The 71,302-nt window shown below is 49.4% G+C and overlaps 1 protein-coding gene across 1 annotated transcript; it reads left to right on the top strand.

Moving 5' to 3' along the window:
- The first annotated feature begins 48,196 nt into the window (after nucleotides 1-48,196).
- On the top strand, nucleotides 48,197-54,317 carry MYCN (MYCN proto-oncogene, bHLH transcription factor). The gene is made up of 3 exons (XM_032353264.1): nucleotides 48,197-48,538; nucleotides 49,737-50,643; nucleotides 52,826-54,317. The coding sequence occupies exons 2-3, from the start codon at nucleotides 49,854-49,856 to the stop codon at nucleotides 53,428-53,430; spliced, it is 1,395 nt and encodes a 464-aa protein (XP_032209155.1). The 5' UTR covers nucleotides 48,197-48,538; nucleotides 49,737-49,853; the 3' UTR covers nucleotides 53,431-54,317.
- Nucleotides 54,318-71,302: the final 16,985 nt, after the last annotated feature.

Here is a 71,302-nt window from a genome sequence, read left to right as displayed (position 1 = left end):
CAAGGTATCACTGAGTTGGTGAAACCATGTCTGGGTCAGCCAATGTCTACCCTGTGAAACTGTTGGGAAAAAAATTGCAATATCCTGCAATGTAATTTATAGACACTGCTGAATTTATAAATTGAGAGCTTGTATTTTAGAATACTTGACACTTCGTCCAATAGCTTCCCCAAAAAAAGCATATAATTATGATCAAAGGGTTAATGCCTAAGAGTTTTATTCTGATATCAAATTATTCAAAGTCAAGACAAGAGAACTCTATAAATATATTTTGTTATGGCAGCCTCTCTCTGACTCTCAAAAACTTCTCTCGATGAATGTCATTATCCAAGGCTGCAATTTTCCGACTGTGCACGCACAGATAATGGCTATTCATTCACTGTGTAACTCCCGGTGAGGAAACGGTCTCAACTCTTCTTTTAAAAAGCTCAACAGGCTAGGAAAAAAAAAAAATGATTGAAGACAATAGCTTTTTAGGTCTTTCTAAAAGGGCATAATTTTCCAGAAGGATCTTCTTAAACCCTGTAAAAATCCAGTGTTTCTTCTGCCCAAGTTATTCTTTTGAATCTTTTTAAGTAGGTCGGTGCTCCCACATTTTACTTTGGATATCAACTGACCAAGTAAATGTATATATACTCAAAATAAATGTTCAGTTTTGCTTTTGTTATTCCACTGAGAAAGGCAGCATTAAGAAAGAGTTAATCATGTTTATTTGGGGCCAGTGTTCTAGGCCCTGAGGATCCATGGCTGAGCTGGGAGACAATGATCCTGGGCTTCTGAAATTTACATGGGGTGGGGAAGAAAGGACTAACAACAAGTATATTTCAGGAGCCTGGGTGGATGGGTCCATTAAGCCAGGCTTGCTGATTTCAGTTCAGGTCATGATGTTGGGGGTCCTAGAGTGGAGTCCTGTGTTGGGTTCCTGGCTCAGCCAAGAGTCGGCTTGAGATTCATTCTTGCCTCTGTCTCTGCCTCTTGCCGCTGTCTCTGCCCCTCCCCCCAGTTCCTGCTTGCTCTCTTTCTCTCTCTCAAATATATAAATAAATCTTGGTGGGGGAGGGGAGTTCTTTTTTTCTTTTTTTTTAAAGATTTTATTTATTTATTTGACAGAGATGACAAGTAGGCAGAGAGGCAGGCAGAGAGAGGGGGGAAAGCAGGCTCCCCGCTGAGCAGAGAGCCCAATGCGGGGCTTGATCCCGGGACCCTAGGATCATGACCTGAGCTGAAGGCAGAGGCTTTAACCCTTTAAGCCACCCAGGCGCCAGGGTAAGCTCTTTTGAGCAAGTATATATCAATGTGTCAGATGATGAAGGGCTATTAAGGAAAACAGCAGGTGAAGTGATAGTGACAGAAAGTCTTTAAAAGCATGGTTGTTGGCTTTTTTTCTTTTTTTTTTTTTTTAAAAGATTTTATTTATTTACTTGACAGATCACAAGTAGGCAGAGCAATAGGCAGAGGAAGAGGGAGAAGCAGGCTCCCCACCGAGTAGAAAGTCCGCTGTGGGGCTTGATCCCAGGACCCTGAGATCATGACCTGAGCTGAAGGCAGACACTTAACTGGCTGAGCCACCCAGGTGCTCTGGGTTGTTGGCTTTTTTAAATGAAAGGACATGGAGAAAATATTTGCAGTATATGAAGCTAACCAAGGAGCCACATCTAGAACCTCTAAAGAAATTTAGAACCCAAGATAAGAAGACAAGCGGTCCAGTTTAAAAACAAACAAAAAATGCAATAGATATTTCAGAAAGAAGAGACAGAAATGGTCAATGAGCTCATAAAAAGATGTTCAGCACCTTCAGTCGTCAGGGAAATGTAAATCCAAGCTACAGTGAAATACTACTACAAACCAATCAACACAGGAAAACATTTTTTTTTTCAAGACTTATAATGCCAAGCATGGGTAAGAGTGTGGAGCCACAAGAGTTCCTGACTGCTGGTTAGGGTGTAAAATGGGAACAACACATTGGAAATCAGTTTAGCTTTTTCTTGTAAAATATTAAACATCAACTTACCCTCTGACCCATCAATTCAATTTTAGGTAATTACCTAAGAGGAATGAAAACATCCGTCCCCAGAAAAGACATGTGAGTTATGTTTATAATAGCTTTATTCACTATAATAAAAAACTGGGGGAAAAAAAACCCCAGTGTCCATGAATAGGTAAATGGACAAAGGAACTGTGGCATAGTCGTGCTATGAAAAAGAACAACTGTGAGACTTGCAACAACATGGATGAATCTTAAACTCCTTTTGCTGCAGAGGAAGGAAGCCAGCTGTAGAAGAGTCCATAGGCTAGGACACGGTTGATCTGAAGTTCTAGAGCAGGCAGAACTAATATGTGGTGGTAGGAACAAGACCAGAGGTGGCCTGGAGAGAGAGTGAGGGGCCGTGGTAGCTGGTAGTGACCACGGAAAGAAAGAAAGAAATGTTTTGTGGTGAGGGGGAGGGGGGCGAGTGATGGACACATTCGATGCTTTAATTGGGGTAACACAGGTGCGTATGTATGTGAACTCACCACATTGTCCACTTATATATACAATGGGATATTATTCAGCAATTAAAATAAGTGAGCCACCAAGCCATGGAAAGACATAGAGTAAACTTAAATGGGTATTTAGAAGCGAAAGAAGCCAATCCAAAAAGGCTATGTATTGTAGGACTCCAATTGTATGACATTTCTGGAAAAGGTAAAGCTACGGAGATGGTAAAGAGATCAGAGCTTCCAGGGGTCTGGGAGGGAGGAGGGATGAATAAGTGAAACATAGGAGACTTTGTAAGAATGTTCGGAGTTGTGTTGTTTGAGTAAAAAACTGGAAACAATAAAAATCTCCACGAACAGTAGAATGGGTAAACAACGTACAGTAGGTTCGTATCATGCACTACTATGTAACTGTAGAAATTAAGGACATCAAGCTACATGCAGGAGCACAAATGAGTTTTAAAAGCACACTGAGCGAAAGAAAAAAGTGTCTGTAGAATCACTGAACTCTACCTCTGAAACTAATATAACATTATATGTTAATTAATTGAATTTATATAAAATAAAATTAAAAAGAAAGTGCCTACATGGTAAGAGTCCATTAATGTAATGCCCCAAACGGACAAAACTAAATTACATTACTTAGATTTATATATCTGGGTAGCAAAGCTTGGAAGAAGTGAGCAACTGTTCACCATAAAATTCAGAATAACGGTTACTTTTGGGAGATGGGGAAGGGAGTGTGCCCAGGGAGGGAACCCCCTGGGGGGTTGGGGGGGTGACCTTGACCTGGGTGATGGGTACACAGATATTCACTCTAAATGCATTTATTTTGCTCTACACTGTTAGGCTTTTTTCTCTTTTTTGCATTTGTTATATTCCATAGTTTAAACAAAATTTACAAAAAGTTCAAGTCGCTTTCTCGGGGTCAAAGGATGGTTCCTCACAGGTTCATACAGAGCAGTGTTTAACCAAAACCTCTCAAAGTCTATGCTGCAGAGCTGTCTGGATTAGTTACTACTGATTAGTTAAATACAGAGACCTCTCAGTTAATGCTTGGGTTGTTTTTCACCTGTTACCCTTTCTACCTGCCTGCTCAATGACTTTCATGCAGGTGTCAGTCTTCCCTTTGTTAGCTTTCCAAATGTGCTTAAAATAGTAAAAGGGATTCCACTTTTGCTTTTCAAGAGCTAGTTTGGAAGTAATAATAAAAGGAATAGGTATGGTTTCTTTCTCTTCACATTATCGCTGGGACAACCCTAAACTTCCAAAAATTCGTATGCCTATGTCTACTAGGAGGAGCCCAGGAGCCAGAGGAAACTGAAAAAGAGAAAAAACCTAGAGATTTTTAGCTCACCGCATATATTTTTGCCCAGTGAAGGAATCTGTTTCAGTTTGGATGCTAATCCAGAAGTGACTTCTCCAGCCAAGAGGAGCTGGAGTTTAGTGCAACCCCTGTCATCAGAACAGAAGCAGGATGGGGGGGGGGAGGGGGGGAGGGGGGAGGGGCTGGGACAGCCAGCTGGTTCACTCTACCCTCACACTGGAGGGAGAAAGGGTCAAAGAGAGAATTGACACAGAAAATGGAAAGAGAAGCCATTCTCTGTTGATTCGAACAAACAAGCAAACACTAGCTCCACATCTAGTAGACTCAGCAAAGCCGTCTCAGCCAAAGGATGTATGGAGTGTCTGTAAAAAAGTATGTAAAGGGAAGAGCTCTTAGGGCACCTGGGTGGCTCAGTGGGTTAAGCCTCTGCCTTGGGCTCAGGTCGTGATCTCAGGGTCCTGGGATGGAGCCCTGCATCGGGCTCTCTACTCAGCAGGGAACCTGCTTCCCCCTCTCTCTCTGCCTGCCTCTCTACCTACTTGTGATCTTTCTCTCTCTGTCAAATAAATAAATAAAATCTTAAAAGAAAGAAAGAAAGAAGAAAGAAAGAAAGAAGGAAAGAAAGAAAGAAAGAAAGAAAGAAAAAAAGAAAGAAAGAAAAGTGGTCTTATGTCAAAAGCAACATCCCCCCAGCATAGCAGGGCATAGGACAAGAATAGTGTGGAACTCTCAGAAGATGAACTGCCTTGGGTAGAAATCATATAGCCCTGGTCACAGAGCCCAGAAGGATCTCGAATCCAGGGCCTTCAAACTCACAAACCCAGCAGTCTTCCTCCAGCCTGACTGCCTCCAGAGTTGTAACAGGACTGGCTGGAACATGGTGGGAGATGTGAACACTGCAATATCTCCGTGGGCTCTGCAGACTAGGAGCAAAGGCCAGGCTGCTGCTGCCCAGCAGGGGAGACCGTCTGAATGAAAGGCAGGTACCTGGTGGTGAGGGGTGGGCGCCATAGGCTGCTGGTGAAGCTTGGAAGCTCCTTAAAAGTAGCTGGGTGTTGGGGAGTAAAGGGGTTCGCACATGCCACCCCAGAGTACGGCATATGGTTATTTTGACCTGAAAGACCTTGAGTAAGTCCCACTTTCTACCTAAGATTTCCCGTGAGAAATGTGTCCTCCCTCTACTAGGAAAAGAAGAACATTCTTATCGCTGGAGACTGGCGTCAGTGCCAGAATGGACCAGTACAAACAAACCTACTGAAATGGCCTGTATCTTCAAGTAGCTTCCTGTATCCATTCCCCAGTCACTGTCACACAATTGACTATCCCCAGCCTGAGCCCTTTTGTCTTGTTACATCTCCACGATTTATTATCCTTTGTGGAAAAAGTATTTAAGCCCTTGAGCCTAATGCTTCTTCAGTCTTCATTTTCCTTTTGATGACTCCCAGGTAATCATGCAAATACTAAATAAAACCTGTGTCCTTTCCTTCTGTGAACCTCTCTTATGTCCATTTAATTCACAGTTCTGGTCATAGAACCTAAGAGGGTGGAAGGAAGATTTTCCTCCCTTCTAGGAACAAAGTCAGCTGGACCTCGATAGCCAGTTTTTCTGGCCCAGAGTCTCTTCCCTCACAGCTTAGTACCGAGGAACAACCTCTGCTAGATCATTCCAGTGAGCCAAGCATATGTATGCAATCAGGATGAAAATCAAGTGCATGGAAAGGCCTTCACGGTGTCCATGAAACTAGAAAATGCTTCTTAAAGAGGACGGGACTGTTAACTTTCTCGAATACAAGCTGTCACATGACCGACATTTGGCAGCGTTCTCACATCTCTTCTCTCGCTCCTCTGACGCTGTGGTTGGCTGGAAGAACGAGACTGTCCTACCGCTCACAGTGGGGGCAGACCCCGACAGCAAGGGCACCTTCCTCAAGGTGACTCCGCTGGCGGATTCCCTAGTCACTTACATGGTAGCTGTTCATTATGGTGGACACGTCACACACATCATTGGGTTCAATCCTCACAACACCCTGAGAAACAGAAACTACGCCCATTTTAGAATGATACTTCACTCTAGGGATACCTGGGTGGCTCAACTGATTGAGCGTCTGCCTTGGTCTCAGGTCATGATCTCAGGGTCCAGGGATGGAGCCCCTCATCGGGCTCCCTGCTCAGCCGGGAGTCGGCTTCTCCCTCTCCTTCTGCCCCTCCCCCTGCTTGTGCTCTCTCTGTCTCTCTCCAGTAAATAAATAAAATCTTAAAAAAAAAAAGATAAAGATAAATAAATCTGACTATATAAAATGTAAAATTCCTGTTTAAAGGACACCTTAAAGAGAAAGAACAGGGGGCTCCTGGGGTGGCTCAGGGGGTTAAGCCTCTGCCTTGGGCTCAGGTCGTGGTCTCAGGGTCCTGGGATCGGGCCCTGAATCGGGCTCTCTGCTCAGCAGGGAGCCTGCTTCCCTCTCTCTTTCTCTCTCTGCCTACTTGTGATCTTTGTCAAGTAAATAAATAAAATCTTAAAAAAAAAAAAAAGAGAGAGAGAGAGAGAGAAAGAATAGACTCTCACAAACTGGAAAGGGGAGTGGGGAATGCCCACAAACTTGAAGAATTCATTTCTAAGACATGTAACAGACAAAGCATTAATTGTTATCTACACGGTAAAATAAACCCCATAGAAAATCTAGCAAAAGCCTTAAAGAGACACTGGACCTAACAAGAATCTTTTATAATAATCAACAAACATATCAAAAGATGCTCCGTTTAATTACCAATTAGGAAAACACAATGTTCAATCCTAATGAAACACATTTCACACCTGCCAGAGCAGCAGAAATTTAAAAGTCTGAAACTATCCATTGTTGGTGACGTTGAAGCAGGCAGGATAGGTCGGTGCTCGTGGTGGGGGGGAGGGGATGAGTTGGTGTCATCACTTTGGAAAGTAACGTGGCCTCACGTGATAAGTATCTGCATGGATCCAGTGGTTCTTCTTAAAGAACACCCCAGAGAAGCTCTCCCTCCTGCGTGGGGTAAGACAAGGAAATGGGTAATCGGGATAGCACTGTTTGTCATAGCAAAACCAGAAGCAATCGACAGTCTGTCGATAATGACTAACCGAATTTAGGACGTGTTTGTACAACAGAGTAGCGCATGGAAAGGAAAAGGAGTGAGTGGTAGCTGCGTGAAGCGTCACGGAGAAAGCTCAGAACTGAATACTGAAGAAATGAAGCAAATCACCGAGGAAGACCTAGTGCGCGTTTCCGTTCTCCTAAGTTCCAAATCATGTGAAACGAAAGCAAGATACTGGGTGCGGACACAGGCGTAGGTGGCAAAACCCGAAGGGAAATCAAGACAGCACTGAGAGCAGCATTCCCAGAGGACAGAAACTTCACGGTGGCAGGAAACAGCCAGGTTATGGATCGCACACGGGCGGCCTCAAAAACACTGTTCTGGGGGTGATGTGGACCCGGGTGTATAGTCCAGTGTTGTTCGTAACGGCAAGAGAAGAGAAATGACCTAAAAGAAATGAATTAAATGTATTATGACATCGTCCTACAGTGAAATAATAGCCACACAAAAAGAATAAAGGAGTTTTTTAATGAACCAATATGGAAAGATCTCCGCTATGTTATTTGGTGGAAAAAAAGGAAAAAGGTTGAGAACAGTGCTTTCGATATACTGCCGTTTGGGTGACAAAGTGGGAAAATGCCTCAGGTATCCTGGGTGGGGGGTACAGGGCCCAGATAAGACTAGTTGCATCTGGGAAAGAACGAGGTAGATGAAAATCTCACGCTTTAGGGCATGGGACTAAGACCTGATTCTAAACTTAAAAACTTCAAATGTGACATAATTTACAGAAAATTTTATGGTTCAGGACTTACTTGCAAACACTCCAGCAAGTTGAAAATTAAGAGTCTGAACAGATGAGAGAAGATGAGCAAAATGTTGATAATGTTGAAGTGAGCTTAGGGAGGGAGGGAGGTCTGCCTTGGAAATTTTCTATAACAAAACATTATGTAGAGTTTTGGGTCAGAACTCAGACTGAGCACACATGTTGAAATCCTCTCCACCTCCAGATCCCACAAAAATAACATGAAACGCATCTTAAAGCTCTATGCACAACGTAGCTTGTCATTTACAATTCTGTCAACAGCAAAGCCAGAATCAACGTCCAGAGATGGTCTTATAAATTATTGTAGAGCCACCGGAAGGGAGATTATGCAGCCGGAGCCCAGAATCCAAAGCTAAATAACTCTCAGGAGGGATTTGTTACCTTTGGGGACCGAGGTCGGTAAGGCGTTTCCATGTGGTCTCCTCCACTCACAAATGGAGGTGGGGGGTGTGGAGGAAGGATGCACGGGTTCCCCTCTGCTCGGTCCTGGGGTGAGAGCAAGTGTGTCCTTCTCGGGGGTGACTCGATGGAATTCACAGGGCTGAGAAAGTGTACATATTCTAGGACAGAGTCCACCTGTCCAAATTGAGATAGATCGCACATCAGTTACCAAAAGCCTTGAAATGATCCACGTTTCCATCGGTGGGCGAGTAACTGAATGAGCTCGGATCTATCCACGCAGTGGAGTAATGGGGGACCGAAAGATGAATGAAGGACTATCGACACTGAAACAGAGACATCTCCAGAACGGGTTATTAAGTGAAGAGCGCAAGGAAGGAAAGTGCCTGATGCTCTCACTCACCCGGGGAGGACCGCTTTGAGTGAATGTACTAATTCATTTACCTAAGGTGCTTTTTTTTTTTTTTTAAGATTTTATTTATTTATTTGACACACACAGAGAGAAATCTCAAGTAGGCAGAGCAGCAGGCAGAGAGGGGGCGGGGAAGCAGGCTCCCTGCTGAGCAGAGAGTCCCATGCGGGGCTCCATCCCAGGACCCTGACATCATGACCTGAGCCCGAGGCAGAGGCTTAACCTACTGAGCCACCCAGGCGCCCCAACCTAGGGTTTTTTAAATAGAAGGAATAATGTGAAGCAAATAAAAATTGCTACCTGGCTGCGGAGGAGGCAACTGCAGGGGACGCTGAAGGAGGGAGACAGGGAGGGAAGGCACATTTCTCTGCACAGACCTCTTCCGGCCCTCAGCTCCTGCAGCGGCTACGCGCCCCCCACCCTCGCTACCTTCCTCTGCCGGCTCTGCCCAGGGCTGGCCCCTGGATTCTGCTCCCCACTTCCTGGAGCTCTGCTTCTCTGTGAGGAATGTGGCTTTGCGGACTTTCTTGACTGTGTGGCCTCGATTGCTGCTGCAGGACCCCCGGCCCCCGCCCCCATCCCCACGTGGATGCCGGAGGAAGCAAACCCAGATGTTGTTGACCATCCCAGCTGTTGTTCCTGAGCGCAACCGAGTTGCACAGAACAATTTCAAGGGCCAAAAAACCCACGTCCGATCACCAGATAACGCGGCTCTGAGGCACTGAGATCCTCCCAAGACTCCTGGCCAGGCCTTTGATTGCCGAATCTGTCTCTTGCTTCTGGGAAGAGGCCACCAGGAGGCTCATGGTCAGCTCCACTCGTTAGGGAGCAACGGGTAGGTGTTTTGCACTCAGAGGGAAGAGGCGGGGAAGGTCAGGGTGCAGAGGGTCAGGGGCCTAGGGCTCAGACAATTAGCAGGAAGTGTGTGCGTGCGTGTGCGTGCACGGGGAGCGGGGGAGGGGGTGTGCGTGTGTGTACAGGGCAGAGAGAAATTGTTCAAAAGCTGTAAAGAAAGCTTCCTCTTTCCCATCATAAAAAGAAAAAGATACTCAGACTTTCAATTCTGGCAGAGACTGTGGCCTTTCTCAGACCCCGTGCCTCTAGATGGGGCCCCATGATGGTGCTCCCCCCGGCACGTGCGCAGAGGTGATGCGGGTTCCCTCGGGGCCCAGGAGGCTAGGAGCAGGGATCTCTTCCTGCTCTCCTTCCCCTTCCAGGGCCCGATGGGCAGCAGCCTCTTGGAAGCCATGTATTAAAGGCGGTGGGGAAAGAGCCTGGCTGTTGCATCGGTCCTCAGAGGAAAGTCACCAGGAGCACCCATTTTAGACTTTACGTGGGTGAGACACAAAGCACAACAAAACAAAACACCTCTACGTGATGTGAGTCACAGCATGCTTTTCAGTTGAGTTGTTAGCGCTGCTAGCTTTCCTTAAAGTAATACGTGTAGATTGCCCAATGGAGTCCCATTCAAAATCTGGATCCCCAAAGAAGAGCGTGGGCCTCTGCCCATGAAAGGGCAGCGAATATTGCTCCCATTTTACAGAGTGGAAAACTGAAGCTCACGTAGGGGAAGTGACTTGCTCTCCCTCTTTTCACGGGGCCAGAAAGCCGCCACCGCCGAGCTGCTCTCACTCTGTGGGATCCCCGGGAGCCCCAGTGACGAGTGTGCGCTTTTCTCGAAACCACACTTGGTGAGAAAGGGGAGCCAGCTCCCCAGACGGGACAGGACTTCATGATTTGGCTTGGAGCTGGCAGGGCCTCATTCTCCACCAGCTCCGGAGAAGCCCCCGGGGGATGGCAGGGTGTCCGTGGGACGGAATCACAGAAACCTCCCAGAGACAAACGTCTGTTTTCACACCAGCTGCAAAGTGCAAAATGATATTAAATTGTCAACATTTCTCCCCTGGTCTAAAGAACCTGAAATCCTGTTTGTGTCTGTCTGTCATCAGATACGGTGGGACGAGGGGGCCATGACACAGAGTCTCGTGCATGGAGAGTAGAAGCCACTGTCGCCGGGCTGTGGGAGCTGGGGCCGGGCCCCCTCACTTGCCCTGACCCTCAGTTTTCTCCTCTGTAAAGCTGCCACATCAGGCCTGAGAGGTTTGCAATGAGGATTCTAAAATACGTGTAGAAATCTTTGGTGAGCTATGAAGGACTCAACTGACATTATGTCACTGAGCGGGATACTGGGCATCAAAGATCTACCTGGTGCCTTCTGTGTAAGCAGATGGTCAGGTTAAAGCCACCTTCACTGATGTCCTAGGATCGTTTCACTAGGAATATTATTGTGTCCCAAGACCAGTCCCACAATGTGAGATCTCAGAGGATCTCAGGACTCTTCTTATCCTGTATTATTGCTCTGCTTATTATCTTCCAATGGCCAATCGTACTTACCAAAAGTGGCGACAGCCATGTTTTCAGTCCCCCGTAGCCTTCTAGAACCTTGCCACCCCTGGTCCAGATAGAATTTATTTCTCCTCGAACCTGGGTGGCGTACTGTGACTGCCTTTGTCTAGTAGAATGTGGTAGAAGGGATGCCTTGTGATTTGGGTGGCTAGTTCATAACAGGCAGTGTGGTGTCTCCTAGGACCCCTGGGGACACCTGTCTTTGAAAGCAGCCACCATGCTGTGAGGGAGCCCAAACTAGCCCACAGGGGAGTCGGCATGGAGAAACCCATTAAAAGGGACTCAGCAAGCCCCCCCCCGCTCCCTCCCCTCCCGCAGCAGCCAGCATCAACCAGCAGACAGGTAAGGGGATAAACCTTTAGAGGATCCCAGATTTGGGGTTTCCAGCTGAGACATCATGGAACAAAGACAAGCTGTCCTTGTCTCAACTCCCCAACCCACAGAATCCGTGCGCATAATCGATGGTTCCTTTGCGCTGCTAAGTTCCGGAGTGATACTTGGCGGAGCCATTGTGCCTGTGACATTTCCCCTGTAGACCACAGACCTCTTGAGGAGGGAGACTGTCTCGTCTGCCTCCTCTTTAGCAAGCTGCCCCCAAAGACTCAGGAAATGGGGGCATTCTGGTCCTTCTTTAGGGACACTTGACTACTTTCGGTCACTTTGGAAAGCTTCTGTGCTCGGTGAGGCCGGGACTTCTGAGCTATGCAAAGAAGTTTATTCCTTCGCTGAATATTTTCTGAATGTGTAACAGGCCAGAGGGCTGTGCTGGAGATAAGACAGGGAGGAGATCAGAGGCAGCCCTGGCTCACACGGGGCTTCCGGTGTGGTTGGGAGTGGACAGGCTACAAGCAAAAGGGGACACACAATTACTCTAAATTGTGACAAACGCTACTGAAGGAAACACACAAGCGAAGGGACCTGCTTGGGGGTGATGGTGAGCAAAGGCCTCTCTGAAGATGAGTGTGGGGGACGGGGGAAGAACATTCTAGATGGACGAAACCATACACGCAAAGACCTGCACGTGGGAAAAGCCAGGAATGTTTGGGGAAATGTAAGATCAGTGCCGTGGGGTGTGGGGAGCCAGGGAAGGGCTGGAAGCTGGAGAGGCGGGACAGGCAGGCCGCCGAAGGCTGCTTGGACTTTACCCTAAAGGGTCTGCGCCAAGTCCCCGTGGGAGGACAGCCCTCCGCTGTGACGTGAACTCCAACCTCGGGCTAGGTGCCCTTGTCGGCGGCCTTACCCTCTTAGTTACCAAGCAAGTGGTCACTTGTGACTCTCTCTCACACGCACGCAATCACACACAGAGCACACCCACGTGATATTAGCCCAAAGTAGGTAAATAAGAAATAAGGATCTTCTGAACAACAGAGTCTTGGCCACCCAGGGACTCACAATCACCACACCCTCTACTGTTCCAAAAGCCTCTTAGGGCTCACCGAGCCCACTCTCGCTTCTCCCCCACTTCTGGCAACCCTGGTTCTCTGCCTGCTGAGCTGTTAGCAGCAGCAGCAACCCAGGAGGGACTCCTGGGCCAAGCCACAAGTGACTCCCAGCCCTGAGTGAGAGAGGAGGCAAGAACTTGAGGGTCGGGTGGTGGGAGCCAGCATCCGACCCCTGCGGGCCCGTCTCTTCCAACGGCAGGACACGCTCTTGGTTTAATGAACTCAGTGTCTCCAGATGAAGAAAGCAAGGCCATTTGCAGCATTTTAATTTTTTCAATGAAACTTTTTTATTAAAGCCTGTGTAACCCACATACAGTGTCCACAGCATGTTCTAGAATCATTTCTATTCAAAATGCTAGAATAAAATTTCAGTGTTTAAAGTGACAAAAGCCACCATGACGATGACTGGTGTTTGTATTTTATGCTAGCTCCTGTTTGCCAGGCACTGTATTTTACCCATTTAATCTTCACGATGGGCGTTAGCTTTCTAGAAGCCTCACCTACATGGCACCACCCCCCCCCCCAACCCCCGGCATGCCTCCACACTCTTCCCGGCTCAAACACGCACACGTGCGGAACCTCCAAGTCAGCATCCTCGTGGGTGTTTGCTTCTTAGCCCTCGCAACCCCCCCAAAGAAAATCCACATTCCGCTTGAGCAGGAGCAGGGAGCAGCGTGTTGGACCCAGGACAGGACGGCCCACTCCGACCAGGAGCTGCAGGGCAAGGGCAGTGGGAAAGGCAGGATGATCGTACGGCCCCGGGCAGGCAGGAGCAAGGGCTTGGGCTCCGCTGTCCGTGCGCTGTGTGGCCGTCTGTCGGCTGTCTTCTGAGTGTGGTCCCCTTCCCATCTGTTGCTGCCTGAATTGTGTTTTCCCACGCCCGGGCCTGCCCAAGTTGTCACCAGCTGTGACCAGCTGTCAGCCAGTTGTTAGCCCTCGGCTCCGCTCCCTGCCACGTGACCACCCCCCTTGTCCGCCAGAGCCCAGAAGAGCTTTACTGACAGGCAGCGTCGGAGACAGACGGCGTTCAAGACCTGAGCACCCCACCGTCAGGGCAAGACCCAGGTGAGAGACCCACGAGCCTGCGAGACGGACCCCCAGACACACAGGACCGGAGTCAAGAGTGGGAATCAGAGAGAGAGAGGGAGGGAGTGAGCAGAGAGGAGCCTAGAGGTAGATGTTTACTAGCAAGCAGGGACACACACACACACACACACACACACACACACACACACACACACACTGGGCAGACAACGAAGGATCATTTCTACCAGAAGCTCCAGGGCATTGCGGGGGCCTCCCCAGCCAGCTGCTCAAAGTGTGGCCCCCCAACCCCGACCGGGAGCCTCCACTCGACATCGACATCGCTGAGAGCAGCCGGACCTGCAGAGTCCCCGGCCCCGCCCAGGCCTACAGATCCCAGATCCGCGCGGGCACACTCCTGGGGGTGCCCGGAGATCCGCGTGTGCACCACGCAGGAGAAGGGCGGCTGGGACTCGCTGGGCGGGTCTCCCACACTGTGAACTGAGCTCGGGATGACTTGAGGAGCCGCAAGGAGCAGCTGTCCTCCGGGCTCCCAGCACAGAGGCAGGGAGAGGGCCTGGCCGCCCGCCCTTCCACCTGGCCCTTCTCTGTACTCTGCCTTCGCCCCCGTGAGTCCCCCCCTCCCGCCCTAGCTCGTAAGCTGTCATTCCCTCTTCCGGAGGGTCCCATACATCGCCTCCTTCGAGGCCAGTCTCAGACAGGAGGTCTCCTTGGGTACCCCCACAAGCGGGAGCCCTCCTCCCCTCACCCCTCCCGACCAGAGCCGGACTAGCGCTGGCTGCGGCCCGGCTGGACGGTGGCGGATTCCCAGGCTGTTTCCCCGACTGCTCTCAGGGCCCACAGCAGAACGGAGCCGAGCTCTTTAATCATGCCCATTGCTCAGGTGGATACGAGCGAGCTTCAAGGGCCACCCGGCTTTCCTCAGCCTGCTTCGGGGATACCGAGTATTGTGAATGCAGAGGTGGGAGACCCGCTAGTCTAGGGGTCCTGATCCGTCAGACTTCTGTATCCAGATGGTGTGCCCCGGAGGGTGGGGCAAGGCCAGCCCAGAGGAGGGAGCCGGAGCCCACAGAGTCTCCTCGGCCTCCCAGCCTCACCGGAGATAAGGGCGCTTGTGCTCCAGGCTATTCCCAAAACCAAGGAATTCCGTTCAGGCCTATAGGCTGCCAGCGGCCTGCCTCCCGGGGGAGGGGCGGCTGCAGAATTGCTTCTGAATCATCAAGAATGAAAATTATTATTTATTCAAGAGCTCAGGACTGCTTGGTCTTCCCTGGAAGAGGCCCCTTTCTACAGCTCTCAGCCTCCAGACCCCGAGGGGGGGGACCCTCTGCCCTCAGCCTGTCACTGACTGAAGTTGGATGGGGCATGGGCGTCCCCCCGCTACTGGAGGCTGCTAGGGTGGCCCTGGACAGGGGCAGGAAAGAGAGGCCACCCAGGGACACCCCCAACCCCAGTACTGGGGTCCACAGACCCGGTGTGGAGACAGAAGACACCACCTTATCCGCCTATCAGCTGGGTCTCCTGGGGCAGCTGACCTCACCTCTCTGGAAGTCAGTTTTTGGACTGTAAATTGAGACCTTGGTCCCGACGCTGCCTATCTAGAGAGGGCCGGGGGAATCTGAAGAATGTGCAATTTCCAAGAAGCACTTAAAAGCACTAAAAAGATGGCGGGTCAGTTGCCCTTCCACTGGACGGGCCGGAACAGCCCCTGCTAGAGGAAACCACTACTGGCTTCTATTTTAGAAATTATATATGCATTATGCTGATCACCGTTCTCACCTTTAAAAAAAAAAAATCTTGTCCCTTTATAGAAATCTGGACTTTCTTGTTATAAAGAACAGGTGACAAAGGACAGAGGGCCCTCAGCGGTGAGAGTAAAGTGAAGCCGCTGGCTTGCCAGAGCCACTGGGAGGGGACACAGGGATCCCTTGAGGGCTCTAAGCACATGGTCGTGGGGGAACTTTTTTACTGACATTTCTGCAGGAAAAATCACTTTATTTTTGCTGGTGTGAAACCTTCATTGAAACATCACTTTTCGCACGTGGTTTCTGAGAGGTCATATGAATACAGTGCTCATGCTCCAGTAGGACAGCCTGCTTGGGGTCCCTACCATGGGCTAAGCTCTTCTATCCTGTTCTATCCTTCCAGCTGTGGCACAAGGTGGTGACCATCTCCATTTTCCTGGTAACAAAACTGAGGCCTGGGGCACCTGGGTGGCTCAGTGGGTTAAGCTTCTGCCTTCAGCTCAGGTCATGATCTCAGGGTTCTGGGATCGAGCCCCACATCGGGCTCTCTGTTTGGCAGGGAACCTGCTTCCTCCTCTCTCTCTCTCTGCTTGCCTCTCTACCTACTTGTGATCTCTCTCTGTCAAATAAATAAAAATCTTTAAAAAGAAAGAAAGAAAGAAAGAAAGAAAGAAAGAAAGAAAGAAAGAAAGAAAGGAAGAAAACTGAGGCCTGGGGAGAAGCAGCTTAGCTAAGTTTGCATAGTTGGTAGCAGGGAAGGAATACGAAGGCAGGGCTTTGGCTGTCATGCTCAACCCATCTTCCTCTGTGTGGAAGGTTCCCTACGTGACTCTGGCCCACACCCAGCAGGTGATGGGACTGGCGGAGGCGACAGTGTCTTATAAACTGTGACGCCCTCCACACAGGTTAGAACTTCTTACATCAAAGCTCTAACTTATGACACGTAATTTCGAGTTTGTTATTTCCTCCAACGAAGCCTTGCTTTTACAGAAAGAACACCACAGGGTTCCTGGAATAATGAGCGTTTAAAATATACGAAACACAAATTTCCAGGAGCACAGTGCGCGGAAAGGAAGGGAACGTACAGCAAGCTGTGGGGGAAACTTTCGGAACTGTAGGATTCTGCAAAGGAAAGGCAAGAGGAGCTCAGCTGAAGCCTCCTCAGGAGGAAGAATGCTTTTTGGTCACCCCAAGCTGCTCACAGCGCTGGAGCAAACAACTGATTTTTTTTTTTAACCAACATTATTATTTATCATCATTATGCATATAGCGACTTGGTCTATGGTAGGGCCAGAGACAGTTCTTATTTCCATTGAGGCTCAGAAAGGTTTAATAACCTGTCCACGGTGGTAAGACAGTCATCACTCACTAGTAATGCATAACCATATGGTCCAACAACTCCACTTCTGGGCACATCCACAAAAGAATTGAATGCAGGGATTTAAACAAATACTCATGTACCCATGTTCATAGCACCATCGTTCACAATGGCCAAGAGGTAGAAAAAAAACCAAATATCCATCCCGGGGTGAGTAGATAAACAAAATATGGTAGGTACATATGATGGGCTATCAGTCAGTCTTAGGAAATTAAGAGAGACTCCAAATGTTACCACATGGACCGATCTTAAGGACATTCTGAAATAAGCCAGACGCAAAAGAATACATATTGTATGATTCTACTTAGATGATGTTCCTAGGGGAGTCAAATTTAGAATGACTGAAAGTAAAATGTGGGTTGCCAGGGGCTGGGGGGAGGAGGCGGAAATAGGGGAATTCATGTTTAATGGATATGAAGCTTCTGTTTGCAATAATGAAGGGTTTTAGGGTTGGAGGGCAGTGAGGGTTGCCCAACAATGTGAATGTACTTAATACCACTGTACTGTACACACAAAAAATGACTAAAATGGTAAATTGCGTTTACATTTTATGTTATATGTATTTTATCACAATTTAAAAGCAGAGTCATTGCTCAAACCGAGTAACAATGATGGTTGCCATTTACTGAGTACTCAGTACATAGCAATACATCCTTGTGAGGTCGTTCGTACCCTTCTGATCCGAGATGAAGAAAAGGCTGAGTGGTTCAGGACTACCCCAAAAGTCATAAAGACAGAGAAATAAAGTTGGGATTCAAAGCCAGGTCTTTCTGGCCATCTCTTTGACTTCTGGGTTGCCTCCTCCCTTCTGAGAGCCTTAGCGCCCTCTGCGTGGCCTTTGTTAAAAGGATTTTGTTTCTTTCACAGAAAACTATCAGCAAAGGGCATTCAGCCTTGGGTGATTATCAGAGCTGCTTCTGGCACCAATTCAGTGTGGCTTGGGGTGAATTCCTCCCCATGCTGCACCTTGGCTTTCCCATCAGGCAAACTGGTGGCTGGGTTTCAAGGGCACGTCCAAGACCCTCATTTCAACACTCTCATACTGCGTAGCCTCTCAAACAGAATGTCTAAAAAGAAGCCAAATTCATAGGTCGACCAGAAGTCCCATTTTGCTCCAAACAGTCCTAGTTTCCAACTGTTGCCTTTCCAAAGTACCCTGGTTTGGAGAATATTCTCACCTTGCAAATGCACTAGCTAAGTTTGTTTGGGCAACAGTTGGCTTCAGACCTTACAGCCAGAGTTGTCTCTTGTAAATTCCTATTACTGTTTGGTTTGAAGTCAATGAGGTAAAACCATCCAAAGGTCAAGATCGATACTGCAGATTTTGTTTTGAAGTCATTCAGTGGGGACAGTTACACGCATCTTTGTTTAGAAATTGTAAGCCAAGATCCCTAATGATTTGTTTGTTTCGGTTTCAAAGTTTTAAAATGCTTCTATTGTCTGTTAAGGATTATTCTCTGATTTAAAAAAAAATCATTCAATAGAATGATTTTTTTTAAAAAATCTGAGTGTAGGACCGGCACATGCAAAATGTTTCCTCGAGGAGGATTAGTCAGAAGAGTAACTATTACGAGGTATTTAGGAGCTAATACTTAGAAGAACCACACTTCTATATAAGTAGAGTGAGTCAAAAATTGTCTAGTTGATATTCTTTGGCAATTTGTTGTCACTCCGTGAGGGTTTTAAATTTTTTTTTTTATTTCATTGGAAAGCAACATATATTTCTTTCAGATAATGTGAAAAATATAGAAAAATATAAGAAGACAGTAATACCATTACCCAAGATCCCTATTACATTTTGACATATATTCCTAGTTATTTTTGTATTCATGTTTGTATCATTTATCCAAAAATAGCACGCATGCTACATTCTCTCCAATAACATAGCTTTTTCATTTATATGTGAAACACTTTTTCTATTTGTTAAATATATCCTATAAATATCACTTTAGTAGCTATGTGGTTGTCCATTATAAAGATGTGTCAAAATTTACTCAACTCTGCCCCTACTGTTGGACGTTTCTTGCCAATATTTTTTGCTTTGAAAACCCAAAAAGAACTGAAAGTCATTCTTTTGGTGAGCATTTTGTGCACATCTAAATTATTTCTGGGGAAATAAGTTTTTGGAAATGCATCTGCTAGGTTAAAGGAGATGCCGTTCTAAGGTTCTTAATACATAGTCCTACCATAGTCACTGGGGAGATTCTAAAACTTCCAAAATAAACAACAAAAAAACCAAGAGACATCGAAGGGATACATATTCTAGACCTTTTCCCATTAATGCACTTCCTCTGTGCCTCATCATCATGGGTTCCAAACCCAAGTTAGCCAGCCTGTTCTAGTCCCTGCAGTGTCCCAAGATGGTTGAGCTGCAGAGGGGAAGAATCCAAGACCAGAACACTGGATGCCTGGCTTCAGATCCTGGCTCAGCTGCACTACTTTGGGTCATAAACAAGGTGTCTGGCCTTCTGGACCCTATTCATGAAACAAAGGGTCCAACCAGAAAATTATGAAAAGTCCTTCCTGCTCTTACATTGGAAATGAAAGGAAATTGATGAAATGCTGTAAAATATTAACATGAACTTCTAACTGATCTTAGCTGGGCATGCTTCCTTTCCCCTTCCTTTCAACCTCCTGGTGTCTCACATCTTCCCCGTGCTTGGCTGCATTTTACCTTCTCTTGTTTTACCTTCTCTTGTTTTACCCTAAAGCTCACCCTTGGACAGGCTTCAGCTGGGTGGCCAACGATGACCAGAGCCTTTTGAGTCATTAGGAATTAGAAGTAATCTTTCCCCAATGTGCTTTTTTTTGCTGTGGTTTAGGGCCTTTGAAATGCAAATCACTCCAACCTGCAGCTAAGGAAACTGGGTTGGATAGGGCCTCCAGCTGACCTCCACAGCCCATTCTAAGTCCCAAGTAGGCAGGACCCTGTGGCCTGCTTCCGAAGATCAAAGGGACATTGTTCATGGAAAGCTCACCACCAGAAAACCTAGATGAGCTAGTAGTCCCACCCCGCCCCCTCCAACACACACACCAGTTTAATATCAAACCTCTGTTAACATAGGCAGGACAACAAGGGCTCTGGCCACTAGGCTTGGAGCAGCTCAAGGAGAGAAACTACTGTGACACTCAAAAGAGGGACAAGGTAACAGGTAAAGTTGCTTCTCGGATCTCTCGTGATCATAGAGCAAATCTAAGCGGTCAGGAGTGGGGATCCTGGAGTCGGTTGGCCTGCACTTGGAGGGAGGAGAAGCTGATATGTGCACATGGAATAAACAAAATGAATTCCTACCCCCAGGCCTAGGTGACAGAAGATTCAAGTATTTCAGTGATGCGTTGGCCATCTCTGCCTTGCTCCTCCTGGAGCTAGTCCTGACTGGTCAATGGAGTGGATTCTGACTGGCCAGTGGGGTGGCTTCTGACTCTCCTGACTGCCACAGTTTCCCGCACTTCCCAGTCTGGGAGTCTGGACCCCTGCCCTCTCTTTCCCTGTGCATGCCCGGTGGACACACACATTATCTCCACTCCCTCCTGGAATCCCACTAAAATGATAGTAAAGGAATGCAAAAGGCACAGACCACAAGGACAGATAGAAGAGGAGAAGAGACTCCAGCAAACAAGAGATACCCACGAAATTCTAGGAACTGGAAAACAGAGGGCTTAGTGGTGACTGACTAGCAGATAGAAGAATGGTCTTTCGTCAGGAGGTTGAGTATACTAGAGAGGAGACAATTGCAAACAAGAGATGTCAACACATTTCCAGCAACACAAAACAGTTGGATGAATGGTACCTGACTAAGAAGAGAGAAGACAGGGGAATCTAATGTCCTTCAGGAGACCAATTAGACGTGAGCTGACATGAACCCAAGAGCTATAGAAAAGCTCCAAATGGGAGGTGAGGACTCAGAACAAAGCTGGAGGATGAGTGAAAAGCCTTCCTGAGAGCAGCTAGACCCCCGGTTGCCCACCCATCCCCGAGGGGCCCATTTGGGCAAGATGCTGAAAGTTTACTTCCTAAAGAAGTCGCATTGCAAAGGTCATTGTGGAGATGCCAAGCTCAGCTGAAAACAGGACACCGTTTGGTCTTGAAAATAAGGGGACCAAGAATAAATTACACACACTGGCCAGTGAAAGCACAGCTTGCCCCACGACTCTCGTCTCTGCCTGACTCTCCAAATGGTGGCATGCCACTTACACCACATTTGACCCTGTATGTTCTGGTGAGAGAATGGAGAAATTGTCATCCCACAAACTGACTGATGAAAACAAGAAAGAAAATCTGTAATTATTGGCATTTGAAAGTTTACCCAAAGACCCACTCAGCCCCCCCAGACCTCAGGGATCACATTATAATAAAGCCTACCCGTTAGCAAATGTCATATGTGTGCACAAAGCTATTTAGGGCTTCAGTCTTAAATAAGGATGTGCAGCCAAAGATCATCCCATTTCTGTAGGAAGCCTCTAATATGACAGAGAAGCCAAACAACGTGAAAAAGGGAACCCAGACCAATCAGAAGATCCTTATTTGAATTTTAGGAAGTCTGGGGTCAATTTTCAGAGAAATCATGAAAGAAAATGTCCCAGAAATAAAGGATTTATTTATTATCATTATTTTTTAATAGAAAGGGTCTTTCAAGGGCCCAACACAATGTCTGAAAAAGGACATGGGTGACTGGGTGGCTCAGTCAGTTAAGAGTCTGCCTTCAGCTCAGATCATGATCTAAGGTCCCCACATCAGGCTCTACACTAAACAGGGAGTCTGCTACTCCCTCTGCCCCTCTCCTTTGCTGTGCTCTCTCTCTCTATCAAATAAATAAATAAAAATATTTTTAAAAAGACACATCGTTACAAACCTTAGTAATAGGAAGTATAGAGAGGATATCCTAAAAGTTTTCAGGGGAATAAAAAAAACAACAACAGAAAATTAGAAACTAAAGCACTAGTTTCCTTCAGAATTAAAATTTCTGAGAGAAAATATTTTGCCAATACAGAAAATAATACTTTCCTAAATTATTAATCAGATGTAAGTTGAGAAAAAAATTCAGACTTGAAATATCGCAAAAGCTCATCCCCCACAAACCTTCCATCAGAAAGTTGCTGCGGGGGCGCCTGGGTGGCTCAGTGGGTTGGGCCGCTGCCTTCGGCTCAGGTCATGATCTCGGGGTCCTGGGATCGAGTCCCGCATCGGGCTCTCTGCTCGGCGGGGGGCCTGCTTCCTCCTCTCTCTCTCCGCCTGCTTCTCTGCCTACTTGTAATCTCTGTCTGTCAAATAAAATAAATAAAATCTTAAAAAAAAAAATAGAAAGAAAGTTGCTGCGGAATGTTCTCCATCAAAATGAGTTAGGGATGTGACAAATTTGGATGATGGTAAAGATGGAGGAGTGGGGACCAGATTTACTGTCCCATCTGAAACAAACAAAGAATGAAACAAAATATAGGAAACAATGGTTCTCAGGATATTGGACACGCAGGTAACGAAGGCTAGTGATCCCTGGAAGATGGAAGGTATGGTATAGTGCAGAGAGGCTGAAACAGGTGACACCCAGATATGGAGTTGGAAGTCTGGGGAAACCAAGGCAACTGGCATTCACAAGGCAGAACGCTTGAGTAAAGACAACTTTGCAGAAAGGGAGTCTTAGAGATCTGAAGAAGGTCCCCTCCAGTGTTGAGCTGTGCACATGTGTAAGAAAACCAGCCAGGGGCAGGGAAAGAGCCATGATGGGGTGAGAGGGAATGGAGATGACATCCTGTCTGGTCCCAAACATCAGCCTGCACTGTCGCATGACTCAGGAATCATTTACCAGGGAACTAAGCAGAGATTTGCCCCAGTGGTGGGGGAAAATGAACCCTAGATTTAGGGCTGGCTTGTTTCAGCCTACCAAAGATTAGAGGCAAAAACCAAAAGGATTGTTTCCATATAATTTAACCTCAACCCAGAACAGAATTTAAAAATGTCTTTAGAAATGCAATAATATCCAGCATCCAGCTAAATAAAATTAATGGATAAATATATAGACTACTATTATCATTGAAATGTCTTTAAGAGGTAAAACTACAGTGAAAATATAAAGAATGTATTATGAGGTTGACAACGTATATAGAACTACAGCGTATGAGAATATCATCACCAAGTCCTCACCAGAAGACTGGAAACACCTTGTTTTAAGCTTCTTATATGTGAAGTAGCGTAATATCACTTGAAGGTAGCTGTGGAAAGTTAAAGATGTACACCATTGACTATGAACAACTAAAATAACACAACAAAGATTTATAGTTAAAAGCCAATGAAGGGATTAGAATGGAATAACAAAAAAACTCTCAAGGAATTCAAAAGAGTGCAGAAAAAAGGGAAGTAGGACCAAGAACACATGATGGAAATAGCAAACAAAGAGTAAGATCCTATATTTGAACCCAACACCTCAATAATCACATTAAATATAACTGGCATGAACACCTTGTGGTGGCCAGACTCTAGTGTGGCCACCATCGAGACGTACCTTCTGGTGTTCACATCGCCATATAAGCCATTCCCATTAAGGGTAGACTGGGCTTTGTGACTTACTAAAGACTAATTACAGACAAGATAAGGCAGATGGGATGGTGTGATTGCAGGTGGGATTGTAAAAGTCAGGGTCACGTTTCTTTCTTTCTCCCTCTCCCCAGGATCAGTGGCTCTAGGGCAAGCCATATTGTGAGCAGGCCCACAGAGAGGCCCTCACAGTGACGAACAGCAGCCTCCTGCAAACAGCCTTGGTGGTGAGCTCAGAAGTGGAGTCTTCAGTTTCAGTCCAAGCTTCAAAGCCTGCAGCCCCGTGCACAGGTTGATTGCAGCCTTATCAGAGACCCCAAATGGCCCAACTAAGCTGCTTCGGGATCTCTGCCACTTGGAACCTGGTGATAAAAAGTCTCGGCAAACTAGGAATCGAGGGGAACTTCTCCAATTAGATTTGGCGCATCTACAAGACCCCTAAAATTAACATCGCACAGTGACTGAATGCTTCTCTCCTAGGATCAGGTTCAAGGTAATAATGTCCCCTCTCAGCATTTCTAGGCAGTGTTATACTGGAGGTTTTAGCCCTTGCACAAAGGCACAGAGAAGAATTAAAGGACATCTACATAGCAAAGGAAGAAACAAAACTGGTTTTATTTATAGAGGACATGATCACCACCACACAACATTCCTCTGAATCCACAATAAAGCCACCGGAACCACTGAGTTTAGCAGCCTTGCAGGATACAAGATCAGCATATGAAAACCAATGTATTTGTATAGATTAGCGGCAAAGAATGAGAGCTTAAAATTTTAAAGAATCAATATAATTTACAACGACATCGAAAATATTAAAAAAATGAACTGCCAAAATATTAAAAAAAATATTAACTGCCTACAGATAAATCCGACAAAAGGTGTGCAAGATCTATGCTCCGAAGATTGCAAAAATATGGCTGCAAGAAATCAAAGTAGACTGAATACAGGGGGAGATACAGGTGTTCGGGCATCCAATGACTCAATGTTCTTAAAAGCCCAGTTCGTACTGAATCTCTCCAGATTCAACACACTTCCAATCAAAGTCTCAGCTATTTTTTTTTTTTTTTTTTTGCAGGAATTGACATACCGATTCTAAAATTCATATGACCAAAGCTCGGGGCTACACACAGAAAGAGCATCTCATCGAAGAAGGAATAAGTGAAGGTAAAATTAAAATGTTTGTTTTTCTTATTCTTGATTGATTTAATGGATAACAGTTTATTCGAAATAATACCGGAATATTTGATTATGTATATGCCTATATAGATGCGTATGTGTATTCTTATGCATGCTTATATATACATGAAATGAGTGACAGCCATTATTCAAGGGACAGGAGGGAGGCATTGAGATTATTTTGTTGTTATAAGGTACACTATCTGGGAAGTGGTATAGAATTATTTGGAAGTAGACTTAATCAGTTATAAATGTGCGTTACAAATTCCAGGGTTTTGGCTAAAAATAGTTTAAAAAGAAAAGTATAGCTGATATGCTAAGGAAGGAGAGAAAATAGAATTGTATAAAATGCTCAATTAAAACCACAAAAGGCAGAGAAATAGTGGAGGCAACATAGAACAATAGAGAGGAACATAGAACTAGGACAACAAATAGAAAACAGTAGCAAATATGGTAGACATTACTCCTGTTCTACCAGTAATCACCTCAAAAGTCAATGGTCTAAATGTACCAATTAAAGACAGGAGATCAAAAAACAAGACCCTCTTACATGTTGTCTGTAAGAAATTAAAACCACAGTGAGATACCACTAAACATACAACAGAATGTTTAAAATTAAAATGACTGTATCAAATATTGGCAAGAATGAGGAACACTAGAACACTTAGAACAATGTTGGTGGTACAGACCATTTGGAAAATAATCCAGCAATTAAAAAAAAAGAAAACAGCAAAAACAACCCCAAAAAACTATACGACTATATGACCCAGTCCTTCTAAACTCTCTACCCAATGAAAACATATGTCCATACAGTAATTTTACATGAATGTTCATAGAAGCTTTACTTTTAAAAAACCAATGAACAGAAACAACACAGATGTCCTTCATCTATATAATGGGATACTACTAAAAAAAAAAAAAACCAAAAAACCAACAACAACAAAAACAACAACAAAAAACAACCAGCTATGACACAAGCAACATCATGGATAGACCTCCAGATAATTATCCTGAGCAAGTAAAGCCAGTTGAAAACACATACTATACGAACCCCTTTATAATAAATCCTCGGAAGTGCCAGCTGCTCTGCAGTGACAGAAGGCAGAGCAGTGGTTGCCTAGGGATAGGGAAGGAGGCAGAAGAGAGGGATTAAAAAGAGACACAAGGAAATTTTAGGAGGTGATGGATATATTCATTACCTTGATTGTGGTGATGTCAAAATTTACATGTCAGTGTATCAAATGATACATTTTTAACATGTGAAGTTTACTATCTGTTAATTATACTTCAATAAAGCTGTTGAAAGGAAGAAGAGCCTCAAACCCTTATAAAGAAGACCTAGAATATAGGATTTGGGGGGTCCAACACAAGAGATAAGAGAAGAGGGGAATGCCAGGCAATGGGTAGAAGGCCTAAGACCCAGCGGAGCCGGGGAGCTGTCAATCCGATGGGAACAGGAGGACAGAGCGCTCTGGGAACAAATGAAAGACATACTTTGTGTGTTTGAATGTGCTAATTGAAACACTAAGAAAATCCAGTTTTACTGGAGAGTTTGGGCACGGATTAGATATACAAAAAAAGGTCAAAAAATACGTGACGCTAAGTAAACAAAATGAGGCAATTCTTAATTGCAGGGGAACCAGAACGTTGCACCAGGTAGGAAATATGACGGGAATGCAAAAAAAGTGGCTCTATTCTAAGCACACTTGCCGAGTCGTGAGGACATAAGGTCAAGGAGCCAATGTCATACATTGGGAGAAACGGAAGGACAGAGGTGGAAACTGGTGTGTGGCTGAGCCATTGGGGAAAGAGGACGCAAGAGGCCCCACATTTTAAGGCCAAAACCAAGAAGTCAAAAGACAAAAATCTCATAGTAACGTATTGAGAAAGAAGATAACTAGGTGAGGCCATAGGTACATTAACGAGTCTTAGTGTGGTCATGATTTCACAGCATGTACGTGTGTCAGATTGGCCTGTTGGACTTACACACACACAATGTTATAGGTCAATTATGTGTCAGTGAAGCTGAGGGAAATGGTGACATCGCGTATCCCGTAGACAGACGAGCGTCACTAGCAGAGATGGAGCCGAGGGACAAAAGAGCAGGTGCCTCCCGGAAGCCGGACTCGGGGCAGGTAGGAGACTGAGGTCGTCATCCTCAGTCTCCTACCTACAAGTCTTCTACAAGGGGACGGCTGCTCATCATCAGAGCCAATACTCTGGCTTTTCAAACTACGGATAAATATCCCTTTGACAAAACTAAACCCGAGAAAATGCAAGGCAAGAATCCCAGGAGAACATCAGTGACAACGAAGACAGCAGGCGTGACCATCTCCCCCTCCTTATTTGTGCTTGTCCAGACTTGCCCCAGGTCTATTTATTACTTTCATTTTTTTTTAAAAAAAGGGGGAGTCAATAAATGAAAGTGAACAAAACCCATCTTGTTTACAGTTCTGGGTAAGGCAGAGGAAAAGACTTGGAAAAGAAAGTAGAAACCGTGCTGGAAAATCCCAGAGTCCTGAGCAGCTGGGGCTCCTGGTCCGCAGTGCCTCGGACAACCTTCCCTGGGAAATCACCCCGGGGCCGCTCGGGGCTGGGTGCCGGGCTTCCTGCGGTGGGGGTGCGGGCGCCAGCACGCCAGGGGCGGGAGCCCTCCAGCCCCATGCATGCGCGCATGCACACACACCCCACCGCTGCCAACACACACACACCCCAGCACCGCCAACACACACACACACAGCACTACTGCCAACACACACACTCACATTCACCAGCACCACCAACACATACACACGCCACCACTACTGCCAACACACACACACACACACACACATCAACAAAACACATACATATCAACTAAACACACACACACACCACACACACACACACACCCTAGTGCCACCAACATACACACCCCACCACCACTACTGCCAACACACACAGACACACACACACACATCAACAAAACACACACACACCACACACATACTCCAATGACAACACAGACACATATACCACCACCACTGCCAGCACATACACATAGGCTCTGGTGGAGCGGGGTTCACGGGAGCAGGTGGTCAGGAAGGGCCTCTGAGAATGTGATGTCTGAGCTGAGCCCTGAATGACAAGCTGGGGAAAGGCAGAGGAGCAGAATGTCCCCGCCTTGGGGCAGCTGTGGGGCTTCTATCTGGTGGGCGGGGGCTCCCTGGGACAGTGACCCTAAAAGTGTGGGAGGACTCTTGGTGAGGGCTCTTGGGAATGACACCTGTGAGGAGGCGTGCTTGGACCATGCTGGCCTGGCCCCCTGCACGAGGACCCTGACCTTGCTACAGCGGCCATGTCAGGGTTGAGAATTCAATCATCTCCACTGGCTGAAAATTAAGTCCCTGAATCCGATACTCAGCCTTTTCTGCCTTCAGGTTACAGGAGATGATTGTCTCCTTCTGTGCCACCAGGAGAGTCCTCGGACGCTCACACTTGACCTTATTGATTAATCACCCCCACGCTTCCACTGCCTTTCTCAAATGCATCAGTGGTTCTCAGCAACGGCCGTCCTACCCTGTGTTCCTCCCCACTGCCAGCTTCTTGAAGACCTGAGACACTGCCCTCCAAGGGCTTTCCTGTCCATAGATATTCCGTCCAAGTTCATCATGGACTCGGAACGATGGATCGGCTCGCCTGGGCCCTCGGGCTCGACCACGGTGACAGGGTCCTCATGGCCACTGGCAGGTGAGTGACCTACTTCCAAAATCCCAAGCAGAGTCGGCCTCCCCAGACCACGTGTGTTCGGTAAGCCCATTGGTGAATGCTGTCTGCACCAACCCCTGGGCGGCAGGAAAGGAAGTTCACTAGAGAACGTGAACTCCAGCACGTTGGTGACAAGGGCCCAGCTCACCTCATGGAGAAATCTGGAGCTGAGGTGGCACTTCACAGAAGGAAGCTGGAGGGCTGGTCTCGGGTAGTTTCACATCAGTGGATTACTGGGCCGCCTCCCAGGAGGAGGCCATGGTTTCCAAGGTGACAGTGTCCTTCAACCAAGGGCGGTAGGTGTTGGGGGCGGGGCTCAGCGGGGAGGCACCTGTAGGTGACATTGCCGATAGCCGGGGAATGAGCACGTCAGTCCTGAAGGGGGTCTGGGGGAGTGTGCGGGGACAGCCTCCCTAGCCCCACGTTGGACACTTCTATTATGAGAAACAACTAGCTTCCTTTCCTGAGGCATCGGTAGAGTCAACATCTGGAGGCCGAGAGCCCGAGGCCCCAATTACAAGTAGCAAAAGAATTTGGACAGGATGCATTTAATCTTGAGTTAATGGTACACTGCTCCGCCAAGATAAACTTCTCAACCTCGACATATTTTATTTTGAAAAAAATGTTATTGTCAGGTACGAGGGAAATTCATCCTCACTGCGGCCGCTGCGCCAGATGACATAATCGCTGCATGGGGCCACGTGTTTGCTGCGCTATCTTTCTCATCTAAGGAGATCTCTCCCCCCACAGACCTGTCTCCCAGAAAGCTGGCCACGGTTACTAAGTAATTCCAGCCTCTGGCAGCCGCAGGAAAGGAAAGCAATGTGACTGGAAAACAGACATTTTGGCATGTCACAATTCTAAACATCAGACATGTTGGATTTCCCCCCATCCCCAGCTCTGGGGGGAATTCAAACGGGAATTAAAGGGAGTACTTTGACCTTATGTTTCGTTCCTGACGTACCTTTATATTAAGCACATCCCATGGGGCCAATAGGGTGTATTTATTAATAATAACGCCCACCTTCGCGGCCTATCATGGGTCCTGTGCTGTACAGACATTACTGTATAACACTTGTGAGGACTGCGGGAGGTAGATGCGCGCCAAAATTATCTCAGTTGTCTAGCAAGGGACATGGAGGCTCGTCTAGATTAATCAACTTAAGCAAGGGAAGTTCAAGGGCTTTCTATCTATCACAGAGTCTAGTGAAGTCAAGAAATTCAGTAAATGAGTTCTCTGATGGCCCCATGCCTGCTGCCACGGTGTACAGGGTGACACGCAGATCTGCTTCTCAGGAGGGGCCTGGCACTCTCGGCCCACTCTAGACTAGCTCTAGAACTCTCCTCCGGACTGCCACAGGTGGGCGGCCTGAATGTCCCTTCTATGGTCTTGGTTCTTTCAGCTTCACCCCTGAGGCTTTGCTTTAGGGCGAGGATAGAGCTAAAAGTAGGATAGCCCTGGGGGGCTCAGTTCAGCTGAGCATCCTGCTCTCGGTTTCAGCTCAGGGCATGATCACAGGGTCGTAAGATTGAGCCTTGCACTGGCTCTGTGCTGAGCCCAGAGCCTGCCTGAGATTCTCTCCTTCTCCCTCTGCTTCTTCCACTGCTCGCTCTTGCTCTCTCTCTCAAATAAATAAATAAATAAATAAATAAAAATCTTTAAAAAAAAAAAAAAAAGGATAGCATAGGACGGGGGATTGAAGGGAGGGTTCTACAGCCCACGTTCACCACAGAGCTCAAGAGCACACAGGGAAGGGTTGGAATAAATACCTTCTTTGTTTTGGGCAGGGTTCAATGTCAAATCCTGGGTATCTGGTCCCTCGGTCTACGAAACTTTTCCAGAGACATGTTTCTACCCAGCGAAGTCGGCAGGGCTGGGATCACCAGGGCCATTTTGAGTTAAGCAAGGGAGACTCAGCAAAGCTACCGACATGCCCAGGATCACCTTCAGATGCCGGGGTTAAGGCCTCCTGCAGGGCCATGGAGCCTGAGGCAGAAATCTGGAGGGACACCGTGTAACCCGGGAGAGAGAAGACAGGCTCTGGAGTCAGAAGAGCTGGATTCAGATCCTGCGTTGCTAGCTGGGTGACCGTGGGTAGGTCACTTAGCTTCTCCCAGCCTCAGTTTGGTCATCTGTCAAATGGAGCGAGTATCACAGCTGTGAAGAAGCCAGCCTGGGCTGTTTAGAAGTCCTACATCTCTTCTCCCTTTCTCAAAGATGAACAATTATTCTTACACAGACATTGGTTATTATTAAACAGTTACAGTTCCCTGCCTTCTAAAACTAATCTGAGGCCGCAGATGCAACGCTAAGGCCAAAGGAGCCAGATCCTCATTCTCTTTAACCCTCGCTCCCAGGCGCGAAGGTCATTTCATAGAGGCAGGAAGTAGATGTACACGGCAGTCACTGGACCGACACGGGGCCAGGCTGAGCACAAGCTGAGCTGAGCCCGACCCCCAGGACGCTGCTTTCTCTCCAGGATCCTGTCTCACTCTGCCTTCTTTTCCCTGGACGCCGAACTTCTGCCCCAACCACGACAGTCTTACCTCTGAGCATGTTCGATGCTCTTCCCTCTGCCAGGAACACACTCCAGCAAGTGTGTTAGCTCAAATGTCACTTTCCTCCTTCATTCCTTTATGCAGGGCTTACTGAATACTTACTAGATTCTAAACAGCGTGCTGTTCTCTTCTAGCAGGAAAACAGACAAGAAACAAGCTCACACGTATATCATTTCTGTTGGCCGTAAGGGCTGGGAAGACCCCAGAGGGGCCGAGGGACAGAGTGGCAGGACACGATGCTTGAGGGACATGTGCCTCAGAGTGAAATTGAGAAGGAAGAGGAGGATGGGGTCTGGGGGGCATGGGCAACTAGGCGGGAGGAAGTCCTCAGTGGGAACTAACTTGGAGTATGTGCAGAAAGAAAGGAGTAAGGCCTGCGTGCCCACCCCCCCATCCCTTCCTGGGCCTAGAATCTGGGTTGCCAGGAAGGCGGTGCGCTTGTTTGGCTTCATGAACTTGCTCAAGTTGTCATGTTCCGGGAGTCAAAGATCGCCGAGCCCATGGCCAGCCGCACAGAGAAGGAGGTGAGGACCCTGGCATCGCAGCTGGCCTTGGTGACCCTGTGCTCTGCTCCGCAGTGCAGGCCACCTGTCCAGAGCTAGACGGAGCCTCAGTGGGACCATGAAGTGTGTCAGGCAAACCCATCACCACCAGCCTGGCTTGGGGACAGAGGTGCAGACTCTGGGATCATTGTGCTCACCTGCCCACCCAAGGCTTATTCTTTCTGTCTGAGGCTCCCAGCGCTGCCATAATAGAGCACCGAAACATGGGGGACTTCAAGCAATGGCAGCGTATGCTCTCAGAGCTCTGGTGGCTGCAAGTCTGAAGTCACAGTGTTGGCAAGGCCATGTTCTCTCTGAAAGCTGTAGAGGAGAATCCTTCCTGGTCTTTTCTAGCTTCTGGGGGTTTTCTGGAAACATCTGGGACTTCTTGGCTTACAACGACACAATCCCAGTCTTTGCTTTTGTTTTCACGTGGTGTTCTCCCTGCGCGTCGCTGTCTTGGCACGGCCGCCTTCTCAGAAGGACATCAGCCATATTGGATCAGGGCCTCACCCTACGCGAGGATGACCTCATCTTCACTAACGACACCTGCCACAACCCTGTCTCCAAAGGAAGTTGTATGGAGGTCCTGGTGTTTGGGACTTCAGCATGTCTTTTTTTGGAAGGTGGGAAGGGGCATCGTTTAGCCCACACCACCTCTCCTTCCCCCGCCAGCGAGGGGCCTCGTGGCCTCTGATGGGCACTTGCACTAATGGGAGAAACTGGCCTTCAGTGTATCGAGCTCAGTTGCTGGAGCTTTTCCTCTCCTGCTTCCCTCCCGCAGATATTTATCAAGAGATTAATGTATTCCAGGAACGGTGCCAAGTCCTGGGTGCCCAACAGTAAACAAAACAGATGGTGGAGAGCCTGTCATTACATCATCCTTGCTGGTGGGTCCTGGGTCCCCTCTGAGGCCACACAGAGCACCCCGGGCACACTCTGCATGTGGCTCTGAAGACGGGGATGGGTTCCCCCAAAACTCCTTTCAATTGAACAACTTTAATATCCTTACTTCCTCCTCACTGTAGGCCGACTAGATATTTTATGGACCAAAGTAGGACATTTCTGAGAGTGAGAGTGAGTTCTATTAATAATTACACCAAGACAACATGCGTAAACCAGCGATGTCCCGGGCCAACCGCAACATATGGTCACCTCATGGGGCACGGGTTTCCAGGTCCTTCCTCACCCCTGGCTGCTCTCTTCTGGGTGTTTTGTAGTCTGTCTCCTTTTAAATCATTGCTCCCAAAAGGAACTGCCATATGTGTCTGGCATAGTGGAAAAAAAACAAATAGGCAGGGAGATCATTTTAATAAATGCGCGGAACACCGTAACAGAGGCAAGGGGGAGGTATTTTGGGAAAGCAGAGGAAGAAACAATTAACCGTTTCTGACAAAGCCGGGGATGGCTTCCCCGAGGAGCGCATACTTGAAATGGGTCTTCAAGGGTGAATAGAAGTTTCTCATTAGGGGAGTGGTGGGAAACCTTGAGAAGGACATCTCCATCCTGTTGCCAGGTAGAGTAAGAGTGGGGCTCCTGGCTCACCTGTTGCTGACGGAGAATCATGTTATCCTTCCTAGAGTCTTGTGAGGTCTTATCGGATGCAAGCTCTTTGTTGGGCTAAATGTGGAACATAATGGGAAGGACGTACTTGTCTTGGATGCCAGGAGTTCTCAGTCCTACACCTGATCTTCTGGTTTGTTCTAAAGAAGAACAGCCAAAATACAGGCACGATTTGGCAAATAAAGCATGAACAACCTGGTCCAGGATCTACCGCACTTCTAGACCCTAGTAGGATTGAGTCATTTACAAGCATTTGCTGAGAATACACTTCCTTGACGGGTCAGGCTGGTCTCTGGGGAGGCAAAGATCACACAGTGTCCCGGCTTTCAGAGAACGATCCTTTTAGTGAGCAAGACACCCGCATACAGCGAACTGTAAGTTGATAAACTATCCAAGAACTGTCACTTACCTTCATGACTGTGTTGTGTATTTTGTGAACACAGGGCAAGTTTTGAGTAATTCCAACTGGTAGAGAATATGGTTGACTTTCACTGAAGAACTGTGAGGGCTTTGATGGAGGAGTAAGACTTCAGAACTAGAGACAAAGTGGCCCAGAGGAGTGAAAACACAAATGTGAAGTCAGAACAGCCTTTGGGGCCGGAGCGCAGGGCGGGTGGGGAGACAGGGAAGGTCAGGGGCGCTGCCTCGGGATGTAGGAGCTGCCGGCCTAGTGAGCCGCCATCACGCCTGGCCAGCCACCCGCACGCACGCCTGCCTTCCCTCTGGCCAAGGTCTCAACATCAGTCTGGTGACTGTCCTGGGCAGGTGAGAGGGCAGTGAGGAACAAGAGAGATTCCTGAAGGCTCCACAACCACAGCACATCCTCGCACGGCTGGTGACGTTTCCCCCACCCTTCACGAGATGACTGTCCAGCGGATGCCATGGGCTCCCTCCTCGGGGTGGGCAGTGGCCGTTCTCCAGAGAACGTTACCCTGGAGTCGGCCTCCATCCAGATCCAAACACTCTGCACAACCCGGGCGATTCCCCACGATCGAATCCTCGTCAGCCCCCTAGAAACCGTAGCCTGCCACAGGGGCTCATGCTGGGCGGACCCTGGGACAGAGGTATGGGCACACATGGTCACTGGGGGAGAAGTTCAACCACTGACGTGGTCCTCGCTCTGAGCCTTCCTGTCTGTGCGGAGAGGGAAGCTGAGGCGTGTCTCCTGGAGCTCAGACAGTCCCCGCTTTGGAGAGGCTTCTCCTCGACCCCCTGGCGTGGAGCAGGGTCTCTCTCTCTCTGGGGCACCCTCGCACTTCTCTTGAACACCCGCCTCACGGAACGGCAGTTGGCCTGAGGGCAGGGAGTGTCTTGTTCATTTCCAAATCCCCAAGACGGACACCCAGGGACTGGTCAGCAAATGGGGCTGGTGGCAAAGCCAGGCAGAGAGGAAGGAAGGAAAAAAAACATGATAAAATAAAATCTTCTCTTCGTGGAGAGGAGAGATGGTGGGGAGAGAGAGAGGGGCTGGGATCTGAGTCTGCTTTTGTTCCCGTCTGCCCCACTAAAAACACTTACAAATGATATTTTACGGGCTGTGTCGGTACAAAGACGAATCTAAGGCAGGCACCATTCATTGTTATGTATTCATCATCATTCCCTTCAGGGTTTCCTTCTGATTCTAAAGGACAGTGAACATAAGACATTTTGGTGGGCCCCCTAAAGTACAGTGGGTCTCAGGCACCGGGCTTACTGTGCTCTAGCCCGGCAACCGTCCATGAGCCATGAGCATGGTGATTAAATATGGGTAAATGGTCTCACCTAGGCACCAACCAATCAAAACCCAACTTTGCAGGCTCAAGTTCCTGCAAGCCCCTTGCTGGGCCTGGCATTACCCCTTTGGTGGCTAGATCTTGGGAAGGGCCAAGGTTGGGGGATGGGGAGTGGCATTGTGACTCATTATCTGCTGGTATGGAAGTACCAAACAACCGGCATCCAGGACAGTTATGTCCTTTCCATTGTATTCTAGGGTTAGCCCAAGGTAGAGCTAGCATCAGATAAGGCATGGACATTCTGGTGCCTTCTATAAGCCCCGGGTGGAAGTAGAAATAATAAAATATGGTCACTGCAAAAAGGCAAGATAAAGAAGGAGGAGGAGATGAGCCTCACTGCCAGGCTTCTGATCTGGGTCACCCCCGGTGCCATGACTGAAAGAGGGAATTCAGCAGGAGGAGCAGGCTGGAGGGGAAAGATAAGCAGCTCAGTCTGGAATACGCTGACTGTGGTGTATCTCCGGGATTCCAGGAGGCAATGCCTGTGAGTGGCAAATAGATGGGTGTCGTTTTTTTAAAGAAATAAGGTAGGGATGCAAAGAGAGATCTGGAGGTTTCCGTGGGTGCATAGTAAGCCCTCAATAAATCTGTCCTGGGCTGAACGAGAACCTCCCTCCCCGCCCCCAGTATTTCCGCCCCAGGCTCAGGGGATGATCTGGAGGACCCCACACAGTCTGACACATTCAGGGAAAACACAGAACATTCTTTGTCTGATTATGATCGGAGCAGACAACTGCGGGGCGCGTTTCAGCTGTGAGTACCCAAGGTGTGGGGCCTCTGGGGGCTCGCCACTGTCAGAAGTCAGCATGAGGGGCCAGCAAGAGCTTGTCTTACTGTCTTGTACCTTGAAGATCTGGGAGGCAGAAGAAGAAATTGCATTTTCCAACCCCTGAAGCCATACTTATTTTCCCTTCCCATCTATTTCCCTAAGTGTGGTTTTTTTCCCCCCCTCTGTTGATAGATATTATATAATCACATTGTTTAAATATTTGAGATGGTGATTACACCACCATTCAATTTTAATTGCTACTTCTGTTAACATGTCAGATGTTCTCAAGCAAAATTAATTAGGACCAAACAATTGATTGATGGTCTTTAAAATCCAAACGTTCAGAAACTAAGCGGTTTCATAACCCAACACTACAACTGTAGAGAGAATTTGAACAATAGAGCGGCTCACCTCAGGGACGGCCTCCCCTAAGGCCACATGTTAGTGTTATCAACGATGAATAAAAATGCAAAGCATGCAGTTGAGAATCACAGAATTTATTTTTATGCAAAAACCCCTTCTATTGCAGGTTGGATGTTTCACTCGTTTCTTTTTGAATCCTTTAAATGACAGGCATCTCAATACCTACCAAGACAGCCCCATCCACTGTTGGCCTCTTGTCATGGTTACCGAAGTCTTTATGTTGTACAGGAAGGGAGTTGCTAGTCACTTCCTCCTGTCGCTTGTACATTTCACACTCTGAAACAACATGGAAAACTTCACTTCCGGGGAGGCGGGGCGGAGGCGGGGGGCGTGTGGTGCAGTCAGTTAAGCTTCTGACTTGGGTCGTGGTCTCTGGGTTCTGAGACTGAGCCCTGGGGCAGGGCTGCTTGCTCAGCACAGGGTCGGCTTGAGATTCTCTCCTCCTCTTCCTCTGCTCCTCCCTCTTGTGCTCTCAAATAAATAAATCTTTAAAAGAAAGAAAGAAAACTTCCCTTCTGATCTGAGGAGTCCATTGAGAATTGAGATCTACAGGGAAATAAACAGACCCACTAGATACCAATTCTGCCCTCGGTGATTACATTAGGGAGGGGGAGGTCTCAGGATTTCCCTACCAGATTTCTTTTCACATTGTGTGGTTAGAAGTCCACAGACTTACAGGATTTGAGAAATCTTTGAGAAGGCATTCTGAACAGATTAGTAAATTGCCATGCCTTCACTTAGATGTCATTTTTGTAAAGGACAGCAGACCCTAAGATCTACCTCTGCCTTTGCTCATTTTGGGGAACAGGGTCAAAGTTTGGGGAAGAGAGTTAACATGCTATGTTGACTATACACTTAAAAATAAGGCACGGTGCTCCTGGGGGATTCAGTCGGTTAAGCATATGCCTTTGGCTCAAGTCATGATCCCAGGGTCCTGGGATGGAGCCCCACATCAGGCTCCCTGCTCAGCAGGGACCCTGCCTCTCTCTCTCTTCCCAGCTTGCGCTCTCTCTTGCTGTCTCTCTCTCTCTCTCTCCAATAAATAAATAAAATCTTTAAAAAATAAAAGTAGGAATCAGGTTGCATGTACAGATATATATTTATTTTAAAATTTGGGGGGCATCTGGCTGGCTCAGTCGGTGGAGCATGTGGCGGTTGATCTTAGGGTTGTGAGTTTGAGTCCCACGTTGGGTGTAGAAGTTACTTAAAAAAACAAAATCTTAAAAAAAGAAAGTAAAAAGTTTTAATTATATATCTGAGGCTTCACGCAGTCTTTAAGCTGACATACGGGAAACTGCTTTTATAAACAGAGGGGCTGTTATAAAAGAGGGGCTTTTATAAACAAATGTGTACTTTGGTCAGATGGAGTCAGACAGCACCAGCTCAGAATTCCAGCTCTGCCACTTATTAACAATGTGGCCTTAGCTTCTTCAGATGGAAAATGGGTATGAAAATAATTAACCTTGCAAGGTTAGAGGGCAGATTAAGTGAGAATAATATATCATGTGCCTGCCACTCAATCTGGGTTGTATCAGGTGCTCAGTAAAAATGGAATGCTTAGGATTATAGGTTCCAATTTTAAATATAAGGAAGAGTGTTCAATTTAACTGACGTAGAAAATTAAATAATGAGAACAGACATAGGCAACCGATAAAAATCTATTTTAAGGTTGTATATTTAAAATGTCTGCTGATGTTTAAAAAGTTCATTAATTTAAAAAAGTAATATCAAAACATTTTTAATTAAAAGATTTTTTTAAATAAGTGGTAACCAATCATGGCTAAAAAAAAAAAAAAAAAATCCAAATATCAGAAAAACAAGTGAAAATTCCCTCACCATCTCTCTACACTGATCTTTAATCTCAGCCCCCAATAATCCCACCAAACAGCCTGGTGGGTGACCTTTCATATATGCAGAGATAAGTCCATTTATAAGTGTGATGTTATTGCTTCAAGAATGAGCTTGTGTTGGGGTCCCTGGGTGGCTCAGTTGGTTGGTTTTGGCTCTGGTCGTGACCTCAGGGTCCTGGGATTGAGCCCCGTGTTGGGCTCCATGCTTGGTGGAGAGTCTGCTTGAGGATTCTCTCTCTCTATCTACCCTCCCCCACCATGCTCGCTCGCTCTCTCTCTCTCTCTCTCTCAAAAATATCAATACATCTTAAAAAAAAGAACAATCTCATGTTAGACACTGTTTCTCACAATACACGATGGACCTGAGCTCAGTCCTCCTCATGGACATGAATTGTTCTGTTAGGTTTTTAAAGAGAGGATTCGGAAGAAATAGTGCCAGTGAACTGTAGTATTTTCTTTGAGTCCATGATCCTAAACAGCTGGATGAAAACATAAAAATTCAGGTTAACCTGATATTTCCTCTCTAAAAGAGGGCAGGAAGGAAATACTCCAGAGGAGACAAGAAGGGGATTCAGGGGGCGCCTGGGTGGCTCAGTGGGTTAAAGCCTCTGCCTTCAGCTCAGGTCATGATCCCAGGGTCCTGGGATGGAGCCCTGCCTGCATCAGGCTCTCTGCTCAGCAGGGAGCCTGTTTCTTCCTCTCTCCTTTCTCTCTGCCTACTTGTGATCTCTATCTGTCAAATAAATAAATAAAATTTAAAAAAAAGGGGGGGGATTCAGGATGAGTGGTAATTATTTCTGTAATACTGAGAATCGCCCCACAATCATATGACATTTTGTCATTTATCTCACAGTTGGCACTGATGGTGCCCCTGCAAGGACAGGACCCACTGTCCCCATCTTCAGCCTAAGAAGACTGAGGCTCAAGAAGGTTTCCTGGCAGCTGGAAAGCGAGGAATGGGGAGCAAGGTGGAAGAAAGTGGGGGGGTTGATCTCTCCATAAACCTGCTTTTTCTTGATCTGACTCTTCAAAGCCCCCCCTCAGCAGAAAGACCATTAAAAAAAATACGGAGTGACCCGTTGGCAGCAGACCTTGTGTCTTCTGCCCAGTCAAGGCTACTCCTGGTTTTGGAGGAATGCCAATCTAGGACATCAGGCTGAGTGCTGGGCTCTTCTTCATCCAAAGGCATTTGTAAAGGGTCACAAATTTGTTTTGTGAGCACCTTTGAGGTGTTAGAAATCACCTGTTAGACATCACCAAATTCGGGACAGTAGAGCCTGCATGGGGCTGGCAACAGGGCTTCTGTCCCAACCCGGGCACATCCCCCCAGCCCCCCAGCCCCCCAGCCCCCAACTTCCCAACCCCCACCCCCATGTGTGGTATCCTAAGCCAGAGGATCACTCCTTGGGGTAACACTGGGGTAGTCGGGGCCTCCGTGAGTGCCGAGAAGGGGAAGGGACCTCACTTGCCCCCCAATTCACAGAATAGAAAATCCCCACACACGTCCCCATGGTTTCAGCGGTGAGTGGAGAGCCTGGCATCATCTAGGGCCGACCCCGGGCAGAGGTCGGACGAGAGGCAGAGGGGATGAGAGACTCCGTCTGGCACGGATGGAGGTATTTAGAAAATTTATGGAGGCATCAACCATGTCCTGTCTGCAGAAGTCCGGTGAGACAAGTGGACTCTGCCCCTCTGAGAGCGTGACGAGGGCCCTGCAGGTCTGGTTTGTCCTTGGCAGCGCTGGGAGCAGGCCCTGGAAGGCTACTCACAGAGGGGATGGTCACTCTCGTCCCGCAATGTTGTGAGCCAGAGCGGAGGAGAGGCCTGGCAGCTGTCTTGCCGTCTCTGCAGGCTGGACTGAGAGAGTCTCAGATGGAGAGAAAGACAGTCTTCCTCCAGATCTGAAGCAGACTCTGCAGAAAATGTGACAGGTAAGAGGACTCCTGCCCTCAGGAGGCACGGGGAGCCCTGCTTAGCCGGTTTGTCTTCTGGAGGAGGCCGGGCGCCGAGACCTGCAGGGCGCACCATGATGAAGGGGCCTCAGCAGGGGGCTTCTCTCAGGCCTCTCCTCCTGCAAACGCACACACGGCTCTTTGGAACACTTCCTTCCCTACTGTGGGGTTCAACCCACCACCCCTCAAGCCCCGGAGGGGCTTCCAGCGGGAACAAGAGATGCGAGCCAGGACCAGGGCTTGGGTGCATGAGAAAGTGCTGAGGTTTTGTCCTCCGTGTGATTTGATTGATCCAAAGCAGTGGCCTTCAGTCTGGGTTTGAAAATCCTCAAGAGCCCTGAAGTGCCTCTAGAGGGAGCCGGAAGGAGGCTGGAAAGTGGGGTCCAGGGTTCCCTTCTTCCCAACCCACCCCCGCCAGTCCACGTCTATCTCATTTTTTAAAAAGTCGGGCTTAGTATCAATGTGACTTGTTTTTTTTTTCAAAAGGGCTTTGTTACTAAAATCAAATTCGAGAACACAGGTCTGTTGCCTCACTTTTCCACAGGACTCTGGTCCCGACATTCCACGCATTCTTAGAGAGGATCAGTCCGACGTCTTGCCCCGGAGAAGAGAAATTCATTCACTCGTTCCGCAGATACTCACCGAGCTTTTCCTTTGTGCCAGGCGTGACTGAGCATCATGAGAATTTCAAAGGTCTAAGTGCCACCCTTGAGTCCGTTGTGACTTTTATGTCCATGTCGCAAGGGTGTTCAGAGGAACGCTGAGTGTGGGCTCAGGAACAGGCCTGGGCTTCTACCCAGGAATAATCGGATTTTTATCAGCTCCAGCCACAGACACAATTCTTTTCAAGACGCCTCTTTCTCTCCAGCTGATTTTCAGTACCTTCGGCTTCTTGGGGCTCATCGGTCTGGCCATGCTTTTCCGCTTTCTTCCCCACACTGCTTCGGCCAGCTGGAGGCCATCTTAATCCAACGGGAAGTTTGAACAAAAAGTTTAGCAGCTGCGCTCTGAAAATATTTTTTTTGCCACGGTCTTTCTTCAGGAGGGGCTGCTGTCTAATAAGGACGCAGTCATATGTAATGAGAACAAAAAATGAAGCGTTCGTTATAAGAAGCCGCTGAGATCTGGGGCTGTTTGTTATTGTAGCACGCGCTCACCCATCCTGATGGGCACGACCCTATCTACCCTTACCTCCTGGGCCAAGTCCTGTTTCTCATCTCACAGCTTAAATGTCTCCCAGTCTGTGTGGGGGCGAAAGCTCATTGCTCTGTGCACGTGCTATGTTATAGCACAAACTAAGTTTACCTGAACTTCCTTTAAAGGTCTTTATTACCCCCACTGGCTTGTAGGTACCCTGAGTGCATAAGTTATAAATCATATGTAAATGTTTGTTGATAGACTAAATGAGTACAAGTACAGTGTTTAGAAATTGCTTCTTAAAGCCCAGCACTTAGTGCTCCTTCCTGAGCTGCAAAGAGACAGTCTGTCACCGTCTCAGTGACAAGGTGCCATTGTCAGCATCTGCCGGACCACTTGGGTTGGGTATGGAAGCTTGAAATCGAGGGGATTAAAAGAGAGGGTGTGTGAGATTTCTTTAGACACTAACAGCCAGGGTCCCGCGAGCGTCGCCGAACCAGACGGAAACCTTCCTTAGCAAGTGTCAGGGAATATAGCACAGGCCTCCCCGCTGAAACAATTTGTTAGCATTTACAAGCTCCCATTTTTCTGTATTTTAACTTCTAATTGGTTTCCTCTTTTGTGCTAAGAATGCCATCTGTCCCTGTGACAGGTTTTTGGATTTGATACCACTTACCAGGAAATATGACCATCATAAATATTGTAAGATGATTCTAGCGTCCACCCCAACCAGCCCTGTCTTAGTTACTTCACACAGAATCCCACATGGTTCCTGTGTAAAGATTTTACCATTTTTCAAGCACTTGCTATGTTAAAATAAAGACCTTCACCCCCATGGTTTCTCGGTAATGTGCATGGTCTTATTTTGATTGCGGGTCTCTTATCTGCTTTGTTGCAATAAAAGGGGTGTTATTACCCCATTAGTAGGTTAGAAAACAGGCTGATGGAAGTAGACTTGCCTGAGATATAGAAACAGTAAGGTATTAGGATGTTAAACTTAATTTCTGAACCTAAACCTACTTCTCCATGCATACCATCCCTCCCTTAAGGAAGAGTAGGAGGGGTGCCTGGGCGGCTCCGTAGCTTCAGTCTCCAACTCTTGATTTCAGCTCAGGTCAAGATCTCACGATCTCTGAGATGGAGCTCAAGTCAGGCTTCATGACCAGACAGGAGTCTGCTTGAGATTCTCCCCCTGCCCCTCCCCCTGTTCACTTGTGCGTATGCCCTCTCTCTCTTAAATAAATAAATAAATCCCCCCCCAAAGATTTTATTTATTTATTTGACAGAGAGAGAGATCACAAGGAGGCAGAGAGAGAGAGGGGGAAGCAGGCTCCCCGCGGAGCAGAGAGCCTGATGCAGGGCTCGATCCCAGGACCCTGGGATCATGACCTGAGCTGAAGGCAGAGGCTTTGACCCACTGAGCCACCCAGGTGCCCCTTAAGTAAATAAATCTTGAAGAAGGAGGAGGAAGAGGAGGAGGAGGAGGAGGAGGAGCAGAGCGGGAATGGGACTCATTATTCCCATTTTATGAACCAAGAAAGTGAAGCCAAGAGGAATTAAAAGACCAATGTGACATTCTTCAACAAGTAATTCCCAGCTCCGGGATGTGAGGCACTCGTTCTCTCCCTTATGATCTTGTGCTGTTTCTGCCTTATGCCACCGTGACTTGGCAGTACCTTCTTCCAAGTGCGGGTACTTAGGTCGAGGACAAGTTAAGAAGAGGGAGGGGGCCCACCCAGGGGTGGTTTCTGGTAGGAGCAGGGGTCATTAACTAGTCCCCATACATCCAAAGAACTGCTTCAGAAAGCTCAGCCTGAAACCCAGAGGTTGTGGTTTCTTGATGGAGGGTTCGCGGAGCCCCACCACAAGTAGGCCGGGGCAAGATCGAAGGGAGGGAACTAGACCGTTACTGCACCTTCATAATAAACCGAGGACTTCATGGATGCTACCCCCAGTTAATCCTCAGGAAATGCTACGTTCAAGGTGAAGACGTTAAGACTCAGAGTGGCTCTCGGGGTTACTCAGGCTGGCAGAGCTCGCTAGCCCTGCTAGCTTTTAAGCTCAGTTCTTGCCATTATTCATGGCAGCAGACACCGCGCAAGGTGCGAGGGTGAGGGGGGATGGGTTCCGTGCACTCAGGAACTGCTAACCTTGTGCGGAGTTGCACACAACAGGACCCGGATGAAGAATGCGAGTGGATTGTGCAAGCGGGCAGCAGGCCGTGTGCAATCAGTGGAGGGCTGGGGTGGGGGGAGGCGGGGAGCAGGGTTGGGGGAAAGATCAGCATTCCTTTCTGGAGTCTCCAGCTAGGGTTGGGAAGATCAGCATTCCTTTCTGGAGTCTCCAGCTGATCTTTGAGGAAAGGACTTGAAGCAGAAAAGAAAGAGGCTTTCCTAGGCCAGGAGCAGCAGTTTCTGGAAATGGACAGATAGAGGCTTATCACTGATCACTATTTAAACACAGGGAAACTGAAAGGGCCCCCAGGCAGATATTAAGGTGAGCCTGGGTGGTCCCAGGAGCTCTAGGGAGTGTCATCAGCACTGAAGGAAATTGAATCAATGGGCAAATCAACCATCTATTATGGGATCACTTGAAGAGGGGATCTGAAAACCTCAAGGAGTAAGATGGTGGATACACCTGAATTCAGTCACGGGGAGGGGAGAGAAAGAAGATGGGATGTACAGAGTTTCGCTCCTTCTCCCGGGCAATGCCAAGGGGATTCGCAGAGCGGATATGCAGTGAGGATTCTCTGCAGCCTTCTGGGCTCCTTGGAAGACTGGGTTCCCCTCTGCGCAAACCCTTGAGCCTACAAAGGGGCAGCCTATAGCCCTCATCCATTCCCAGGGTGCGTGGCCCTGAGCAAACCATCTGCTTACCCGGACAGCGTTTCCGGCTTGCCTTTTCACCTGGAGAACATAAGATGAATGGAAAATTCAATCCTACAGCAGTAAGAGCACCTTCTATCCACATCGATCTTTGCAGTTGATGGAGCATTTCACGCACCCGACCTGGGTTGGGTTCTCTGCTTCCCCGGGGCTGTGTATTGTACTCAGCGTAGGGAAGGCTTCCCAGGGCAGGAGGAGGGCTGCTCGACCTGACCTGCTTCAAACATGGCAGAGTCACAGTTGCGAGGGGAGTGCAGGTCCTGAGGGATCCTTCTCCTTTTCTGAATCTGTCAATTACCAATATTCAATGAGGATCGTTTTTTTTTTTTGTTGTTTTAAAGGTAATTGTGCCAATAACATTCTCCACCGCAAAACCCTTTCATTGCTGGATCTCAGATTTTCCTTCAGCCTCAGAAATCAATCAATCAATCGATCGATCAATCGGTCCTGCTTTGGGTGCATGCAACACCAGTGGCTTGGGCTGGCTTGATTCTAACCCTAGTTAAACCAGGGCCATTTTGTCCCATCTAGGTCTCTTTGACTTCTTCTGCTCATAGTTCAGCACCACCTTGGTCTGAAAGAATGCCAACCAGCCAGGGAAACCACCCCCCCCCCCACCCTCGTCACCAATGATGAGCTTTCCTGGGGTATAACAAAAATATTTTTTTGAAAAGTAATAACCAAAACAAAAAATTAAATTTGCCCATAATCTCCGTGGTTAAAAAACAAAACAAAACTATAAAAGTAAGAGGAAAGTCTCTCCCTCTGCTTGATTCCACTCTTCCAGAATAAACCACTGTTAATGACTTGTTGCACATTCCATCCACTTGGCTGCTGGGTTAGTGTAGACGGACCTAAGTGCGAGTGTACTAAAGTGCCGGACACATTGACGTACATCTTGCTTATTTCCCTTCTTAAGCACAGAGATTTTTCCAGACATTACCTGTAGATCTAATCCATTACTTTTAGTGGCTGCCTATTATTCTGCTGCACGGATGTGTTAAGACAGATTCAAACCGTTCTCCTACTGATGGGCATTTACAGGGTTTTCAATATTTTTGTTATAAAGAACCATCCTGCCACATGCATTCTTGTATACATATTTTTGTTTTATTATATCTCCTAAAACGAGTGGGATTGTTTTTACTCCTGGAGCTGGAACACCAGCCCTGGGGGACAGGCCCCCACGCCCTCCTCAGCCTTGCCAACACTTGGGCCAATCTGCTAGACCAAAAAAATGTTAATCTCCTTGAGATTTAATTTGCATTTCCCTGACTACTAGTGAAGCTGAGCATCTTTTCATATGTTTATGAACAATTTGCATTTCCTATGCAGTGAATTACCTACTCTTATCCTGAAGTCTTACTACTATCGGGCTGTTTTTTTCTATTCAATGTGTAGGATCTCTTTTAATACATGGGATATACTTTTTGTCTCTTCTGTACGAGGCAAGTATTTTCTATCACACTGTTGTCTTTTGACTTTGCTTAGGGTGCATTTTAACTGTAAATTTTAACTTTTATTGTAGTCAAATATATTCAGTTTTTCCTTCCCTTGTTTCTGGGCTGTGTCTCCCAGAAAATACTCCAATCTCTATTTTCCTCTTTTAACTTTTATATTCTGACTTCTTTCTATTTAAATCTTCAATCCAGGCTTTTCTTTGTTGTTGTTGTTTGTTTGCTTTTTATTTTGCAATTGGGTAAGGCAGGGAGCTAGATTTTACTTTATTCCAAATGAAGAGTCAAGGATTTACAAGGATTTAATCAGCAGAAATTGATGCATTTTGTTGTTGTTGTTGTCGTTTGGGGAAGAGACTCGGTAAAGCTCCTCGGAGAAACCGTGGGCCCTGGACCCATCAGACCCTTCCCTCCTGGTCAGGAGATGGGGCAGTTGGAAGGTTCCGAGATGTTGTGGATCTCCTAGCCAGTCATGGTTTGGGCCCTTCTGAATGTGTGTGTGGTTTGTTTTGTTTTTAATAAAGAGATTTGTAGGCCAAAACATTGTCTCTCAAAACTCTCCTTATTTATAAACCCAGTCCTGGGTCTAACTATGTAACCCATTGGTTCTACTTCAGGAGTGTGTCCCTCTGAGTCCACGGTGAGCTCGCTGACTCATCTCTGCTCTGAGCTGGGACAGAGCAGCAGTGTGCCGAGCCAAGCCTCTTCTTCCAAGCCATCTGAAGATTTATTTAATGTGCATTCACGTAGCCCGAGACTGTTTCCACGTTTTAAAAGGAAATAGGCAGGTTTCTCCACATGCCGGCTAGGAAGCAGCCGTGGCCAGGTTTCTCGGTGGAAAGACTCTTTTATCTTTCCATTTGCAAATAAAGGCACCAATAAACACTTGTTGAATTTTATCATTCTGTTAACCTTCAAATTCAGACTTGTCAGTAATTACTGGTTTGCATTAAAAGGAGGAGATTAGAATTGAGGTCTGGAAGGATACCTGATTTGCTGGGAGGCACATGGAGTCCCCGGGTCCCTTGTTTCCCTGTCCTCTCTTCTTCTTCTTCTTCTTTTAAATCAAGGGACAAAAAACGAGTGGCATGGTGCAGGGCACAGGTCTGGTCAGAGAGGGCAAGGAGAAGACTTTTGAACCCTGTAACGGGCGCCATCTTGGCCTATTTTAATATCCTATCATTTTGGTAAAATGGTAGGGCCGGCTCTTTTGAGTGTCTTTTCTGGGTCCCGCTGCTGCTGGGGGCCTGAAGAAGATTCTGGAATGACACTCATTTGTCTCTCCCGCTGTTTGCCAATAAAGAGGAACTATCTGGGAAGAGGTGGCCGCCTTAGGACTCATTCAGGGATCTCAGCCTTGAACAGTGTCCCGTACTTGCTGTAGACAGGTACGTGGCTTGGCCTCTGAGGATCCGTCCTCAGCAAAACAGACAAGGCCTGTCCTTCCGGAGCTCCCAGGTCTAGCGAGGAAGGTAAAGGCAGTTTCCCCCGCAGCCTCGTGGGGGAAGCGGGCACTGAGCAAACATTCCCAGGCATATATAATTACAAATGGCCCTGAGTGCTCGGGAAGAAAATCCAGGACACTAGCAGAGAATACAGCAGGAGGGCTGGGTTTAGATTAGGGGGTTAGGGAAAGCAGAAGTGGGGGTGTTAAAGGCTTTTGCAAAGGCGAAGCGTTTTACATATGTGAAAGAAATAATAATAATAAAGGTGCTTGGGAGGGCAGCTCTCAGCCTCATTCATGGGCCACTTCCTAGATCTCTGGGGATCTGCCTCTCTCTCCCCAGAATTATGTAGGCATCCGGGCTAGGGGCTGGAAGAGCCCTTCACAAATGCTAATCCGGGAGCAGTTTACAGGCTGCCCCCTGACCCTCGGCAGCCTGGCCCGCAACCAGTTTGAATGCCGAGGTGAATGGCGGGGATGAGCTGCATTTCCAGTTTGGGAAAAGGGAGATGGAGAAGCTTCCTCACTCCACTGGGGGTGGGGGGTGGGGGGTGGGGGGTGGGGGTGGAGGTTCTCCTACCCCCAAAGCACCCCGGGAATGTTTTCCAAGGGAAAACCCACCTCATGGTGTATTTGGTTGTGAAGGGGGCTACCCAGGGGGTCCGGGGTTTTCCTGGGGAGTTTTGGGGTAGGGGCAATCATCTGCGATGCCCCCACCCTTCTACCTGTAAAACAGCTTGACCAGAACGAAATGAAGATTTCACAGGGGGCGGTGGCAATAGAGAGGGCCATACAGCGGGATTTGGGGGAGGGGGGGGTGTCTTCATTTCCCCGGAGGACTCGCGATCAGGTAGCATCAGTCAGAGGCTCACACTCACTGGGTGTTCTGCACTGTTCGAAGCACTTTTACAGCGCTCTGTTCCCAAAACAACCCCATGACGTAAGCGCCATTGCTAACTGCAACTTCACAAATGAGGGAACTGAGGCACCAAGAGGCGAAGCAGCGATCGCAGCTTTCCTTTTTTGGCTCCAACCATTTGGAGTCCAGGGTTTGGTCTCGAGGAGGCGTGGACCACAACTTCGATGGGAACCTGCACAGCTTCCCCCGAAATTCGGGGAAATACTAGCTTGGAGAAGGCTAACTCGAGAGCCCGTGGGGACGGGTCTTCCGCTCCTTCCCCCTCGGAAGCTGCGCAGTGGGGAGGTCCGGGTGACAGTGCCCCGGGGGCGGCTGGGTGGCCCCCCTCCAGCCCCCAAGACCCGGCCCAGCGGCTCCGCTTTCTGCTCGGTCTCCGCGAGGTGTCGCTTTCGGCCGGAGAAACCGCCGCGGCGCCACCCTCGTAGCCCGAAGTTATTTATTTATTTTCAAACAAGGGGGGCGCCCCTCTCCTTTCAATTTAAAACTAGAAACATCCTGCGGTCTGGTTCTTAAATGGGCGCGTCCTCCTCCTCCTCCCGTTTTGCACCCTCGGTGTAGCCTCCTTTCGAGATCACACACCAGCTACCCCACCGCCGGGCCTGGCTCCACGCAGGCGTCGCGCTCAGCCGAACACAAACGCAGTCCGGGCGGGGGCTGGGTGAGAAGCCTCAGCTTCCACCCCCCGCCCCCGCCCCCAACCCCCCGCCCCACTCCCCCGGTACACACCCCCGGAGCCCTCCGGAAAAAATATTTTAATGCCAAGCCATTGCCAGGCCCGCAGGGTGGGTGCTGCATTGCACCGCTCGGCGCGCAGCTGGTTCGCAGAGTGCACCGGGTGCAAGCCCGGGGGTCTAAAAGCGAGGGAGGAGCACACCCCGGGCTTTCCCAGCTTTGCAGCCTCCTCTCTGCAAAGAAGAAAAGCAAGTGGCTTTTGGCGCGAAAGCCTTGGCGCCTCCCCTGATTTTTATGGAAATCAAGAGGGCGGGGTAAAGCCGCTTTCCTCTGCCTTTCTCCCTCCCCCTTGTCTGTGCCGCAGCCCCCTTCTCTCCCCGCCCCCCGGGTGTGTCAGATTTTTCAGTTAATAATATCCCCCGAGCTTCAAAGCGCAGCCAGTGACAGTCATCTGTCTGGACGCGCTGGGTGGATGCGGTGGGCTCCTGGGAACTGGGTTGGAGCCGAGCTAGCGCTAGCCAGGCGCAAGCGCGCACAGACTGCAGCCACCCGAGGACCACCAACCCCGGGCCACCCGGAGACCCCCGCGCAGAATCGCCTCTGGATCCCCGACTGTCGGCGGGAGGTAAGGAGCGGGGGTTGCAAACTGCCCGGCGCCCCCCGGGCGGCGAGCCCGGCGGGAAGGCAAGCCCCGGACGGGATCGCGGCTCGCGCACAGGGCGCTCGAATATCCTCGGGGGACTGTTGCTGCTTCCGAAACAAAACCATCTCGGGGGTTTTCCCTGAAAAGCCAGTTCCAGCCTCGAAGGCACCCCGGGTGGAAGAGACCCGCCCTAATCCTTTTTACAGCCTCTGCCGGGGGTGTGTAATGGCTTCATCGGGAAGAAATTCGCCCTTCTCCAGAACATTTATCCGTGTATGAGCTGACGGGGAGCCGGTGCGTCCCCACCCCGAAGCTGGGGTTCTCCAGAGGGTGCCCCTGGAGGAAGAAGAGAGGGGTTAGACAGGGCGAGGCCGCCGCGGTGGTAATCTGGGTCACGACTACTCCAGCCCCGAGGAGACGCGGCTCTCCTGGCGACCCCGCACCATTCCTGGGAACTGGGGTTCAGGCGCTCCCCTCTCCCAGGAAGACGACATTGTTGGGGTTTTGGAAGAGTGGGGGTGGGGTTAGAGAGGTTCAAAATAAGCTATTGGCAGGACTCTCCCTGCAGCCGACGTATTGCTGAGGGGCGTCTGTTCTAATTTGCGGGGGGGGGGGGCGGTTGTCGGTTTGGGTGCCCCTCGTTGGTCTCGGTCTAGAGAAAGGCGTTTTTCCATTTGCAAAGTTTCCTAAATGCCCCGCTATCTTTTGCACTCCGAGGTTGCAATTTTACAAAGGAGGGATTGAGGGTACTCCAGATCTCACGCCCGGTAGCTGGGTTTGGAGCCCTGGGCTTCCTCTGAGCAGCTGGACCTCCGCGGTGCAACTGGGTTGTCGGGGAGCTGGAGAGAGCTGGGATTCTGCAGCCCGGAGCAGCCCCCTCCCCCAGGCACTGCGGAGTGTGAATGAAATGGCAGTTTCCAAAGTTGCAGAGCCACGCCATCACCCCCCGCATCTGCATGCCCCCTCCCACCCCCTGTCGTAGACAGCTTGTACACAAAAGGAGGGAGGGAGAGGGAGAGAGCGAGAGCCAGAACTTCCTCCACCTTCGGGAGCACCAGGCGGAGTGGGGGGCTCGGAGGGGAGACCGAGGAGCCGGGGAAGTGGGGGGCGCCCATTGCCCGCCCCCCCCCCCATTCGGCTCCGCTTGCCAACCCTCTCCCCGTGTGTCTGTCGGTTGCAGTGTCGGAGATTGGCGCGGGCCCCCGCCCTCCGCGCCCCCCACGGGAAGGAAGCACCCCCCTAACTAAAAGGAGCCGAGCGGAAAGAAGCCCTCATTCGCCCGCCCGGAGGCGAGCCGATGCCAAGCTGTACTGCGTCCACCATGCCAGGGATGATCTGCAAGAACCCAGACCTTGAGTTTGACTCGCTGCAGCCCTGCTTCTACCCGGACGAAGATGACTTCTACTTCGGCGGCCCCGACTCGACCCCCCCAGGGGAGGACATCTGGAAGAAGTTCGAGCTGCTGCCCACGCCCCCGCTGTCGCCCAGCCGTGCCTTCCCGGAGCACAGCCCCGAGCCCCCGAACTGGGCCACCGAGATGCTGCTGCCCGAGGCCGACCTGTGGGGCAACCCGGCCGAGGAGGACGCGTTCGGCCTGGGGGGCCTGGGCGGCCTCACTCCCAACCCGGTCATCCTCCAGGACTGCATGTGGAGCGGCTTCTCGGCCCGCGAGAAGCTGGAGCGCGCCGTGAACGAGAAGCTGCAGCACGGCCGCGGGCCCCCGGCTGCCGGTCCTGCGGCCCCGGCCCCGGGAGCGGGCGCCACCAGCCCTGCGGGCCGCGGGCACTGTGCGGCGGCGGGGGCGGGCCGCGTCGGGGCCGCCCTGCCCGCGGACCTCGCCCACCCGGCCGCCGAGTGCGTGGATCCCGCCGTCGTCTTCCCCTTCCCCGTGAACAAGCGCGAGCCCGCGCCCGCCGCTCCGGCCGGTGCCCCGGCGGCCGGCGCTGCTGCGGTCGCCTCGGGGGCGAGTGCCGCGGCCTCGGCCGGCGCCCCGGCGGCCGTGCCCCCGCGCCCCGGCGGCCGTCCGGCCAGTGGCGGTGACCACAAGGCTCTCAGCACCTCCGGAGAGGACACCCTGAGCGACTCAGGTAAAGACCGGGCCGGAGGTCGGCTGCCTCCCGGGAGCACTGGAGCCGGAGTCGCGCTCCCTTTGTTACTCTTCCTGGGTTTGGCTTTGCGGAGGGTTGTGGGGGAGTATTTTAGAGGTAGTGCAGGTGGCAGAGGGCCAGGTTCCTCCAAGCCGAGCCCCGGGATGAGGAGGAGAGGGGGGAGTGGGGGCTGCCAAGAGGGTGTACCCCAGAGTCTCCCCCTCGCTGAAGTTCCTTCCACCCTCTCTCCGAGCCCCTGCTGGCGCGCTCACCCACCCCGCCTCTCCGTTGCAGCCAGTCCAAGGATAAAATTAGGAAACGCTGGGTGGCGAAAGCTGGGTGGGAGTGGAGAGGTGCGCTGGGTGTGTTTTCAGGGCAGAAACCTGTTAGCACGAGGGTGGAGAGGGACCGCCTCCCGGGTCAGGGGAGGGCAGGCGCGGGGAGAAGACACAAAGGCGGCGCAGAATCCTATGTAGGGCGCTGGAAGGTAGAGGGAGGTTGCACAGATGGCTACTACCGGTTTTATTTATTTATTTTTTCAAGCCTGGGTAGTCTTCCCCGCCCTCCGTGGGTGGTGGGCTATTTGCTCCTGGTCCGTGGCCAGCAGGCGGCAGTATGCTGGCCAGCGGCCGGCGGAGGATCTGAAAGGCTGGGGGTGCTGGGGGCACCCACCTCCCTCCCTCCATTCAGCAGCTGGTGGCAAGGACCGCAGCGGTGGTGTACATTCTTGAGGGGCTGCCTCTTTACGGGGTGCAGTGGGAACTGGGTCCGGTCTTTGTCTCTGGCGAGAATTCCGGGACTAATTTCAGGCCGGAGTTACTTTGTGACCCAGTGCCCTTCAAGGTGAGGGCGGCCACTCAGGGCCTCCAGGAATCCCCCCGCGGGCTGGAAGGCACCCTTTGATTGCTTCTGTTGTGTGCCTACCTCTGCCTTAAATGGCAGGGTTGGGTTAAAACCCAGACTTTGCGTGGGACTCTGGAGGTAAAGAAGTTTGTCCAAACACTTGGATAGCCCTTGTCCTGGTGGTGGGGAGCTGGGACCCCAGGGGATCGTGAAAATGTGCATTCTCGGTGCAGGTGGATAACAAGCTTGCATTTCCTTGAGGGCTGAGGATGGATCCCTCTAAGGCTCCTGGAAGGAAACTTGGTGATAAGCCTCCAGTTTGAATCGGGTCTGTCCCTTTAATGTCTGTGCCTTGACAGCTCTCAGTGAGGAAGCACTTCCTTCCAACAGCTGTCTTCTTGGCAGAAAACCAAAACATGGGCTTAAAGGGACCCACAGACTGGAACAGCCTCACATTTCGGCTTTAGAACAAATCCCACAATTGTTCAGCTTTCCGGCCCCCTTCAGATCAAGCAGAAGATGTGTTTTGATTTTCATGCTTGCATTTTAAACAATAATTTTCGATCCCAGCGAGGTGGTAGAGGAGGAGAGAGAGGGAAATGCAGACATGATGCTACATGTTTTTGGGTTGCTGTTTCTGCCGCGGGCTTGGGGGAAGAGGCGCCCCCTCTTCGGACTTTAGAGTTCCTGTGGATTCCGACTTAGTTGTTCGGATTTGGTTTTTATTAGATGAACACCTGCTTACTGGATGGAACTCAGGTTTCTGGCAGGCAGCTAATTTCTCTGCCTCAGACCATTAAGTGGCCCTTTCATTGTAAGGACTTAAAATCAAACTTTGTGTCAGTGGCTTAACGAGGCTCCTAAAACGGGGAGCCCCAGTTCTTAAGTGTGGAGTTGGAAATAATGAGCGAGTCTTTGGGTAAAAGTGATGATAAAAGCTTATCGTTCCTGAGCGTGTTTGTGTCTCCTGGACTCGGTTCTCTCTGTATTACCTGTGCAACTCCAGAACCCCGTTACTGTCCCCAATGAAATTGAGGCTTCCACAGTTTAACTTGCCCAGAGTCCCCCAACTCGTGTGTGATGGAGTCAGATGCCATCTGACGAGCCAAGTTCCTAATTTTGCCACCTGCTAAAGTCTGAGCGGAGGTTGGAAGGTCTAGGAGTGTGGGTAAGGGGGAATTTCCAGATGTGTTTCCAGGCGTTGGGTAGGATCCTGTCCACCTCTGTGGGCGGGTCACCGATGATTGGCAAGCCCTGTGCCTGCCACAAGAGACCCAGTGGAGAGATTGGGGGTAGTTCGTGTGTGTCACCAAAAGAATGACTCCCATCTTGTTCATAGATGACGAAGATGACGAAGAGGAAGACGACGAGGAGGAAATCGACGTGGTGACCGTGGAGAAGCGGCGGTCCTCCTCCAACAGCAAGGCTGTCACCACCTTCACCATCACTGTGCGCCCCAAGAACGCAGCCCTGGGCCCTGGGAGGGCCCCTCCGGGGGAGCTGATCCTCAAGCGCTGTGTCCCCATCCACCAGCAGCACAACTACGCCGCCCCGTCGCCCTACGTGGAGAGCGAGGACGTGCCACCCCAGAAGAAGATCAAGAGCGAAGCATCGCCCCGCCCCCTCAAGAGCGTCATCGCCCCCAAGGCCAAGAGCTTGAGTCCCCGCAACTCCGACTCGGAGGACAGCGAGCGCCGCCGGAACCACAACATTCTGGAGCGCCAGCGCCGGAACGACCTGCGCTCCAGCTTCCTCACGCTCAGGGACCACGTGCCAGAGCTGGTGAAGAACGAGAAGGCCGCCAAGGTGGTCATTTTGAAAAAGGCCACCGAGTACGTCCACTCCCTCCAGGCCGAGGAGCATCAGCTTTTGCTGGAGAAGGAGAAGTTGCAGGCCAGGCAGCAGCAGTTGCTAAAGAAGATCGAACACGCTCGGACTTGCTAAACGTTTCTCGAAACTGGACAGTCACTCTGCCACTTTGCACATTTTGATTTTTTTTTTTTTTAAACAAACATTGTGTTGACATTAAGAATGTTGGTTTACTTTCAGATCGGTCCCCCGTCGAGTTTGGATCTGGGTGGGGAGCAGGACATGTGGGGGTTCTGCGCGATGGGATGCTTGGGTGGCCGTCGCCGTGTCCTCCCTGGCCCCTCCGAGACCGTGGTTGGAGTTTGTGACCGTTGGGAGCCTCTGGGCTGTTGAAGTCACCTTGTTTGTTCCAAGTTTCCAAACAACAGAAAGTCATTCCTTCTTTTTAAAATGGTGCTTAAGTTCCAGCAGATGTCACAGAAGGGGTTTGCCATTGGATACCCCCTGGGGAACATTTCTGTAAATACCATGGACACACCCGCCTTTTGTATACGTCCTGGGTAATGAGAGGTGGCTTTTGCGGCCAGTATTAGACCGGAAGTTCATACCTAAGTACTGTAATACCTCAATGTTTGAGGAGCATGTTTTGTATACAAATATATTGTTAATCTCTGTTATGTACTGTACTAATTCTTACACTGCCTGTATACTTTAGTATGATGCTGATACATAACTAAATTTGATACTTATATTTTCGTATGAAAATGAGTTGTGAAAGTTTTGAGTAGATATTACTTTATCACTTTTTGAACTAAGAAACTTTTGTAAAGAAATTTACTATATATATATGCCTTTTTCCTAGCCTGTTTCTTCCTGTTAATGTATTTGTTCATGTTTGGTGCATAGAACTGGGTAAATGCAAAGTTCTGTGTTTAATTTCTTCAAAATGTATATATTTAGTGCTGCATCTTATAGCACTTTGAAATACCTCATGTTTATGAAAATAAATAGCAATTAAATGATGCAGCTTTTTTTTTTTTTTTTCTCCTTAATAGCACTAGTGAAATCCTATACCCTCTGTCCCTTAAATGTGAATATAGTACATATGTTTTGGTGGGATCTTGGGTTTACTGGGCAGCCCTCACTGGAGAGCGGCCCCTCTCCCGACCTGGCTTGGAGAGAACGGAGTTGAGGAAGGTGAAGGTGTTTCTTCCAGAATGGAGACATCATTTGTGAGGGCACGGTAACAATGAGCATTGAATAATTTACAGAGCACTGTAAATTATTTTTAAAAAAAAATGTTGACCATTTAATGGAGTTACACTCAGACACCAGTCCCAGTCAACCCTGTAGAGTGAGAAGTATAATCAAGACGGTGGTGAAACTTGACTATGTTGGTAATACTTGTTCCATGGGTGGCTTTAGGATGTCATGAAGTTTGTCTCCAAGTACATATTCTTCAGAATGCACTAGGATTGGATTGGACTGCATTATATACCAGAGCGGAATAAAAAGATGAAGATGGTTCCTCCCCTAGAGGAGCGCTCTGATGCACCAAAACGCCCCATGAAGCAACAGGTGTTTGGCCCAGATCAAGTGCTGTGTGCCTTTAGGAGGGACTGGGGTGCTGTAGCGCTGTTAACTTCACACAGGTGTTTGGGCTGCCCTGTGGTAGCGGGATTAACCTTGGCGGACTCTGGAGGACAGCCGGGGTCTGTGGAGTGGAAGGAGGCATAGTTCAGTTCTGGAAGGCATTTCTGAGATTCTCTGATGGAAGGTGTTACCTTGGCTTCTGAGGCTTTGAGCTCAGAACTGAAAGCTTACAAATAACCTATTTCTCTTCGGGGTGTAAAGTAGCGCTCTGGTCGTAACATCAGAAAAAGGCCTTTGCTTTGCCAAGAAGATAGGTCCAACGATGGCAATGCTTGTCTTGGTCACGGGGCTTGTGAGGGGCAGTGATGGGAGAATCCAGGCCACGTGAGTCCCTGTCTGCTTTGGTTATTGTATACAACAAGCCAGTGGGGGATTAGAACTCCCAAGGTCCAGTTTACAGCTATGCAACCTAAAGCTAACAATGTTGGTGGTGTTGCCTTGGACCCTGATGGTCAAAGCGGAGAATCATGAGACTCTTGCTTAAATCTCTCCACTTACCCTATCCCCACACAAGAAAATCATGAAACTGCTTTGAAAGTCCTTTTCAAAGGACAGTGTCCATTTGCGTTTCAAAGGCCCCAATTACCCTGCAGCCTGGGCAACTTGCATGTGTATCCATGAGCCAAAAGAAAGTTAAGTGACCTCAAAGTCATGGAGCTCTTTAAAAAGATTTATTTATTTTAGAAAAAGAGTGGGCATGTGTGCTTGCACGTGTAAGTGGGGGGAGGGGCAGAGGGAGAGAATCTTCAAGCAGACTCCCCACTGAGAGCAGGAAGTCTCCATGTGGGGCTTTATCTCAAGACCCATGAAATCACGACCTGAGCTGAAACCCGAGTTGGATGCTTAACTGACTGTGTCACCCAGGTGCCTCAAAGTCATTGAGATTCTTGAAGCTCAGTTCAATCATCGCTATTTCTCTATTTCTGGGTCCATAAGGGACCTACCTACGCGTTTTTGGATGGGACAGAACTCTAGCCACAGAAGAGGAAAGCTTGTGATGAATCAGGCTCTAAACTAATTCCCACCAGGCTCTGTTCACTGTGGCTGCTGGGAAGCTCAGAGACCAATTCCGTGCTCTGATTCTACATGCCTGGTGCCCAGCCTCTGTTTTCTTCCAAAGCCTACCTACCATCTTTTGTTTTCCACTGTTCATTTAATCGCTCTTTCTATGTTCTTTACTTTGTTTTATAAAAGAAATTTTTCCATTAGGTGGATCATATGTATGAATCATCACAGCTAAGGCGAAATGCCACTTATTTGCCTTTCCGGGACCAGCTGAGGGAAAGCGGCACCCAGTCGAGCTCTGCACTTACCTATCACCTGCTGCGCTCAGAAGACTCGAAACCCTCGTGTCAAGCACAGGAGAAACCATCTCTGTGTTCCGAGAGCAGTTTTGAGACTGAGGAATTACCCTCCACGAGTTAGATCAGTAAATCATAAGACTTCGATGGAGCACTGAATTATTTTACTTAATAGGAGGGGGTCGTGGGGTCCCCTATTGAATGAGCGGCCAAACCCAGGACTTGAGTCGGGTCTTTGGATGGTTTTCTTTCCATGGTGTTGGCTTCCCCGCTGCTTACCCTATCGCCTTCCTACCCCCTGGCCTGTCCGTCCACATACAGTATGTGTCTGTGTTCATTCTAGATGACGGACCCTGCATTAGAAGCTTTCAGGAGCCCTCCGCCATGAAGAAGATAAAGTCCAAAGCCTTCAGCCTGGCCCATGGGGCTGCTTTGCCCCCCCCCCACGCCCCCCCCTCCCAACCGGGTTGAGCAGCTCAGTCATGCCCGCCCCTCCGCAGTTGTTCCTGTTCCGGCCACGCCACACAAGGCCACGCTTTCTTACCTCTTCACTCGTTTCGGCAACATCTCTCCTCCTGGGCTATCCAGTTTCTGTTGATTGAAATTCTTTCAACCTCAATGGCAAACCCGCAGTCGTCTAGTTCCGGTGGGCTTTCTCATCCCCCCTCCTCCCCAGGTGGGCCTCATGAAGCTCCTGATCTGTTGTCGCTGCCGGAGGCACATCACCCCCAAGACCTCCTAGACTGTGGGGCCCCTAAAGGCAGGTACTGTGCCCCCTTCCCCTCTGGTCCTTCAGCCCTCCTGGCTTGGTGACTGGAGATGGCGGGACCTTGGTGGACGCCGGCAGAACGGCCGGCGGCTGAGGAGGCAGCTGAGGAAGGAGCCAGGGGAAGATTTCCTTTATGCGCGTGCCTCTTGCCAGCCCCGGTTTGGTTCGAGAACTCTCCCGCTAATCCAAATGGGGGAACATCCCTTAAGGTATCGCTTCTGAATGCCCGGTACTGGCTGCTGGGAGGGAAGACATGGAGGCCCGTCTTCTGGAAGCCCATGGTCCGGAAGGGCGTTCAGGCCCGGTGCCTGGTGCAGAAGCGGGCAGATAGGAGGGCCGGCGGGAGCGTGGAGGAGTGTTGAGCCAAAGCACAAGAGGGGTTCCATGGCTGAATCAGGCTCTGCAGCTGTGAGCTCCGGTTCGGAGCCCTTGCTCGGTTAGAGGAAGCTGGTTTGCTGGTCTACCGCAGGCCTGAGGAGGCTTGGGGACTCTTCTGAGGCCATTGACGGGACAAGGCCCCCCGGCCCTGGGTAACACGAAGCACTCACCGAGGGTGTTTTACACCCGAGTCTCACCACCACTCAGGAGTGCTGGTGAGTTCATCGTACACCCATTTTTGGGAGTTGTGGCTTCTGGGTTTGACTTTCACTAATTTCTGTGGTGGCTCTCCAGAAAATCCTAGTTGGGTTGTTTTTAGAAGCTGAGGTTTGGAACCTCAGCTTTGGAACAGGTTTGGAACAGGCTTTGAAGAACTCTAGCTCCATCTCCCACTTCGGAGGTAGGACAGCGTACAGTCTGCTCACGGGCACCCTTTCTTCTTTCTTTCCACCACGCTCGCTCCGTCCCTCCCTTCCTGTCTTTCCAGCTCTCTCACAGCGAATACTCATTTAGCGCCCATCCTGGGTCAGGCACTGATTCAGGCACTTGGGAGACATCAACGAAAAAAAGAGGCAGAACTTCCCCAAATTCCCGCTTTTGTGGACTTGAGCGTCTAGGAGAGAGTGACGGCAGAGAAAAGAAACCTAATAAGCAGAAAAATGGAACAGCGTTCAGTAACGTGGTGGAAGCTTTGAAAGCGAAGACGAGAAGGGGGAATTCAGGGGTGCAGAGCGGGAGGGAGGCTGCTGCCAACTTTGAGTAGACATGGGGAAGGTGCACTGGGCAGGAGCTGAGGTGTGGGCCCCCGGAGGACGCCACCCAGCTCTCAGGATTGTCACGGTCGCTCTGCTGGTCACTGGGCGTCAGGTCTCAGGTGTTGGGGCGCTTCCTCCTGCATCTCCCCCTGGACATCGGCAAATGTCCCCCACAGCTTCTCATTCACTCCCTCAAGGGAAAGCAAGGGTCTCTGAAGTGAGACCCCCATTGTGAATGTGCCTCCCATACTCACAGGCTCCAGGTTGTGCCATTTCCCCACTGGTACAACTGGGGATAATGGTGCCCCCCACTTCACATGGGGGCTCAGGGCGTGGGGGGGGTGGCCACAAACAAACTTTCATCGGCGCCCACGATAGCCCTTGGCACAGGATGGGTGCAATGTGTGTACGGCTGTTAAATAATCTGATTTCTCGTAGACAGAAGGCTTCCCCTCGCCCCTTCCCCGGTATGTTACTAGGGCAAAGAATCTCTAAGGGACATTTGCTGGTCGAGCAAACTCACAAGCCTGAGCGCCACAAGAAGTTTGCAGACTTTTGTTTCTCCAAAGAGGCCTTACAAAACCTGAAAACGGGTACCTTGGAAACAAATGAATGTGAGCTTTGAAGCCTATTTTAAGACGGAGCCTAGGAATTCGAGTGCCTCGGAACATCTACGCCTTCTACAATGGTTTATTAGTTTTCCCTACTTGTAAAGGAAATCTCTTCATAGGCCACTGACCAGGGTTACCTGATCTCTTTTGATATTGACATATCATGCTACAAGACATTCAGCCTGAAACCTTTGACCAGGAGAAGTAACAGAGCCTTTTTATGGTTGAAGCCGACAGACCTACTGTCTTTCGGAGAAACTTCTGGAGAAACGCACACAGCACATACTCCCATGATAAAGACAGACGATTTGCTGTGGGACGCGCTGTGAAGAGTTGACACAAAAAACATACTTTCGTCTGCTTTCTAGCAGACCCAAGATTTTCAGCAGCCTTTGCGAGGCGGTGTGGGCTCCTTCACAAATCGGCAGCCCGTTAAGGGTTGAATTTCGTGGCGTAGGCTACCCGCCACCATTCTCCTGAGGGAGGGCCTTCTGGCCAGCTCTCCGCTCCACACAAGGTGAGGTGCCAAGCTGACGGGGAGGCAGTCCTGGGTAAGAGAGATACTTAGTTTGGAGGCAGAAGCCCAGGGCTTGGGTTTTAGCTCGGTTATTTGCTGTTTCCAACCTCGGCCTGGGAGGGTAACCTCCGGTCGCTCCATGGTCACGTCTCTAAGTGGAATGACCAGGAGCTGGTGTTCTCCTAAGCCCTCCTCAATTCCAGAGAATCACTGATCCTCAGGGACGGCCTGAATTGCTCCAGGTGTCGCCGTGGCTGTGAACACCCTCCAGTCCGAAAGGCCTGGGCACGTGTCTTGGCTCTGCTGTTCGCCACGTCGGTGGCTGAGGGCAAGACGCTCCCCTCTGACGTGCACCTGCTTCATCGCTATAGCACCGATAATAATGACCACCGCACAAGGTGCTGAGAAGGATCAGAGGACACCAAGTCCAGGAGGGACTTTTCCAGCACCCTGGAAACTGCCATCCGTAAGCCTGCTATGAACTCGGATCACCATAGTCGGCTCTTGTCCAGCATTTACCTCCTGCTTCACTGTCTGTTTTCTGGAGTCACTTTCTTTTTTTCCTTCTTTTTTTTTTTTTTTTTAAAAGCAGTCTCCACACCCAGCATGGAGCCCGATGTGGGACTTGAACTCATAACCCTGAGATTAGGACCTGAGCTGAAATGGCGTGGGACGCTTAACCAACTGAGCCATCCTGGTGCCCGTGGAATCACTTATAAGTGGGTTCCCTCCAGGTAGTAAATGTCCTTAGCAATGCCTTTACTTCCTAAGAAGGCATACCTCTGATTGTGACACCGTACCGAGAACAGGGCTTTGTTCATAATATTGGCTCCGTAATGTTTGTTAAAAAGACTTGACTAGTGGTTCAAAGCCAGCTGGGGATTCTCAATTTGTGCCGAAGAACTGGGTACAAAGGCTTGTCTCACCTGGAACTAGAGAAAACTCTGGTACATTCAATTTTTCACTGGGTTACTCCAGTGAGAACAGAATATGATAACAAACATCTAACATCTTGAGTTTTTTGATGGGGTTGGTTTAGCCACTTTTCTTTGGCTCAAAGCCAAGAAGAACAGAGAATTTATACCAGAGACTAGAGATATGACAGTGCGGGAGCTGTCGTTGGAAGCATTTCGTTGGTGAAGAGAGCAAGGCTGAGACCAGAGTTTACTGCCGGAAATGGTTTGATTGCCTTTCGGTTTGGGAGTAAATCTTTCCCATCCTGAGTTTATCCTCCTCCTGAATTTGCCAAACTAATATTTCAGAGTCTGTCTGGAGGGTAAATCATCTTTATATCAGAAACCCCCTCCCCTAAACATCTCATTAAAAAAATGAAGTTGGAGGGTTTCTTGGATGTCTTTAACTGTAAGCTTCCGGGATGGCTGTGAATACATTTCCTTTGACACTTCTGTGAGATGATTTCTCCTGGAGTGTTACCTCCCTTGGAAATTCCTCTGGGTAATAAATGTGCACACATCAATTTGTCCCCACAGCTCGAGCCTCTGTCGTCTTTAGCCAACTGTGTGTGCGGGCTGCAGCGTCGGGTGTGACCACAGGATCTGCTGGCCAGGCGACCACCGGAGGACTTTTGTCTTGCCCACAGCGACGAACCACAATGTGAAAATGTTGAAGCAAAGAAACAACATTTAGCTCAAGTGCAAATTAAGCCCTGGCTTCATCGGAGGCCTGGATGCTGAGGACTGGATAATTGGAGTGGAAACTGCCATAAAAAGCTTATTACGATGTTCGCTGCCATTCAAGGGCTCTCCCCACGGCGTGTGCATTTGAGGGGGACAAGTCCTTCTTCAGGGATGTGGTTTCTTTTTCCCTCTTTACCCAGGATGACTGATTTGTCCCAGTTTGCCTGCACCTGTCCCAGTTTTAAAACGGAAAGTCCGTGTCCTGGTAAACACTCCGACACGGGCGAGTGACGGGCGGACAGTCCCCTCCTCTTCTGTCTCTTCAGGACCTGCTTTTTCTCCCTGCAGTTTGGCCAGCTCTACAAGGCTCCCCGCAGAAGGATGGGGACAAGGCTGGAGCTCCCACCGCACGGCCAGGCTGCCACCGGCGCCTGGAGGGTCCAAGGCAAGCAAGGAGGGGCTGGAATGGACATTGTCTTGGATTTGAGCTCTGGAAACACCATCAGGTGACTGGGAACAAGTCTCTCTGAGGCCACACTAAAGGAGAGATCTCGGTCAGCCCCGTAGGGGACAATGAGTGTGAGGGTCGCAGGTCCCACCCAGATGCCAGGGACCAACATGGTGCTGGTCTGCCCACCCCACTTCTCCCAAGCCCTGGAGTTCCTTCTAGGTCATGAGGATGACAGCAGTTGGAGGCTTGACCATAACCCTAGCTCTAGTCTTCTGGCTGCGCCCCTTTCAGTCTCCTTCATTCTTCAGATCTTTGCAAGGGACCAGAAGGAGCAATTTTTAAATTATCAAACCATCCCAGGCTGAAGCTCTTGGGGGTGGGCTGGTCGCGGAGACAAGCAGGGCACACGTGGAATCAGATCCTCCTGAGGTCTGCGGCTAGGGGCTCCGTGTCGTCAGAGAAGCTGCAAGTTCGGGCATCTACAAATGGACTTGGACCTTCATTCTCTGAGTCAAGGACCCTGTGATGATTTTGCCACGAACCTGGTCCATGAAATTAACTACTTCCTGTGGTGCGGGTTTTCCTTTTATCGGCCCTCGTGAAATCATGTGAGCCATGTCTGTCAGGGTGGAGGGTAGTGGAATCGCATTCGTCAGGCTGTGTATGTGTGTTCTTGCACTAAAAGACCAGGACGGGAAGTCTAGTAGACCTTTGGGCGACCTTTAAAAGAGGCATTCACCTCTATTTCCATTTTGGGAAGAAAGCCTGCCACTACCTTGCAGCAAACAACGGCTTAGAGAGTTTGAGAACGTTGTTTGAGGGGCACAAGTGCCCGGCTGAAGATCCAACCCAGTCCTGGGCCTCCTGAAGGAAAGAGGGTCTGTCATGTTAATGACATGTGCATCTTATTAAGGAAAGGGACAAAGGGCCTGGAGCTTGGGAAAGAGTGCGGTTCTGGGGACTCTTCAGTCCGCAGATGATCCCCTTATTATAAAGCCGAGGTGGGGAGGGCCCTGGGAGAGTCGACCCATAAAGCTATCTGGTGGGGAGTGGCTCTCTCCGCGGACGTGGAGCTCCCAGCATGCTCTGCTCCCCACCCACGTATAAAGTGATACTCCACTATGTGGTCAGAATACATTCTGGAGTTGAAACGCAATGTTGCTTTGATTTCTTTGAATTAAAACTGGCCGGTTGGACAGAACGCTCGGCTTCCCAAAGTCTTCCAAGCCACGTAACGCTGGCCCCCGCTTGGTGGAGCTTAGCAGCCAGGTGTACACGGAGGCTTTCTGTCTGTCCTTGCAGGGAGGGAGCGTAGGCCTGTGGCTGAGACAGAGGGCAGACGGAGAAGAGTTAAGGCTGCCGTTGACTCTGACCTTCACCCAGGGAGGGAGGTGAAAGGTGAACACGGATAATCGCCAGAGAAGAGGCTGTGGGAAGCGGTGTGGGAACACAAGGGAGCCTTCCCACGGCAGGATGAGATACACGTTGACCTTGAGGGATGGGAAAGGGTTGGCCTGGGGCAGGAGGACAAGAGGGGCTTATAGGTTGAGGGGGCAGCCTGAGCGGAGCGCATGGAGCCTCACGGAGCCGCACGCAGGTGCATGGAAACGCTTGGAGCCACGTGGAGCTGCACGGAGCCACCTGCAGGCGCACGGAGCAGCGTGGAGCTGCGTGGACGTGCATGGGGCTGCACTGAGGTACAGGGACATGCAGGGCATGTTTAGGGCACAAATGAGTCCTGGAACCCCAGCTGAGTTGGACGGGTTGGGCCTAAGGACTGCCTCAAGGTGCAGCCAAGGTGTCTGAGAAGGAGAAGGACATGATCAGGGAGCAAACTACATAGCTGGGTTAAACCCATGCAAAGTGGCCCTGGGGGTGCTTGTGGGCCTCAGTGACTCGTACCCGTCATGCCTGCTCCCGAGGGGGCCTACCGACCACTCCTCGGCACGGTGGGGAGAGGGCCGGCATGGGCCTTTGGGGGCCTGGTTCTTGGCTCGGCAAGGCCGCCCCTTGAAGTTTCTTGCTCCTCAAGCCTTGCTGATCTTATGCTTTCCCCTTCTGACCTCACATCTCCCCAGTCTTACAGGCCAGAAGCTCACCTGTCTTCCAGGGCCCAGCTTGAGGGCATCTTCTTCACGAAACCTTCATGCTCTCCTTTGTAGAAAGTTTGCTCCTCTGCCTCTAACCACCCCCGGCCTCTCCCCATAACCCCACAAGCTTGAAAGGTGACAACAACCCCTCCTCCCCTAGCACAGCCACTGTGGGGAGAAAACAGACAATGAAGGGGAAAAGAAAAATATTTCCCGTGACCTACCTTTCGGAGAGGACTATTAAAATCTCAGTGTGCATTTTTCTAGATTTTTCCATACACACTTAAGCTCCTATGAATGTGTCTGCTTGTTTTGTATGTTTGGTAGGTCATTGATAACTTCTCATTCTATATTATAAATAATTATATTTGGGCCTTATCTGTCTTACTAGGGACGAGGGGCTGTCGGCTTTGCGTGTTATGCACCAGCAGAAGCCAGAATGGGTTTTGCCCCTGGCAGAACGACTGATGAATGGATGAGTGAGTGGATGGGTTTCTCTATCTCTACCTGTAAGATGAGGACGTTGGATTGTGTTATACCTCAGGGCTTTTCTAGTTCCAATCCTTGGAAGATTTCTGATCATTACATTTCTGACATGGGTAGAAGAAAGAATTTTTCTGCGAATCTGGGGACTTGGTATATCCTTTTTAGCTTGACATTGTTGGGGCCCCAAACTAAAACAAGATCAATGATTTAAAGCACTTAGGCTGCGTCCACACAAAACCCAGGGACCACCGGATTGAGAGTGGACTTTTACCCTTTTTGTCTTACCCAAAGCGAACCAATCTTGGGATCTCAGCGGACACTTAGAATCTGAAAAGTTTTGAATACGATAGATTCCTCATTTCTTCTGACCTGCGGTTGTCACCAATAGCCTAGGTGTCATCTTCGCATGAAGTACGAGAAGTCTTCCTCTCCGCCCCCGGGCAGGTGTGGCCCCACCTGGCATGCACGAATTGGCAAATGGAATGAGCTCAGTACTTCCCCCTCTTTCCCCCTTGGTCAGGCATCTCTTGGGCACGACACAGCCTGAACAATTGTATTGGCAGCCCTGGAATAGAGTACTTAGAACTGAAAAACGGAAAAACTGAAAAGAACTGGGACGACTGGGTGGCTTGGTTGGTTAAGCATCTGCTTTTGGTTCAGGTCATGATCCCACAGCCCTGGGATAGAACCCCACAGCAGGCTCCTTGCTCAGCGGGGAGCCTGCTTCTCCCTTTGCCAGCTGCTCCCCCTGCTTGTGCGTGCGCTCCATCTCTCTGACAAATAAATAGATCAAATCTAAAAAAAAAAAAGAACTGAATACTGCAGTTACAAGGTTGCTATCTATGTTCACAATTCTTTAAACAAATAAGCAAGAATATGTTATAAGAGTCAGAAATACAACATTCGTGGGATCCAGTGGGGATCCAGATACTCCCCCGACTTGGTGCTTGTCCTCTTGCTGTTCCCACTATCCAGAAGCAGCCCTGTCCCCAGTTATTCCTTTCTCAATTTTACCCATTTTTCAAGACTCAGCTCAAAGGCTGTCTCTTCCACAAAGCCTTCTGTGACACCCATTTGTTGGAATTCACTGAAACCTCTCTTGTGTTTGGTGTTCACAGAATTTATTTGGAACAGTTTGAAAGGCCTTAAAGCGTATACATTGTCATCTGTATAGCCTCAGAAAACCTCCTAAATACACGGATCTACTCTTTCCCTTCTCTCTAAACCTACATGTCAGGTGTATTTTTATTCCTTATTCCCTTGGTCCTTTGCCTTTCTGTAGCCCTGTGTAGTTTCCAAAGCTTCACAATAAACCAACAGGGATGGTATCATTATCCACACTTAATAGGTAAAGAGAAACTAAGACTTAAATTTACACATGTAGAAGGTGGTGGAAGCAGGTTGTGAATTTGGACTTCAGTCTCAAGGTTCAGCCTTCCCTACTCAAAATGCTGCCCGAGCACTCATGGGAAACTATTTAAACTCTGGAAAGAAGCTCTGAGTTAGAATCATACATCCATGTTGTTCCCGAGCCAAAGATTGAGGTGTCCTTGGAAGAGTGACAAGCCATGTCTATCCCCCACTGAGCCTCTTGGAGAAGGAGAGCAATTTGAGGGGTGATGCTTCGCCTTTCTAGAGATTCAGTGCTTATGTGTAAGCTGCCTTCACCAGAGACAACCGAAAGGAAAATTCTATCACCTATAACCCAATTTTGTCCTTTATAGCAGGAAAGGACTGTTCAAGTCTTAGGAACACAGTCCATTAAGGCATGTTTTTCTCTCTACCCTCAACTCCATTTCCTCTCCTTTGAAGGAAAAAGGATCCACAAAAAATTGCGAGCTGGCTTTAAGGATTTGAAAAAATACGGAATGCGTAGCCACTAACCAAGAAGTTGATCGCTGCAGGTATGATGGGGTTCCCGGCACGTAGGATTCCTCAAAAATGAAAAGACACAACCTGTCCTGCCGTTCCTAAATGTGTCTAGCCCGGAGCTCACTGACTGAGTCTGAACGGGGATAAGAAGTTTGGAGCAGAGCAAGACTTTCTGTTTAGGAGAAGAGTGTATCACTGTTCAGGGAATGAAAGGACAGAGAGGGCTCCCACATTCTGCCCCCACCGGTCCCCAAAGCCGCTGTGAGCTCCTGCACTGTCCCTGAGGTTCTCGAATGGTGCAGCCCCAAGGCTCTAGGTAGTACGACAACTCTGCACGTGCCCCCCCATTCTGCTCTAGTGAAGAGGCTGGGGGTGCCTGTCCCCACAGCCTGTGCTCTGCGGTCTTACTGTGGTTTTCATCCCTGGTTGGACATGAGAAACATCTAGAAGCTTTTAAAAATCCCAAGGTCTCCAAAACCAAAGGGCCCAATTTAAAATGGGGAAAGGTCTTGAATAGACACATCTCCAAAGAGGTATGCAAGTGGGCAATAAACAGGGGCACCTGGGTGGCTCAGTGGTTAAGCGTCTGCTTTTGCCTGGGGTCATGATCCCAAGGTCCTGGGATTGAGTCCTTGCTCAGCAGTGAGTCTGCTTCTCCCTCTTCCTCTGTGCCTGCTCTTTCTCTCAAAGAAATAAATCTCTAAAAACAAAACAAAAAACAAATGACCAATAAGCAGATAAAGGGATGCTCAACATTCCGGATCCTTAGGGAAATGCAAATGAAAACCACAGTGAGATACCACTTCTTACCCAATGGGATGGTTATTATGACAAAACAAACACAGGGAACAGTGCTGGTGAGGATGTGGAGAAATTAGAACCCTCGTGCATTGCTGAAGGGAAGGTACAATGGTACAGTCACTGTGGAGAACTATGACTACCTTCAAGAAGTTAATCATCGAATTGCCATCTGACCCAAGATTCCACCTGTAGGTAGACACCCAAGAGAATGGAAAGCAGGGACTCAAAACCGTATTTGCTCGCCTATGTCCACAGCATTATTCACAATAGCCAGAGGTAGAAACAACCCAAAAATCCATCAACAGATGAATGGATAAACTAAGTGTGGTTATATGTATGTATAATGGGACATTATTCCGTCTTTAAAAGGAGTGAAATCCTGTCACCTACTACAACGGGGATGAACCTTGAAAACATCACGCCAAGAGAAATAAGCCAGACACCAAGGGAAAAGTTCTGTGTGATTCCACTGACATGAAGCCGATAGAAGCACCTAGAGTGAATGCACGCAGGGTCCGTGCGGTACCAGGGACTGGGGGAACAGGGCATTAGGAAGTTATTGCTTAAGGGGCATGGAGTTTCTGTTTGAGGTGATAAAAAATTCTGGAATTGGGGGGTGCCCTGGTGGCTCAGCCGGTTAAGCATCTGCCTTGGGCTCAGGCATCCGGCTCCCTGCTCAGCGGGGAGTCTGCTCCTTCCTCTCCCTCTGCCCCTCCCCCTGCTTGTGCGCTCTCTCTCTCTCTCTCTCTCACACACACACACACTCTCTCTCAAATAGATAAATAAAAAAATATTTTAAAATACCCAAACAACCAAGTCAGTCTAGCTAAGAAATTCCAGAATAAATCCGAGCAGACACAGGCCAGACTTGAGGATCCCGCCCCCGCCTCGCGGTTCTCAGCTCACCCAGGTGTGCCTGCCGTCTTGGGGAGCACTCCGGGAGCACGGAGGCTTGCAGCAGGCTCTCCCTCTGCGCTCAGCCTTGGGTCCTGTGAGCTCTCTCAGGTCAATGACCTCATCCCTGAAAGGACCAGGCAGTGGTAATTCTAATCTCACGAAGTTGTGAGGAGAAGATTAAAGGAAATAAAGGGCTCCAAAGGGTATGTAAACTGTAAAGCACTGGAATCCAAGGGACCATTGTCATCCTGTAGCTCACTTGATTTGCATAATCACCCCAGGGGAGTGCAGAGGTTATTCCCACTTTATGAGTGGAGAAACTGAGGTCAGCCCAGCAGAGGTGTGGCAGAGCCCAGGGGAGGATGTGGGTCTCCAGAGGCTCTGGCTCCGGGCACCTCTGGGGTGTGAGTGGGGAGCCTGTCCTGTGTGCTCCAGGAGCCTGGTCTGTGAGAGGCAGCCCCGGGCATTCTCTGTGGAGCCTCGGGTGCACCCCCTTCCCGGGACCTTGGGGGCGCAGGGTTGAGCTGCTCTTGGAAACTTTGGATGAGTCCATCCAGCCTTTGGAGGCGGGTGGGTTGGCCTGAGACGGTGTCTTCCTCCCTCACCACGGAGGCCAGTCTCCCGTCGCTTTCTTTAGAGGTCTTTGTGCAGCCCTTTCTTTCATCCTGGGTCCAACACAATGCAGGGGTGAGCTGAGGTCAGAGTTTCAACCTTCAGCTCTGGATTTCCTGTCTTTTGTGGGGAGGAGGACAGATTATGCCACCCGGCTTCCTGTCACCTCAGCACCGGGGGCTTTCGGTCCCTGGCGCCAATCTGCCATGGGAGACGGGGAAATGCTCCTGGGAGGCGAGGAGAAAGGCTCTGTCCTTGCTCCCAGTCACTCAGACTCAGGCTTTGGCGGCTGCTGGATACCTACTCTCCAGGTCTTTCAGTCACTGAAAATAGCTTCTTGTGGGATTCGAGTTCTGATAGCGTCCTCAATGCCACTTGAAATACTGTAGGATTAAAAAAAAAAAAAAAGACAATTCCATTAAATAGCACCAAGCAGATGCCAATCCCCTTTACCCTTCTCACGGCCTGGCTTATGCAGTAAAAATGAATGAGAGAGAGGCCCCCAGTAGCAGAAAGGAGTCAAGAAATGAAGTCGTTCTGAGAGAAGGCTGTGTTTCAGGGAAAGAGCTGGGGCATGGACCAGTGTCCTAGGACTGTCACAACAAAGTGCCTCAGACTGCAGGGCTTCCAACCGTGGATATTTATTCCTCCCACTCCTGGAGGCTGCGAGTCTGAAATCAAGATGGCGGCATGACCATGTACTGTCTCCAAGGCTCTTGGGGAAGCTCTCTCCCAGCTGCTCTTGAAGGCAGGCGGTAGTATTCCTTGGTTTAGAGATGTGTCACCGCCTTTGTCTTCATACAGTGTTTTCCCTGAAACCCTGTGCTTTCCCTCTGTCTGTGGCCCAAATTTCCTCTTCTGGTAAGGACAGCTGTCCCATTGGATTAGGCATCGACTTCACACCAGTATAACCTCATCTTAACTAGTCACTTCTGCGATGACTCTACATCCAAATAAGGTTGTATTCTGAGGTGCTGGGGGCGGTGAGACTTCAACGTATTCTTTTAGAGGGCACAAACCAACCCCGGCACAGGGGGCCTCAGGCCAGTCAGCTGTGTTAGGCCCCATGCTCACTCTGGGGCAACAGAGATGCTCAGGACAGTCTCTGCTTTCAGGGGACGCAGTCTAGCGGGGAGAGACAGACAAGCAAGGAGTGGACGATCTGAGCAGTGCAGGGAACTGCTTGAATGCAGGGTGAGGAGGGCTCTCCTATGGGTGTCCCCCTTAATCCCACCTCATGAGCAGGGAGGGGAGGCTTCCTTCAGAAGGAAGACCTGTGACTCAGGACCAGGGACAAGAATGGGAAAGAGGCTTCACAAGTGCCAAGAATGCTTTATGACACCGAATCTGCCAGGAGACCCAGGAACACCTCAGACCCGAGGAAGAGAAGGAATTTTCTGTAGCTCACGGGGCTACAGAGCTGCCCCAAAGCCCTGACCTCCACCCCCTTCCCAGTCCTTGGGACCCAGCGGGAATGGCTAGCGGGCATGTGTGTGGGATCTGCCTGCTTTTCTTGCCTCTCAGGTCTTGGGGCCCCAGGTGAGAGAGAAAAGCCAGCACCACAGAAGCCAAAGGTGATGCTTTTCACCGTTTTCATGAAGTCTTTTGATTCTTTTTTGGAGCTATAAATCATGACTCAGGCCATATGAAATTAAGTGGTATGTGCACCTTGAAAGAGCGTGTTCTGTTGAAGACAAACACTCCACCATGAATCCTGGTAAATTTTGGGGGGTTGGTGAGCACGGGGTGCCTGGGGAGGGGAGGGCTGCACAAGGCCAGCCCGAGGCCTGGACTAGCACAGTCCACAGCCTGTGGTCCTGACCCACTCATCTTTAAAATCTTCCCACAAAGAAACCAGGAGAGTCTGCGTGTGGCTTCGTCTTTTTCAAGAGCTGTTCAATGAGGGCGCAAATTGGTCATTGCTGAATCTAGAGCGCAAATCCTCATACCCAGAAATGTGTTTACTTGAAGCAGCTATTAAATATCCTGGGCAGAAGCAGAACCCAAGAGAAGAGCATCTCTTGGCTGAAATTCTGCTTTTTCTTTTTTTCTTCCTGTTTGAAGACCCCTGGCCCCACCCCGCCCCCAGCCCTGCTTTCTCCTCTTTGCAAAGGCCTTTCTAATGTGAAATGGGGTTGATTCTTACCTGGGCACTTCATGGCTGTCACCAAGGGACTTTGTCCCCTTTCATAGATGCGGAAGCCCGGGTGTAGGTAAGTCCTGTGACTTGCAGGCCCACATTCCCCGTGAGACTTCCTGCACCCGCCCAGGATCTCCCCGTGCAGCTGGAGTTTCCTCGGGAATCCAGCCCCTCCCTGCCCCCTTCCACCTGATCTCTCCCGGCTTCCACTGATCCTCCTGAACTCTGGTCTGGGTGGGGAGGGCCCAGCGTGGCTTCTCTTAGAATCAGATTAGAGTCTGCACCAAGCTTAACGGGGGAATCACCGGCTCCCCGTGGAGCCGCTCTGCCTCTCCCTGCCTCTGGGATCCCAGGTAAATCTCAGTCTGTCCAGGTTTCCGTTTCTCCATCTGCAAGGGGGGCTAACACGATCGAACTCCAGTATTATTAAGAGGATTAAATTAGTTGATTATGTAGATTTCTTGGGACAATTCCTGGCATGTAAGAAGTCTCATACAATGTTCATTAAAAAAAAAAAAAAAAAAAAAAGTCCCCATAGGGACAGAGACTTTTGAAGATCCAACAGTGGCAGGTCCAGTGATGGGTCGTTAGCCACTCCACACTCTTCTTTGTTTGATTTAGTAGTGAACCAGCTGGTACCCAGATTGGTCCTTGCGTCTTTCATCATGAACACTTCCTGGTCTTGGCTTTGGAGGCAGGGGATCTGGATTCTAAAGCCCTCTCACATTATATTAAGGCCACTCTCCTACTCACTGCTTGCTAGAATATCTGCTTCTCTAGGGCAGGGCCATGTTTTATCCCATCTGAGTTTTGGGCACCTGATCCAGGGTCTGGGAAGCTGCAGAAACCTGTCCTCATACTCCTAATTGGGGCCTCAGTTCCCACCTCTGTACTCCATCCACTAAGGAGCTTACAGCTGAGGACTGTAGCTCTGTCCGCCCATCCCACTAAGAACTTGACCTCCTTACAGGCACTTCTAGCGGGGCCGTTTGGAACCACGACCCTAGGATATTCACGCTGGGAAAGAAACACTGGGG

This window comes from Mustela erminea, chromosome 7, assembly GCF_009829155.1.
Source record: "Mustela erminea isolate mMusErm1 chromosome 7, mMusErm1.Pri, whole genome shotgun sequence".
Classification (NCBI taxonomy): domain Eukaryota; kingdom Metazoa; phylum Chordata; class Mammalia; order Carnivora; family Mustelidae; genus Mustela; species Mustela erminea.
The sequence above is the reverse complement of the archived record's forward strand: the minus strand, read 5'-3'. Positions and strand labels throughout refer to the sequence as shown.

Coding starts and splice junctions, on each gene's coding strand:
- MYCN (XM_032353264.1), top strand. CDS start 49,854: ATGCCAAGCTGTACTGCGTCCACCATGCCAGGGATGATCTGCAAGAAC. Junction 50,644..52,825: donor GGACACCCTGAGCGACTCAG/GTAAAGACCGGG, acceptor TCTTGTTCATAG/ATGACGAAGATGACGAAGAG.